The following is a 72,089-nucleotide window of genomic DNA, read 5'->3' as shown; positions in this document are numbered from 1 at the left end:
CAGAAATAAGAACAAAAAAAAAAAAGTTATACCCCATATTATTCTATTTATCCTATTCCATTCGAGTTTCTTACAATTGCTGGCTGAACCCTGGGGCTTTGTGAACTGAAGTTTCTGAGTTTGATTTAAAATATTTTAATTAAGGAAAGCCTCTGCCCTAGGGCTTCCCAAAGCAATTTTCAAAACCTCACAAACAAACAAACATTATACCAAAGGCCTGCCCATTGACAAACCACAACCATTTCCAGGTGGTCACTTTTAACTTTGTTTTAGTATGCAGAGAAGTATTTGATTTTCAATGACAACAATAAATCCCGCAGTTAGGCCATGTAGTAATGAAGTTATATGCCCTAGGCATGGCGAGAAAGACAGGGCTCACCACAAAGCCCCTATAGCTGCTGGAGAACTCATCAAACCCAGCGCTCGCTGGGCCTGTATCTAATTTAGGCCTTGACTTGTGCTGAAGTAACTTCCAATTTCCCCCCCAAAGTGTTAGGTTTTCATTTTAGCGGCATGCATATGTATTTCCATGTGGTTTGGTGGGGAAGCCCAGTGTGGGTTTTGAAGGAGATGTTACTATTGTTTCTCAAAGCACGAGTTCCGCTTTCATGGAGAAATCCAAATTCTCAGGCCTCTGCCCAGATCTGCAGAAAGGGACGTTCCGGAAGCAGAGGCAATGGCCTGCCAAGATGCCAGGCACTTCTGATGGGTACCCTTGAGATCTGCTGTGTTAGAACAGAAACTTAGAAATCACGTGTGAAAAGCACTGCATTTCCTCATCATTAGCTTCCTTGTGTGCAAAATGATTTTGAAAAGCCCTGTTGCCCACCTCGAAGAGTAGTTTTCAAGAAAGAAAACTGAGTATTTTACATCAAGCTCTTCCTAAAGTATCTGGAAGCATTCAAGGTGGAAAAGGCACATTGAACTGACGGCTCAATCCATGACTCTGGGGAGATGGGAAGCCTTCCAGGGAGATGGAAATGGCTCTAGAAAGGCCTGCCGCAAGGAAGCCTTTGGCATCTTGAAGATACGCACTTGAATTTGTTCAATGTATCTAATCTTTCGTTGCTACTCAGGTGGATATATGCTGACTACCATGCATAGAACAGGGCATTCGCTGTGGTTAGCAAAAAAGCAAGACCACTGCTTACTAGGAGTAAGTAAAACGTAGCACTCCCGCTGCCCAAGAAAGGGCTTGTGCGAACTACGCCAAGGGAGCGCTTGGCCTTTGGGGTGCAGAGGAATGAAATCAGGGCAGGGAGGCATCAATAGTGGCAGTGGGAGTACAAGCATGTGGGACAGCAGAGCTAGGAGCTTGCTAAGTGTCTGACTGTGGCCGCTGAAGTTGTCCTGCCTCTTCTTCCTCAGTCTCAGGTGCAGAATATTAGCTTTGCCGTTGAAAAACAAATATAGCAATGTTTAGTGGAAAAGAAGTTTGTCTTCAAATTTGATTGTGGAGCCGCTTCTAGACACCACAGACGCTGCCGCTTCCAGCCATTGGAGCGCTATTACACCGCAACTGGGCCCTTCTGGATGTCCTGATCCCTCCCAACAGACCCCTCCGCTCTCAGCCATTGGAGCGCTATTACACCACACCTGGCCCTTACAGCTTTGTCATTGAAGCCATGATTGTGCCAAAATTATTGCTCAGTTGCTTAGTTTTGTCTTGAGCCTCTCGGTTCCTACAAGCACAGCACTAAAATTTCTAGTGTCACAAAAGGTTCCTAGAACACACAAGGATGGATACGCACTGACTGGAGTCAGGATTTAATGACAAGCATCTACTCAGCTACTCTGCCTCTCTGCCTTGCCTTGGAAACCTCCTTTGATCCTGTCTCCCATTAAAATGAATTTCTCCAGCATGGGTTTAAATCCTATATTTGTACTCCACCTGGAATGCTGACAGTGACCCACCTTCTCATTTCTCCTCTGTCCTCCTGGAATTGGCCCTGGGGCTAGTTCCTGTGTCCCAATCTGAATTCTTAATTGGCCTTATCTCCCCCTGATCATCCCTGGCTTGGCTGGTAACCGGTCCCTAGAGAGGCATGCCCACTGATGAGAGCAAGAGTACTTTCCTCCCATTAGCTGGAATAGCCCTGGGACTGCAGCTCTGCTCCCAGGGAATCAATTGAACCCATACAGTTTAGCGCTCAGCAGCTCCTCAACCCCCTACCTGCTTTTCCAATATCTTCTTATCAGTTCCCTTCTGATCCAATCCATTCCCTGAACCTGAAGTATACTTCATCTATTAGCTGCTCCTTTCAAATTCTGTTAAGATTCGGGGAACGGAAAAAGGCAGAAAGATAAATGCTCAAAAATGGAAATTTTGGTCATTTTGAGGAAGGGGTGTCGAAGTCTGGGTGCTTGAGGGGTTTCATTATATACTTCAAAGTGAAATTAGCACTATTTCTGGGTTTCATTCATCCTTTTGAAATACATATCCACACTCATGACATCCCTTCTCTTACTCTTAGGAAACTCCTTTTTAAGACTGATTGATCCTCTCATCGCTCACTGAGACTCCTTGGCCTTTGAAGAGCATTTCCTGTGTCATTAAGATTTTCATTTCCAGTTCTTGAGATAGACAACAAACACCACTTCTCCTGGTTTACGGGGCAGTTGGGCGCTCGTTATTAGCAAACACTTGGGCTTTCTGAACTGCCAATTTGCTCAAGAGTGTATCAAAGGGGCTAATTATGTTTCCAGTCCTGCGTGACGCTTTTGGCCTTAGTATAGCAGGCTCCTTTACAAGTCGGGTAGATTGTGCTGTTCTCCAGTCACAGTAGTCTCTATAACATGCGATGATTAGACTAAACGGGGTCCTTAGGCCACTCGTGTGTCTTTATCAAACATAGGCTCAGGATTGATGAGCATAAATGTGGAAGACAGAAAGAGTTAAGCTGCAATGGCTGCTTCTTAATTTCAATTATCTCACCATCGCTGTAGATAGAAGGGAGAGGAGAATGAATTACATTCCCCGAAGAAACGGCTTTGCTCCTCGTCACCTGTTTGGTTTGCAGAATCAGCCATGCTCACACTTTCTACAAGGCCACGAAAGGAGGCCACTTTGTCTGAGGAAATTCTGATTTTGAAGGGTACCTGATTCAGCATCACAGGGGTCGAGTGGTTTTTTTCATATCTTCCCCACAGAATGTTTTGTGCTGGAGCCACAGACAGGGGGTAGGGGCAAAGCCCCAGCCCTGCCCACAGTGCAAACCACTCAAGGTTTCAGTCAGTATCAGGCAACTTCCTGAGCAAAATCAGCTCAGTCGCTCATTTCCTTGTTTCTTGTGACCTTGTGGTGACACAAACCAAAGGCCATAGGTTATTTTCCTTATAATCCTGGGATCTTTCTTCTTCATCTTATGTCACAATAAAGTATTACTAGCTTCCTGGCAACCCTCACAAGATAAGTAAATGACAGCGTTCCTAAGAAAAAAAACAGACCAGAAAAGCCTATGGTTCACAAGGGTTTGAACCATATGTTTGCTGGGGGGAAAAAAACTCACCAAGTGCCTTCAAGCTGTGGGACTTTTCCTTGTTCTGTAAAAATAATAGATTGCAACCAGCCTGGGAATGCAAGGGGAGTGATCTGCGACCCGCCTCATCCCACAGCCTCTTTGAGGCCTCAAGAGAAGAGGAAGGGCAGTTTTCAGTTGAGAAGGGAACCAGTGGACATGAAGCTACCATTGTGTGCATGTTTGGGTGCTTACATAGTGTCAGTGTCTAAGGAGAAGCTATCTGGCCACAGCAAAAGATCTCTGAACAGCCCATTTCTCTAAACTGCTTCAATTTATAGCCACAATTGGCCATTTATCCTGCACGGGCATACAGTCGTTTTCTTTGCCACTTTAAAAAACGAAGAGGATTCTTTAAGTTATTTTGAAAACTCCTTACCACATGGGGCTTCTTCAGGAGGCACCTGCTCCAGGCTCATTCTCTATTGGCTTCTGCTCACGGGCCAAGGAAAAGCACGACTTTCATTGGCAGCTAGACAAACACACTGGCTGGGTGCCTGCAAATCTATAAGTCTTCAGCCATCTATACCATTTTCCTTGGCGTTAGGAAAAAAATTGGTAAAAAGACAAGCCATCTACAATTGCTGTCATATGAACTGCTTGGCCTCCTTATTCCTTCACGACACAGTAGCACTGTTTGGGACAATAGCTTTATTTCTTTCATGTGTATTCACTTGACTTCTCAGATTAGGCTCCCGCTACAGTTGAGGCATTGTTTGGGGACTTCATTTTTCCTGAACTCTATGAGATAAGGTAACATCATTTTTCTCTTCCTGTCCCATGGTTTGCATAGGACATTTTACTTGAGCATTTCCCCCAATAGGATTCCATTATCTAAAGTTCCTTTGTTATTAAGCAATTCAACTAACATAAGCACATCTGGAAAGATGATGTCTACTCATACCTTAGTGTCTTGTACAAAGCATCCATACAAAAGTATTTATGGGTTAATTGATGGGTGAATGAATCGTACATGCCCTATGTTCTATCAAAATTATTTTGACCTTTTAAAATAAATAGACTTCCTCTGCTATCATGGTTTCATTCACACTCTTGAAGATCTATGTGTTAAATAAAGAAACTCTTGACACTGGCATTGAAGAAAATGTAGACTGAATTTAAATTGCAGCTTATCCATTTGCTGGCTGATAATATTAAAAGTAAAAGCGGGAAATATATTATGCTTGCATAATAAGGTTGTTCTCAGAGCCAGAAATAATGTGTTTTAAATGTCTGTCACAAGATGGTCATTCTGATGGTTTTGCACTGGGAAACAGAAAGTGGAATGAAACCTGGGTGCCTGCCATGCTCACCAGTTCCTGATTAGAGTGCCCATCATCCCTAGCGATGATCTTTTATTTCTGAGATGCTATCAACTCTTCTAGAGGCCTAACCAAGGCTTAGTATCTGAATCTAAGGCAGTCCCACAAGGTTGGCCTGTGGCATTCCCTGTAAAAAAAAAAAAAAGCAAGATGAGAGTAAATACACAGTTACATCCTAACTGCCCTAAGAATCTTCTCTCCTGTCAAGTTTGTCCAAAGACCAAAGATGACAGGGCAGAGCAAGTGGGAAGGGTCTGTGGAAAGTGAGGTGACATGCATAAGCTCTCAGAGTCACAGGAGACAGAGGTAGGGACAGGCAGGAAACAGAGAATAGGGAGCAATGGATAAGCCCTGTTCCCTAAACTGCCTCCACGAGTGGCACTTGCTTCTCAGGGAATGTGTCAGGTCACCTGGATCTGGCTGTGAGCAGTCAATTCCTGTGTCTCTTCATTTTCCATTACATTTAACCTTTGCGATAAATCCTCTCCACGGGACTGACCTCTCTTCCCTGTGACCAGCCTGAGCATCGTCAAGTGGTGATGAAAGGTGAAGGCTGCAAAGCTAAAAGAGGGTGCTGACCTAGCACAGTCTCTCACCTCCATGTCAGCTCTTTATTCGTCACCCGTGGCCTTCGTCTCCTCTCTACCTAATCAATGCTAGTGTTAGAATGGACCTTGAAGGCCATTCTCACTATCTGACCATACGGACAGTCATTCAGCCCTCGCCTTGATCTTTCCTGTCTCTAATTCATCTTTCTTCTTCTTCGAAAATTTTATCTCTTTGGGGAAAAGATCATGAATCCAACTGCTCTCAAATGCTTCACCAAGATGCCGAGTTTCTGGTATGATCTCCTTCCAGCTTCAGCTTCTGTCTCTTTTCTTTATTATTCAGCCAGTGAGTGAGCATGTAGGTCCCAGCCACGACAAGCCCAATAGAGGCCGAGTCTAAGTAGTTTTCCCTGGTTCCAAGAGAGACCACAAACTGAGACTGCCCAGGCAGCACCCGGGAACAGACCATCCAAAGGAAATTCCTAATGTTCCAACCATTGTAGATAGGATCACCTGCCAACACACACCCATTGTTTGTCACCGGGACACTTCTAGACAGATGACAGTCAATTAGGGGTCTTGAACCTTAGAAATCCCTCACAGCACCTTTGCTACCACAAAAACCCAACCCCAGCTGAGCTCGGTGCTCTCTGATCACTCCAATACATTGGACACATGGAGAGACCTAGTTTGCAAACTTGTGTAAGAATAAAGGCTCTTTGCTTTTACATACAGGACTCAGTTTCCTAGTTGGTTTGGAGGGTACTCCGTGATCTGGGCATAACAGCACAGATCTGAAGATCAGTGAAGAACTTACTTCTTCAGAGGGCTTGCTCTTGGAAGGGAGAGACCAAGACCAGAGGAACAGGTCACATTCCTAGATCTCATCAAGAACAACCCCTTACTCACTCCTTCCTAATTGCTTTTTATGAACACTCTGCTCTTGTTTTCCCATCTGTGTACCACACTCTGTCGTCAGAGCATCTCATGGTTCATTTCATCCAGCATTCCCAGTGCTGTCCCCATTATTCTGTTCTATTGCTGTATTTCCTTGTAGAACCTGCTTCACTGCTGTGTCCGCACTGGGGCAATGCACACTCATCTCTTAGTTTATTTTCTACTCCTCCAATGAAACAGACGCTTCAGAGGCCAGCATCTTGTTCATGCCGTGTAGTAACTCAATAACAGGCTCCTTACAGATACTTAGTAAATAAGTACTAATAAATCAAGAGCTTGTTCTTCCAGTGATTGTGTCTGGTCTGAATTTCTGTTGGTTTTTCCCACTACACTTTTTATTATTGTTGTTTGTCATTTTCTCCTTCTCTCTACCCATAACAACTCTTAACAACTCGAAGATTTCCCGAATCCTTTGCATATATTCTTTTATATAAGTTGGCTCAGATGTCTTCATTATACCTTTAAAACTAAACTCTGTCTATTGTCTTCATAATCAGTACTTGAAGTCTCATTACACAGCCCCAGGTGCTGAGCTCAGGTCTCTGTAGACAACAAAAGAAACTTAGACTCCCACTGTCCCACACATCTCCATGTTAAAACTGCTTCCTCTGGGTATCCTAGCTCAGCACTCTATGGCTAACATGAAACAACTTAATATCTCTTCACTAAGGGAAGTAAATCATGGAACTGGAGAGATAGGTCAATGGTAAAAAGTGTGTGCTGCTCTTCCAGAGGACTGGAGTTGAGTTCCTAGTACCCTTGTTCAATAGCTCATGATCATTGGTAACTCCAGCTCCAGAAGACCTAAAGCCCTCTTTCAGCCTCAGTTGAGGCAATTGCATCATGTGCATATATCCTCACATGGACACATACGCACAAAAACCATAATTTAAATTAAATGCAGTTTTTAAAAAGATGAATCATGTTAAAATGAATTTACATGGTGACATGAGTCATCAATATCTATAACCCCTAAGCAGTTATTTGCATTCCAGTCAAGAAGCATAGTATTCCAAAATTATTTCCTGTATATATATATATATATATATATATATATATATATATATATACAGGATGTATATTGGGTTATGAGGAACAACTTGCTGAGGTTCTTGACAAAGCTTCTTCTCTATCTCAACTTCTGATATTTTCTTAATATTTTATATCATTTCCCTTATCTATAATAGAATACCACAAGACAGAGGGTTGATGGGAGAAAGGGAGGGAGGGAGATAGGGAGGGAGGGACAAAAGAGGAGAAAGTTCAGGCAATAAGAAAGAACAAGAAAGAAGTAGAACAACATGCATACTACTCAGCCATTTTTTTCCACAGAGCTCTCAATATGTTCCTTTGTCCTAACAGTCTAAATGTGCAGTGCACAGTATGTGCATACAAGAAATGGGTGATCCTCTGATGCTCAACTATAACATGATAACTTGGTTATCATGCTTAATTATCTGGTACATGTATTCAGTGAAAAAGAATCTTAGTTCTTAGAAGACTGGAAACATGCATTCTTTTACGTAACAGCATCAATCATTTTAGCTGAGAGAAGAACAGATAAAATGTAAACAATCTGAATTCAGGGTCAATAAACTGAAGTCATAAATGAGGGAATGTGGACCAAAAAAAACCCACAGACCTACACAGAGCAATGTCAAATGTCTTTATAGTGAGAGAGTTTTGCATTCTAAAACCAATTTTATTTTGCACCTGGGAAATCCTTATATCTGTAATAAAGTAATTTGGGCAGCATTAAAGAAAAACAGCCCATGGACACAACGTAGCACCTGGGACTGGAAAGGAAAACAAAAAAGCCCATGTTTGTAAGGACACAGTTGTGGGGGGGTGGAGGAAGGCCACTATTTAGTTCCCAGCGATTTAGCCCCAAAATAATCACACAGAAACTATATAATTTAAATAACTGCTTGGCCCATTAACTTTAGCTTTTTATTGGCTAACTCTTACTTATTAATTTAACCCATTTCTATTAATCTGTGTATCACCACGAGTCTGTGGCATACCAGGTAAAGTTCCATCTGGCTCCGGCAGGGTTAACATGGCTTCTTTCTGACTCTGCCCTTCTTTCTCCCAGCATTCAGTTTCGTTTTCCCTGCCTAACTAAATTTTGCACTGCTATAGTTTCTTTATTCATTAATGGTAATCTCTGATGTGGGATTCCCCTCTGTATGCTGTGAATACCATTAATGAATAAAGAAACTGGTTTGGTCTGATAGGTTAGATAGGTGGGGAAAACTAAACTGAATGCTGGGAGAAAGGAGGCAGAGTCAGAAAGAAGTCATGGAACCGCTGCCAGAGACAGACATGCAAGAACCTTGCCTCATGGTAAAATATAAAAAAATGGAAATGGGCTAAATTAAGATGTAAAAGCTAGCCAAAAAAAAAAAGTTAGAGATAAAAGGCCAAGCAGTAATTTAATTAATATAGCTTCTGTGTGGTTATTTGGGAGTCTGGGTGGCTGGGAAATGAACAAGCAGCCTTCCTGCTACAGGGGTACCTAAGCACAGCCAGAACTGTGAGTGGTCCTTAGAAGTGAGTCTAGTCTGTTCTTGCAGAACCTGGGCTGCACACTGCTGTCCATACCCTGGACATGTGCTGTGCTAGCATCACCTAAACTGTGTTCTGCTATCCTGCTTTCTATTATCATGTCCCCATTTCCACTGTCTCCATACCTCCTACTTCCTTCAACAAAATTAGATAAATCCGAATCCCTCTGCTTGGCATCTCTTGAGCTGGGTGTGGGGGCTCATACCTGCTATCCCAGCACACGCAAAGATGAGACAAGAGGTTTGTGAACTTGAAGACAGCCTAGACTACACAGCCAAATGAATCCTGTCTCAAAAAAAGAAAAGAGATTTTTAAAACCAACTGTATAGAAGTATTTTAGCTAGTTACTTCATGACCTACAAACAAGAAAAATATTGAAAGAAGGAAAATGCAATAAAAACATTATCCAAAACTGCTGTGTGTGTGGGGGGGGGGTGTTTCTATTTCCACCACATAGTTTAGGCCTCTGCCACCTCTAAATTAGACAACTGTCAATTCTTACTTAGCCTCCTATCTGACTCTCACTGATAACATCAATATCTTTCAATCCATCTCTCTCAGTATTAGGCAATCTTTATAGACTACAAGTGGAGAATACAAATTCTAGTCCATGAGGACAGGGAATATTACACATAAAATCTTCTGAAAGCTGCTGAATATAAATTTTAATAATTCAGCATTCAGGAAAATAATGATATATCTAGGCAAGGAAAATTTTAAATGAGTTTTCTTGCTGCGCATAGTGAATATAAGCAGGTCAAGATGCCTTAGACAATGTATTTTTAGCCACTATGCATTGTATGGTGTCTGGCATTGTATTATTCTGTCCCAGAAATCACATTTTTCTCATTGCCGTCTTAGCAATACTTACCAACAATGCAGAACACTCAAAATAATTTCTGTTTCTAACAAAACTCAAATCAGTAGTTTGAAAATGGGAATGAAATGCTGATTTTTATTTTAATTTTGCATTTTAATGTTGGAACCTAATAAGAGTTTGAGGTGGCCATATTTGCCCCCACGTACAAGAAGCTAGTCTAAGAAAGAAAGCTTCAGCAAGAGTGGCGGCACCGTTGGACACCACTTGCAACAGATAGGAACAAACTCCTGCTCAGATCATCAGATCCGCAGGATCTAGGTGAACCTGAAACTTGGAGTCTTCAAACTTTCCAGAGAGGTCAGGCAATAAATCAGCAAATAGATTGTATTTTAGTGATAGCAATTCTGTTTCTAATATGTCAAATTGAAAATTTATAATGGCTACATCAATCTATTCTTCTCAGAATTGTGAACTTAGAAAGAAAACGTAGGAAAAGAATTGGTAGCCACTGAGCTTGGGAAAACATCTGTACAGACTGGGAATGCTAGGAGTCCAGTTGTCTCCCATGGACACACTCCATGCTTGGATCTCTCTCAGAAGCAGAGCCTGCTCTTCCAGACCTGATACAATGACAGGGAACTCGGACCTCCTTGAAGCCACAGCTGACTTTTTTACAGATGTCACAATTAAATAGGGAAATCCAATGCTCGCCCCCAAAAGCTGGACTTGTCTAATACTTGTGGATGTTTAAAGCAAAAAGACAAGCTGCTCCAATAAACAAGAATAGAAAATCTTCTTGCTGAGGTCACACCGAATGAAACTAATACCCAGTACACAGCAGGGAGATACAAGAAGACCAAGTCCTAGTGTTCTCAGACTCACACTCATTTTAGAGCCTCTTATGGTCTTCCTGTGTTCCCATCTCCTTCCTGGGTAGTCATCCAACATATTTCCATCGGCAACTGAATAAGATTCAGGTAGCTGTCACCAAAAGAACCTCTTCCCTCCCACCTCCTTCCCCCTCTTTCTCCTCTGCTTCCTTCCTCCCTCACCCTTTTTCCTTTACAGAAATGGTCCATTTAAGGAAGAGAAAACAGTCCTAGAGTCTCTGAAAGAAAACCGAGTCAATTCAAGTCATAATTAATGGCAGTCTCATCTTTTGGCTTCAATCTGTGTTCTGGGTAACTTCAGCTTTACAAGAAACTCTATAGGAAATCCTTTGCCCATGCAATGTGTGTTTAGTTCAGGTCTTTATGTTTAGCTACTCAGACACTGATAAAGACTACCAAATGCGCTGGTGGAAGAAAAGAGGACAAAACATTAAAAAAACAAAAACAGCTATTAGTACCACATTTTAAAGGCATTATCTTAGACATATTTATAGGTAGCTGTAGCCAGAGCTATCTCTTGACCCATGTTTCAGTCACCACATCCCTGCCTTTCGTCCTCTGTAACACTCTATTCTCTTTAACATCTAATACAAGCTTGCGGGTGTTTCATGGCTATGACCTCTCCAATGCAGCCCCATGTAGTTCTGCATGTGTACCGTAAGGTGGCACTACCCCAAGTACCCCGAGTCTGGAAGAAGATTACCATTTCTACCTGAGGTCTGGGTAAGACTGCCCAAACAGTTCTTACAGACGCACATTCATAGGAACCATGTATGCTGGAGTGGATAATCTTGTACATTCTATCCAAATAGCCAGAACTGACAGGTCCCAGTGAGTCTCAAGACTATCTGTGTTCTCCTTTATTATTCGTACTGTTTGTGAGAATGCCTAGCATTACTTGGTTCTTTAATAAATACCACACCACAAATGCTAATTAAAGTCCTATCTGGTCCATGCCTTTGTGAGAGCCAGAGAAGCAGGGCCATGGCCAATCTGCTCGCCGGATCCCAGCCCCCTCCTCCAGCTGTAACTCTGCTGGGAAGGGTCCTGAACTAACAACCCAGGACTATTGTTCTGCAGGCACGTGTAGGAGACCATGCGTATTGTGTGTTCCAGCTATTTGTCTGCTTTCGCTTCTTCTGTGTAAGATAGGAAACCCCTGAGGTGTTATCAGTGCTGGGCTCCCTTAGTCGCTCCAGCTACTCAGTGTGAAATTTGGAAGAACACAGCAGTCAATGAGCAAAATGATCGAGCGAATGAGTCTTGAAATAGACACATGGCTGTCACCACCGCGAGCCTGTTGTGATCGGCACTAAACACATGTTACAGTCAGGAGATGAAAACCAGGGCTGTGCCCTCACGGATGATCGCTCCAAAAACCGAACACGATGCAGCTATGGCCAGAAAGGCTATGACATACAAAGTCATCACTAGGATTTCTCGTCCTCTATGGCTACAACTTAAGTGTCATGCCCCAGAATACTCCCTTCCCCACCCTTTCCCAATGCTCTCAGCTGTCACAAAGGGATTTCCAACTTTATTCCCAGCACAGCTAAACAATGATGCATTTTTGAGAAACTAAACACCCTCGAATTAGCCTGCCATCCCCAATAATTTCTCTTTCAGAAACACCAAAAAGTTTAAATGGTGGCTGACGTGGCGTGGGTCGCAGCACTTAGAGCAATAGCCATCTCTGGTGTACAGTGTGGGACTCCGCAGTGGGAAACCCTTCCAGCATTCCTGTGTCCTCTGTAATCTGTGACACGCCGGGGAGTCTGGAAATTGTTTCTCCGCCACAGAACCAAGTGGGAGGGGGCGGTATGTCTGCTCACCTTAGAGCAAACACAAAAGCGCCGTTCTCTCATCCAGTAAAACACTAAGATTAGCTCTTTTATCGCTGTTTTTCCACGCTCCTTGCCTACTTTGTAAACACGGCATGGATGACTTTGCTTCTTATCAGCCGCAAACTGAATCTGCCTTTGTTGAAGCATTGTCAATCAGCAGGCTTTCTGTGCGTGAACTCGGTGATATGCACAACTGAGAAAAGACAGACTTCATACACACACACACACACACAGAGAGAGAGAGAGAGAGAGAGAGAGAGAGAGAGAGAGAGAGAGAGAGAGAGAGAATAAAAAACTAAAAAGACTCTTATGTACACTATAACCCGGAGTTCATTTTCTCTGCCAGATAGAATGAGATCAAAAACCAATAGAGGTCAAGACTGTTAATGCCTGGATAAAGGGCACTTTTCCTGTTAGGATCAGTTAGAGCAGGCCTCTGTAATCGCCCTGTTCCTTTCCACTGTGTCACGTAAACACTCACATGAGCTGCAGCCAGGGCGGCCTCCCCTTCCGTCAAGAGCTTTATCTTTGATTAGAAGCAAAAACGTGAAATCTAGCAATTTGAGTTGTCAACGAACCTCTGGTTTTCACAGGTACTGCCTGACTGTGACATTCCCAAAGGGGCTCTGACTTGATTTCCCTTTAGAATCCTTCTGCCGTTCATTCTTGAAGCATGTGATTGACAGCTCTCTTGCACACGAGGGCACATTCAGCACCAGTGCATTACACTGAACGAAGAAAGCCCTTGATCAGCACTGAAGAAGGAGGAGACCTGAGCGTTAGTCCTAAAGACAAACCGTATGATCAAAGAACCGCCATCACACTGTGGGAAGCTCCTTCCTCAGACTCTGGAAGTAACGTCCTTCCCTTTCTCATAGGCTAACTCCAATTTTTAATTCTAAAAGCATTTTCTAGACAGAATTTGCCATTGTCCACTCTTATTGCTGCTCCGGGTCAATGATAAACTGGAAAGTTGTGTGAAGTTTTGAATGTGTGTGCCTTAAGGCCGTAAACTTGAGAGAGAGGGAAGAGATGCATGAGAGGAGCTGGGGTGAGGAAAGGGGGGTGGTGTCTTTAGAATTCCAAAAGAAACCTGAAATTATTTTTGAAAATGCCGAGTAAAATGTATACATCTCTCGCTATCTTTCTGTGCAAGGAGAGCACTTCCGTATCTCCACTTTCCTCTCTACCACACAGAAGTCTGTATCTTCAGATCTTAAATCGTCCCCAATCCCAGCAGGCAGCGGTGTATTCCAGCATTACGGGTATTCACGGCATTGCCAGGCTTCATGTGGACATGTCTGCTGTGCCGTTGTTTCTGATTTACTTAAACTAATCTTATATTATAATTATTTCTTAATTTCCACCTCTCCTGTGGACTTTGAGCTTACTCAAGGAAGATTTTTTTCACCATCTTTTAACTATCAGGATCCAGGCTGGGACAAAAGCATTGGATGAATGAATCTTTAGGAGAAGAGAGGACAGCTCAAAAAAAACATCACTCACTCCCAAGGACAATACAGTTATTTCTATTAAGCATTGTTGATATGTACATTAGCAATGTTTTATGTTGGCCTTGATAAGTCACTTGAGAATTTTCCATGGAGCTGACTTAACCTTCAGGTTAATTTTAATATCAAGTATTATTTATTCCATTGTTCTTACCACCTTTTTATAATTATATTATTTAGTTTTGGTGAGGGAAATCTCAAATAAAGCTATATTTTAAAATAAGATTGTGACCACAACACTTAAGTTTAATGAAATTGGAGATAAATAGTCCAGGGCATTATGAATTGTATTATCAGTGCCTCCGTCCAAATTTGATTCCGGCATCACTGCTACGTGATCATAAAGCTAAATGCCAAGTGAAAAACTGTGAATGCTTAGAAGAAAATGCTGAAGAACAACTCCACGGCCTTGATTTGGAAAAGAGGTCTGTGTGATACCAAAATATATGATTCATAAAAGATAAAATTAATTTTGAGCCCTAAAAGCTGCACACATGTATGAAAATGTCACAGTGATATTTATTATTGTGTATGTTAGTGTAAGAATTAAAAGATTTAAAGCTGAAATTGACAAACTGGATTTTCATGTCAACACCACTTGTCACTGAACATGCTTCACATTAGGAAAAAAGCTAGAAAAATCATTTTAACCTTTTTTTGAGACAAAATAAATAAAAATGTGTTTCACTTCAGTACACCTTCACACTGCACTTGCTTCCTAAATCAGATTAAGACAATTTGATGACAGTACTTTAAGTCTTCAGCAGAAAGCATACTTACCAAATACTCAGATCATTTTCTCTTAAAGATCATAAGATACCCTTTCTCTTCTCACGATTCATAAAAACTAAGCATGAGACAGAAGAATTACAAAAAGAGAAACCAGTCATGATCATCAACAATAAGGTAATCTCTTTGAGCATCTTTGAAACACTTTGAAACCTCATTTGTTGAGTCCAGCACATGGACCACCACTCCTGTTTATCACCGTCTGTGTGTGACTCACACCTTCAGCCTTCAGTGAATGTTGGACTATATGCTCCCAACATTGTGAGACCCTCAATATTGGTTGCTGGCACTAGTCAGAGAAGATTGCTTTAATTTGGTTAGTGAAGGAGTGTTTTTTTTCTCACACTTCCTGGCTTTGAGCTTATGCCCAGGTATCCAGGCTCAGGCTTCTGACCTCTTAATGAAGCACAATGCTTTCACCAGGACCCCTGGTGGAATTCTCCTAGAAAACTATATTGGCCTATCATCTTCTTTACAGAAGCAGTAAAATACTAATTGTTATTTAGTGATAATAGAGATGTTTTAAATGTTTATTTTTCATCTTTGTTGGTTTTTATATTTTCCCAGGAGTTTTCCCATATACTACCAACTTTTTTATGAAAATAACAAATTGTGCTTAACATCATAATATATCTTAGCTCTACCCTGTCTTCTCCCCAGGTTCATACCTTTTCTCCTTTCAAAGTTGTGATATGTTCTACTGGAGGCTATATCTCCTTGGAGAATGTGTCCCCTAGAGGCTGTATCTCACTAGAAGCTACTTCCTGCTGGAGGGTGTGTCCCACTAGAGGCTGTCTTTTCAAAAGACACTGTTTCACGATATTGTACCTTCATTTGCCAGCTCATTTAAGAAAAGAAAAATCTTCTTTCCATTTTTCCATTCAGTTTATTTTATGATTACTTGGAAATAACCTTACTTTTCTTTTTGTTTTGTTGTTGTTGTTGTTGTTGTTGTTTTGTTATGTTTTGTTTTTCAAGAGAGTTTCTGAGTGTAGCCTTGGCTGTCCTAGAACTCGCTCTGCAGACCAGGCTGACCTCAAACCCACAGAGATCGCCTGCCTCTGCCTCCTGCGTGCTGGGATTAAAGGTGTGTGCCACCACTGCCTGGTGGAAACAACCTTACTTCTAACATAGGAAATGCAGTTCATTAACTTTTCAATATTTTCTATTACAGAGTAGAAGTATATAAACCTATTAATATAAAGTATTTCTTGAAGCACACACTATCCCCCATAGCTTATAAAATACAATGCCATCAATATTCAGTTCCAATTTTGTTGGTTTTCTATTTTACTTATATATGACCTTTTTAAAAGAACACTGTAATTTTAGTAGTCGTAGTATATAGACTTGTTTGGGTTTTCACCCTCTTACAGCTTTAGCTTAACGGCTTCTTGTCAGTTCCCTCCCCGTACTGGGATTTCGCTGTCCGTCCTCTCACTGACTTACAGGCCATCTCGTGTGCTGGCCCTAGGAGTGTGCTCCAGGTAGATGCAGCAAATCCTCCTGCCTCGGCTGGAAATGGAGATTCGTCGCTACAATTCTTCCTTTGTCCCCTAGCACACCACCATCCTCTGTGTCTGTGTTCACAGAGCTGCATACTTCTAGCTTTTGTTCATGTTTTCCAGTTTTGACAGATTTTTCTTGACTTCCCTGTGAGCTAAGCAATACATTTAGATGACGTTGGCTGCAATATAGTCCAGATGGGTAAGTATGAGTTGTTATGGGACTCTTCTCTGTCAAGCCAGGAGCAGTTACGTGAGCTAAGACAACTTTAAGATTGTCCTGTCACTGGTATTTTTAATTTTGTTGATATTTCTTGAGCCCTTAAAGAAACCCTTTTCCTTTCTTTTAACAATTTAGTATCTAATAGTATCTAATATCTGTTCATTAGACTTACCCTGCTTTTTGAGATTATTTTGAGATCAAGGGCTCCTATGCTTATACTTCCTGTTAAATTGACGGGTTCTGGAATGAACAAATGATCTCCCTCTATACAGTCTGTGCGTTTCCTTTTCAGTCTCTTCTCACCTGTGTCCTCCTGATGTTGGTGCCATGTTATTTGGCACAGAGATCTTAACTGCTAGCTTATAAAATAGCTTTCTTTGTGTCCAATGATTTTCCCTAAATTCAATGCAATCTAATATTGATTTTCAAAAAAAAAAAACGGTGAGAGAAAAAAATTCTTGATGATGACTTTTTTCTCTTAGAATTTATATGAAAGATCAGAAGATGATGAGGGAAGCAGTGGTGGCGGCGGTGGTGGTAGTTGTGTGTGTGAGTGTGTGTGTGTGTGTGTGTGTGTGTGTGTGCTGTGAAATGTATTTGAATCTGGAGATTAAATATTCTGATCTGGTTAAAATAATTATTTTTTTAGTACTGATTTACTTCTAACTGTCTTTCTTTATTTTGTCACTTCTATTATAACTCTCTGCTCACACTTTATACTAGAAAATTAATAACTTCTCCACTTACCATTCAGCTGTTTTTCCAATACCAATACAAAGAAGACACCATGCGTTAAAGCTGCGTCTCTAAGATACCACTTTTTAGTTATATTTTATCTTCCCTGTTAATGTAATTAAGACAAGTCAAATTTAATCTCTTGTAAATCCATGATCATCAGTGAAATAGTCCAGTGCTTTCTCTCTTTATTGCATTATAAATCACAGTGGAAAAGCTGAGACCACTGTGCTGACCCACAGGAATTAGGATCACGCTGAGTCCAAGAGGGCCAGCCTTGCAATGTGTCCATGCCAAAAAATCAGCAAGTTAATTCTGATTAATTAATTGAAACAAATTAATTTAGAGGCATTTGTTATTTCCAGTTATACGTCCTAAGCTCTGTTTTTGGTGTGTTTCATTCTCCCTGTCTGAGAACCTCCCACTTTAGAGTGTCGCTTCGCCCTCTGATTCCTCTAAGTTATTTTATGCCTGTGATTTCTTTTCCAATGTTCTGATCATTCATTGTCTCCATCTTAGGTCACTTATGTTCTTTGCCTCACAAATGCACTGAGAACTTTACATTTCTGCCTGGAGAATTGTGTATGACAAAGTGTGATTTCCGGGATACTTCCTAGACCATTGACTCCCCAAATTTGTTTAGGCTTTGTTTTCCTCAGTTCTCTAGTCCATAGCCGTTGTGTTCTTTTGCCCAGTAAGTCAGATGGAGCTCATGAAATTTATTGACCAAGAAGTACATTTAAAGGTACTGACCCATGTAGTGCCTATATTATTTTCTCATTATTCCTTTACTGAGATATCTGTGGCCAAGATTCTAGGATAGATGCTAGCTGTACTGTAAATTACAACCTGGTCAGTCAGAGTTGGAAATATTGAAAAAGCTACTGCATCTTGGCAAACTGTTAAGTCAATTGGAATTATAGGTTTATAAAGGAAAATGGTCTAATTTTAACTTATCTTCCTACTGAGCAAAACAAGACACAGTAAGAACCAAAAACTAAGACTGCTTATCCCTAGTCAATATTTTTGTACATGAAAAATAGAGATTTTCTTCTTTTAAATTGGAAATATTATTCCAAATGATGTTCTTGCAATATTTAAACAGATCTGTATGTTAGCAAAAAATTCTTGATATTGACTTCTTTTGTCTTAGATTTTTTTATATGAAAGATCTGATGATGGCGGTGGGGATGGTACGAGTCTCTGTGTGGTGTGTGTGTGTGTGTGTGTGTGTGTGTGTGTGTGTGTTGTGTGTGTGTGTGTGTTGTGATATATATCTGAATCTGGAGATTATATATTCTGGTCTGGTGAAAACTTATTTTTAGTCCTGTTTTCCTATCATAGAATAGTGATTTAATCCTATGTAATCATAGAACAGTAAGAAATATGAAAGAAAGTAGAGGGCATGAGAAGAGTTGGAGGGGCAAGAGAAAAGAGTGGGAATGATATGAATATAACTGTCATGTATGAAATTCTTTAAAATAATAACAATTTAAATTAAAAATACTCATTCATGTAAGTACGTATGTAAGTATTTACACATCTAGTTCTTGTTTTGTGTGCTGCATGCTAATCCAACTTTTATAGCACACAGGAAAGATAAAATGATACGCATTGTAAGACTAAGAAAATGAGCTATCACCTAAAGAACCGAATCAAATCATCAATGCCCTGACCTACTTTATACTTGGGCCGGAGATGTGCTTAGTATTTCTAGAAGGTTGTACCTCGCACGTTCTCTTAAGCTGATGAGGGCTCATGGTTCAAGACAGAGTTCTAGCATATACCAGGCTATAAACGTGAAGTTAAAACAATTACATCACTGAATGGGTTAAATGCTGAATCTCTCCGCGTCATTCCTTCGGGAAGCAGGGAAGTATCCACGCTGTTGTGCTCTGTGCACTCTAATTGCCGTGGTTCCCTGCAAGGTTGAAGTTGCCTAATGAATTACAGAATACGCACAGCAGCCCACACCTACGTTGTGATTCTAGAAACACACACGGTGAGTTTTCATAGTCACACAGGAAGGAACTGCTGTGAGGTTGCCAAGCAGTTCTTTGTACTCCGTGGACAAATGTCATGAGACACCCACCTCTGCCGCCAATGTTCTTCTCAGAACCACTTTGAAACTAACTTTAAAAGAAGATGGAGGCCAGCGCAATGCCTACTCATCTTGAGGACTGGGCAGCACTGTGAAATAAGGGTCTTCCTTTTTCAATAACTCTGACCTGTCTTGTCTTCGTCTTCATGCTTTTTTATTTAAAATTTTCACCACTAAAGGTTTCTTTGTAGAATTCCTGATATCAGACAATAAATTTGTATTTATTTAGATTGTAGCAAAAAATTGTCTAAATCTCCAAAATGTAGCTGCGTAGAATCAGCAATGCATCCAAGCTGTGATAATTAGTATGTAAAAGCAACGTTTAATAATAAAGGGGGAAAGGATTCTCTTCAATGTAAATGAGGAAAGGAGAGGGAAAGCAAAGCAGGGGAGAGGAGTGGAAGGGAGGAGAGAGAAAGGGGGGCGAAGGCATATTCTTGTTCTCAGGAATCAAAATTCACCCTGACTCCTTTGATTTCTAGAATGAACAGTCTCCAGAAAGGTCTATAATGGGCTTTGAGATGAGGTCAAGAACGAGGCTACATGTACTGTTCTCAGTCTCTGGCTGTGACCTGTGCTACATAGTCACCTACAGCTCCCCCCACAGAGCTCTGGGGTAAAGGAAGCTGTATTTTGATATGGCAATTTGGAATACAAAATAAGTATGAAGAATACTGGCAAAAATACTTAGCTCAATAAAATGGGTTTTCTCTGAACCCTCTGTTAAGAACTAGGAAACCGTGTATTAAATATGCTTTGTGCTCTTCCAAATTTCATTTTCTAACACTAAGTGGTAACAACATGTACTGTTCTTGATAGTACCATTATGCAAGAGCATACAAATATGTTCTCATTGCTAGCTCATTAATCTCCCATTACATCTCGGGATGCAGCCGAGAGGCAGGGCTGCAGGAGATGTCTGGTGAACATGCTCCATGGAGCAGTGGAGTTTCTGAGCACGGATTTCACTTTTGTCCTAGGCTGTGGACAAGCAGGTGGGTTCTGCATGAACCCAGAACAGCCACAGCCCCGCATCGCTACCTTTGAACAAATCACTTTGTTCCCTGTGTCTGAGCTACGCACATCTCTGAACTAGTAGGGTTTTATAAAATGTCTAAATTTCATCATGCTTTGATGTGTTTAGATGCACAAATCATTGCCAAAACATTTGGCTCCAGGAGGTGCTTTCAAATGGCTAACAAAATTTCATCCTAAAATATGTATCGAAATTGAACATACCCACTGGAACAGAGAATTGTGATTGAGAAGAGACAGCCCTGTAGAAAGATCGATATACGCAGGTCCTAATTGTCTCCAACACTGAAAGAGCACAAGGTATGTAATTTGAATAGAAAACACACCATGAAAATGTGGGTCCCTTGCTCCTTGATCAGAACAAGAAGTTTTTCATTTCTTTTGATAGTGGTTTTATGAGCTCTTCTGATGTTCTTACCCGCTCTTATTTCACACTTTGCCTGATATATCAGACAACTATATATTAAATATTGACTATTATATGTTGTATATTGTTATAATTATTATATTATAAATGTATTGCAAATAATGTAATTATTATAAAATGCTGGTGCGGCAAGTCTTAGATGTACCTAAGTCCTGATGAGCAATTCTGCACCTAAAGAGGGCATGCTGACCCCCACATCTGAGCACTTTGGTGGCTGAAGAGCAGCAACCATGGCAGCAAGGGTGAGATTACAGGGGTCAGGAAGCTTCCCTGAGGAGGCAGAAGAGTGGAGTGAGGCCCCGGGAGCTGCCTCAGTTCTGAGTGCTTGCTCCAATTTTCCTTCATACTTCATCTTCAATGTACAATTTCAAGGACAACCTGATGGAGCTATTCCAGATAGCCAAACCAGCAATGAAGCATTAGCAAAGGGCCCTCTTCGTAGCTGCCTCTCGGAACTCCTGAACCGTTCACTGACCCCTGATGCTACCATGCCCTACATCACCAATAATGAATTAGAAAAACAAAAGCATAGTTTTCACGAAAAAGTATCTACTTTGAGTCTTTCACAGCTGTGTGTTATACTATGTATGCCCAATTAAAGGCATAAAAGGATTTGATAAAGATACTACATGTTTTTTGAGAGATATCAGTAAGAAACTTGAACAGGTAAAGAGATGTGTTGCGTTGATGGATGGGAAGTCTCCAGAAAGACATGACTTTCCCCCAGCAATGCTCTATATAGATTCATAACACTGCCAGTAGGATTTTAAAATTGAATTAGGAAAACTCATAGTTAAAATTCACATATAGCAGAAAAATCAAATAATAATAGCAAAGTTAATTCAAAGAAGGAATGCAATTTCTTTTCCAAACCAAAATTCGATGCTCTATCCAAACAGGAAAAAAAAGATCATAATAGATGCATGAAATAGGTTTCTATGGAAATTGATTCCATGGAGCTGGCTATATATCAGTTTTCAGTTTAGCTAAATCTGTCTAGGGAGTCACAAAACAGACAGACCAATCACCACACAGACTTGCTGCTGCCATGAGTTACGTGAAGTGGGTTTCTTGCTAGCAAATTGGCAGCAAGGGCCATCAAGAACTTGGGCTCTTTGTGAGCAGATCTTTTGAGATCTAAGAAAGCTGTGGGAGTGGGGACTCTCCACTGCTCACCCCACAATTGCAGCAGCACTAGCTGGAAAGGCGTCCAAACTGACCAATGTGGCTTGCTGGTCTTAAACATTGAAGGGTAGTTTGCTTCTAGAAAAGGGCTGGAACAGAGTCCAGGCTATTGTGCTCATCTCTCCCTGGCAGGATGCTCCATTCCCAGGGCATACTGCAGGGAGCATTGAGAACTACACACTACCAGGGGCTAAGACAGGGCTTGCTGTCCAAGGCTACTTTTCTCCTCAAGGCCCAGCAATGTATGTGGAAGATAGGGTGGAAGGGCTGTGAGAGCCAGAGGTGACTCCAAGGAAAGAGTGTCTTCTGGGCACAACAGGGCAGATGCACATATGAGCTCACAGTGACGGTGACAAGAACTGCACCAGCTCCAGCTGGAAAAAACATCCAAGATCTAAAGAAAGGAAGTGGGCTAGAAGTTTCTTCCCTAGCCATGAAGCTATTTCTAATTGGTAACTGCTGAGAGAGGGAAAATGTTTTTTTCAATGGGGTAACACTGAGTATAGCAACCACAGGCCAGGGAAGGCCCCATGCGCAATAGCCAGCCAACACAAACCATTTTCTAGTATGTTTTGTTTTCATTTTGTTCGTTTCTTTTTTGGAATTTGAGGTTTTCACAAGACAGAGAAAGAATATGAAGGCAGTCCACTGGGTAGGGAGGTGAAGAAGAATCTAGAAGTTGGGAGGAAATATAATAAAAATATGTATGAAATTCTCAAAAAAATACATAAAACGGAAAAATATTTGGAACTTCCAAATGTAGAGCCAGAAAATGGAGACAAGACACAGACTGATGCTGGGCATCAGAACTCCAACACATAGAGTAGAAGTGAGGGGAGCACAGAACAGAGGGGTGGGCCAGGAGGAGGTGATGCCCACAAAAGAAAACAGTATTCCTGAACAAAGAACCGCTCGATCTTTCTCCCTGGTGAGGAATCCAAATTAAAATGCTGTTGTGATGCCAATTTCATGGCTAATTCTGAAAAAAAAAGGGGGGGGGGTTGTCAATGTTCTGTAATTCCATATTACAGAGAGCTTCACCCCCACAAACACTTTAGGCAACAACTCAGTGGTATCTATAAAACAAAAGGCATCCCACAAATGGTAAGATATAATTTCTTGGTATCTTTACTGATAAACATTTTTATTTGTGAGCTAGGAGCATTATTGCAGCTTTGATTATAGCAGCAAAGGTGACTCCTACCAACATCTCCTATCACCCCCTCTGTGTGTGTGTGTGTGTGTGTGTGTGAGAGAGAGAGAGAGAGAGAGAGAGAGAGAGAGAGAGAGAGAGAGGGAGAGGGAGAGGGAGAGGGAGAGGGAGAGAGAGACTGGTTATGTGCTGGTTTAATGTAGCCCAAGCTGGTCTAAACCTCTTTGTATAACTGAAGCTGGCCTTTAACTCCTATCTAGCTTTTAAGTACAGAGATTTTGTGTGTGTGTGTGTGTGTGTGTCTGTGTGTGTGTGTCTGTGTGTGTATCTTAGTCACTGTTTTATTGCTGTGAAGAAACAAACATGACCAAAGAAACTCTTATAAAAGAAAGCTTTCAGTGGGGGATTGCTTACTCTCAGAGGTTTATGACACTAGCACCACACTGGGGAGCATGGTGATATGCAGGTAGACATAGCTCTGGAGGACTAAGTGTGCTACACTAGATCCACAGGAAGCAGGAAGACTGAGCCACGGAGCCTGGCATGAACTTTTGAAAGCTCAAAGCCCATTCTTAGTGACACATTTCCTCTAACATGACCACACCTGCTCCAACAAGGCCACACCTCCTAGTACTTTCCAAGCAGTGCCACTCTCTGGGTGACCATGCATTCAAACATAAGAGCCCGTGGGGGACATTCTATTCAAACCACCACAGTGTGAGCTTCTCAGCTTCCTCCCACCTTCCTGGTAGTGTTTTCTCTATTCCTGGACTTCAGTTCTTTTTTTCTCCATAGCTGTCTCCAGTACCCTGAGTTCTCCTGGTTCCAGCCCAGCCTACAGTCATTTAATTTTATTTGCATTGGTGTTTTGCCTGTGAGAGTTTCAGATCTTGGAGTTACAGACAGGTGTGAGATGCCACATGGGTGCTAGGAATTGAACCCAGGTTCTCTGTAAAAGCAGTCAGTGCTCTTAACCACTGAGCCATCTCTCCAGCCCCCAGCCTACAGTCATTATTTTTGCTTTCTTCCCTTGTTTTATGATGCCATTTCCAGCTTCTCATAGCATCATGACTTTCCGGTTTCACTTTTCCTTTCCTTGCCTCTCCTTCTCTCTCTTGGCTCTTCCAGGTTCTTCCGTAGCCATCATGCAGCTATCTTGCTTATCATTACAATGTTTCCCTGACATTTTCAACCTCGTTTCTTTTCCTTTTTAAGTTTCTTTTTAAAAGATGTCTTATTTACTATGTGTGTGTGTGTGTGTGTGTGTGTGCGCGCACACACACACACACACACACACACACGCATGCACATGCCCTTGGAAGTTAGAAGAGTGGGTCAAATTCCCATGGAGCTTACATCCACTTGGACTTATAAATGGTAGTGAGCTGCCTGATATGGCTGTTAGGGACTGAACTTGGGTTGTCTGGACGAGCAGAAATGTTCTAGAGGACTAACTGGGTTTGAGACAGGGTTTCACCATGTAACTCAGGCTGGACTAGAGCTGGCTAAGCAGCCCAGTTGATTTTGAACTTTCTGTCCTCTTGTCTCAGCCTCTCCAAAGTTGGCATTATATATATGAGCAACCACACCCATTTTCCAAGGCCACTTCCTAAGGCAGCCTTTGTTCAGGAGCCCACTCCTCCCAGCCCAAGGTAATTCATTGGTTAAGTGACACCTTTAGGGCATATTTGTTTTATATTTACTAGCTTGAATATAAACACATCCAAGTTAAACAACAGCAAGACAACCATAGTATATCAGAATGCTTATTCTCCTGGGATCACACATGGAGCAACGTGGTTCTGAACAGATGCTGATATTGCTATGTTACAGTCTCTCTCATTTATTTCTGCCCTACCAGGTGGGTTCAGTATCTAAGGGGGACACTTCAGCTCAACTTTGGATGCATCAATCAAGGCACACATATTTCTGTTAGCTGGAATGATAGCTCTTAAAAAAAAAAAACAAATAATTTACTTTTAAAATAGATTTTTATTATGAAATGATAAATTTGAAAATGATTTTAAGAATTCAGTTATATGTTTAGTATTTACTAGAGAAATCATTGTATTAAAATAGATTTATAAATGACATAAAATGCCAAAAATATTTAATGAGTAATTACATCATTGGTAAACCATGATCTCTAACCATAGATCTACATCAGGACTATTCAGGGCTGTGCAAGAAAGAGAGACCAGCAGTTACATGTAAGGGAGTCCTGTGGCAGAATTGAGAATGTGTGTCCATTATGTACACTGTGGTGGCTTAATACGAATGGCCCTCATAGGCTCATAAATTTGAATGCTTGGTCATTGGGGGGGTGGTGCTAACTTGACAGGGATTTGGAGGTGTGGCCTTGTTGGAGGAATTGTCTTACTGGGTGTGGGCTTTGCGGTTTCAGGTTTCAAATGCTCACAACAGACCCAGTTCTCTCTCTGTCTCTGTCTCTGTTTCTCTCTCTCTCTCCCTGATGCCTTTCAGTCAGGTTGTAGAACTCTTAGTTACTTCTCCATCACCATGTCTGCCCGCCTGCTGTCATGCCTCCCACTATGATGACAATGTACTAAAACACTGAAACTGGAGGCCAGCCCAAATTAAATGCTCTCCTTTATAAGAGTTGCTATGATCATGGTGTCTCTTCACTGCAATGGAGCACTGACTAAGAAGACATACACCTAATAAAACTGGGTCAATCTGGCCTGAAGACAGTGAGGAAGAGGAGGAGATGTACTGTGGAATAATCTCCTTGTTCACCATGAGGATATGTCATTCTGATTGGTTCAATAAAAACTGAACAGCCAGTAGTCAGGCAGGATTTCTGGGCAGACAGAATGCAGGGAAGAAGAAAGCCAAAGAAGCCAGTCAAATGCAGAACAAGTTAGACACACAAAATGGAAGACAGGTAAAAGCCACATGGTAGAAGGTAAAGTAATAAAAATATGGGTTGATTTAAGTTAACCTAGTTAGAAACAAGCCGAAGCTAAGGCCAAGATTTCATAATTAATAATAAGTCTCTGTGTCATTTTGGGGAGCTGGCAGTGTAGAGAAGTTCATCTACAGAGAGGAGAAGAGTCATTAGAACCACACTCCTGTGCGAGGACTAGCAGGCCTGGGTCAGGAGTGCACCTCACGGAACATTGCTGCCATGAGGCTAAGGAACTATACAGAGGAGCCCACAAGGGTGGCTTGAGTTACCCCTAATGGGAGGGGTATAGAAAATGAGAGGGAAATTAGGGAAATCACCTGCCTGTTACACAGCAGCCCTTACCTAAACAAGTGGATCTTCCTATTTGAACTAAGCCTTTACTTTATATCAAAAAGTGAAGAACAGGGGGGAAAAATTAAATACAGTGGAGAAAGTATAGACCCAGAGGAAAGCAGTGCCCTGGCCACCTCTCATGACAGGGAAAGGAAATGACTGAGGTTGTCCCAGGGCCTGGGGCTTCTCATTTTTAACCTTGTTATGGGCAGAGCAGATAAGAGCTCCTGACTTTGCTCAGCGTAAACACTAGAGGATGAAAGCTAAGTGCTGTTGCAATTGCTGCCATGGCTGAGTTGTTGTCCTTCTTTTACAAAGAGAGAAAAGGCTCATTTAAACATTTATTCCTTCATTCTTCATGGCTGTTTTTTAAGCCTTTGATGTGTCCAGCATTCTTAACATTGCCATAGCACAGAAACATGCAGGAAACTGAATGCCAGTTATAAGGAACTATATGCTTACGTTTACCTTTTGTCGTGCAAAATGTAAACAATATTCAGTCCCACCATTCTAAAAACTATTTTCCAGTAGCCACTCCTGCTACCAAGTGGCAGTTTGCACTGCAGACTTTTTGTCTTAAGATAACCATATAGGAATGGAAAAGAGTTTGCTGTCAGTGTGGTGTGTCCTGAGAGACAACAGTGTTCCCACTTATCGCCAAGCTTAAAGGTTCTGTTCTTTTTCTTGACCATTCCCATAAAAAGAATCAGGGCAGGATATAGCAGATGTCTTCCCATGGGCATAGGGAAGTGCAGGAAGCAGTGCTCTGTGAGCCCCGTGGTGGTGCTTCATGTGCTAATGGCTCATTTAATCCTTAGAATACATTTCTGGAAATGAAACCTGAGAAAATCATGAAGATACCCACAGTCATACAAAGAATATGAGCAGAGAAGAGCACAAGAGAGTGTATGATGAAACACCAAGTCTGTTCTGTTCCCATCCTGTTGCTATGCCAACAGCATCTCATGCATATACACACACAAACACACACATATACACACTCATAAATACACAGAGACATACACACTTATAAACACATACTCATATGCACACATACATATACACATACATCCATACCTACACATACAAACACATATACACATACATCCACACACACACATACAAACATATATACACACATATATGCACAAATACACACACACTCATAAACACACACATACGCAAATACGCACACATAAACGCACACATACACATAAACACACACACAAACATACATACATGCATGTTGCCCACTAAGCAGAGTTCCTGAATATTTATTTCACCCTCTTGTGCTAGTCAGTTAGCCCAGTTTTGCTGGGTTAGACATGAAGACAAAGAGCAGCTCATCCCAGGAGACTAAGCAGAGAATAGGTCACTTAAAGTGAAGGACCCAAAGGGCAGAGCTGCCTCTGCCATTAGAGGCAAGAAGCAAAGGTGCTGTCACATACATTGGGCCTTTTTTTCTACTGGGATAACCAGTTTTTCCTGCATTTTTATATTTCCAGCTTCTGCAACATTCCTGAATTTCCTTGTGTGACCTGCAGTATTGAAACTCTGGAATATGGAAGAGTTCATATGTGCATTTTTCTCTTAAAGTTCACCAACACATTTTCAAAATGAATGTAAGTCTTTTATTTCTTCCTACATATTCTCTTTCTTTTGGATCATCAAAAAAAAAAAAAGAAAGCAAAATCAATTCTATTTCATGTTTGGTTTTCGGTAAAGTGTGAGAATTATCTGAACCATTTCCTTGTCCTAGATAGGGAAATATGTTTTCCATGCCATGGTTGACTGGAAGCACATAGGTAAAATAAAAATCTTCAAACTACTTCCCTTCAGATCCAGAAACGATGAGCAATTTGACATCCTGTATCCCCCCCGACTGCAAAGTAGAAACCTCTCTGTCAGAAGCTATTCTTGCAATATTATACCCCTAATGTTATGGGAAGTTGTTTGAGGCAAAAGGCAGCTGTAATAATGGGATTGTGTTTCGAAAAAGAGCTGGCTGTAAGGCCATACCGTAAATGAAAAGCATCATAAAAGAAACGCTCCCACTCTTAAGAAACAGTGAGACTGCTGGAATAACTCATTGCAGGCTGTTTTCATAGCCCCCTAATTCTGTTTTTAAAATCAAAAGCAGCTCGGAAAGAATAGCTCACTCGGAGTTGGGAAGAAAGCCAAGCCTGTGCAATTTACACAGAATCTCAAGTCTTACTAAATACAGGCCATTCATTCAATCAATCAAAGAAGCAAGTATCGAGCACCAACTCGAGATGTTTAATTACGGTATGAGGCACACCTCTCCCCTCCCCCAAAGAATTTTACAGTTAGGCAAAGGCGATAAGTATAATGAGCTAGGGATCCTAAAGATAAGCAAAGGCCCAGGTAAAGGGAGAAGCAGGTAACAGGCACAGCAAGGAAGGCTTACATTCTAGAGGAAGTAGCATTAGCCTGAACCTTGGAAGATGGGGACAGAGAATATTCTTGATAGAAACCACAATGTGAGAACAAAAATGATGTGAGGCAAACTCTGTGAAGGGTGTGGAAGAACATGCTGGTAGCCAAGGGAGTGGGTGGGTGCGACCTGGAGAGCCAGAACCACAAGAGACAGCAGCCAGACCCTGTCCAGAAATAGGTGAACCTTCAGTAGCTGTTTGGCTGATGGAGTCAACTGCTCCTCCAGAGGGTGGTTAATGAAGGCCTCACAACTCTTGTATGCAGCCAGAGAGACACAGTGAAGACTATTTTCCTTCTTGGCCTAGCATTAGGATAATCCACAATGCTAACTTCAGTATCATGGCCAAGAAACAGGAGTCTCCTCTTCTGTTTTGTTTATTTCACTCATTTCTGATTTCATCTTAGTTTTTTCCAGAGTCTCTGTTTTCTGTTTTCCTTTATCCTCAATTCCTCCTGAAAAAAAAAAAAAAAACCTTGTATTACATATGCATTGACAGTGACTTACTAACGAATGTACCATAAAGATACAAACAACAAAGGAGGCCGGGGAGAAGGGTGCCCAATAAGTGCCTTTATCAGAAGCCAAATTAGTAACATTTTCTGAATAGACTACCCGATATATCATTCCCTGACAGTTCTTACAAGTCCTACAATTTCCACAGCTCAGAAATTGTTCACACAGCTGGTTATATCCACCTTAGACCTACATTTAGAAGTAAACATGACTTTTAATAATAGCTTGTTTTATTTTTTATTTAAATAACATTCTTCATTTATTTTACTCACCAACCAGTTTCCTCTCCCTCCTCTCTTCCTGTTCCCTCCCCTTCCCATCTACCCTCTTCCCCATCTGCTCCTCTTCCATCTCCATTCTCCAATCAGAAAGGGGCAGGCCTCCCACAAAGCATGGCTTGTCAAGCTGAGGCAGGACCAAAGTCCTCCCCTTATATCAAGGTGGGGCCAGGTAATCCAGCCTGGGGAGCAGGTTACCAAAAGCCAGCTAAGTACCAGGGAGAGGTCCTGGTCCCAGTTATAAGCCTTACTAAGGGACCAGGCTACACAGCTGTCATATACATGCAGAGGGTCTAGGTCAGTCCCATACAGGCTCCCTTACAGTTGGTTAGGTGTCTGTGAGCTCTGGTGAGCTCAGGTCTGCTGTCTCTGCGGCTTCTCCCATCATGACACCCCTGGCTTGTACAACCCATCATCCATTTCTTCTGTAAGACTCTTGGGGTTCAAACAGTGCTTGTCTGAGGATCTCTGCCTCTCCTTCCGTAGGTTACTGGGTAGAGTATCTCCAATGACAATTAGGGAAGTCACAAATCTGCTTACAGTAGACGGCCAGTTCAGATACCCTCTCCACCATTGCTAGGTGTCTTACTCGGGCTCATCCCTGTGGGTTCCTGGAGGTTTCCCTGGCACCAGATTTCTTCCTAACCCAAAAATACTCCCCACATCAAGATGTCTCTTTTGTTACCCTCCCTCTCCATCCTTCAACCTACCTCCTGTCTTCTAAACAAGAAATGATATTTCTTAGCATGAATGCATTTAGACAGTAGGCAAAAATATTTTGAACTAGCACTAAAGCAACAGCCAGACTTCCTTCTAGAATACACCCAAATCAGTGCTTATGACAGCATTCTACCCTGCCAAGTCAAAAGAGCCTGGAATGCCCAACCATGACACAACCATGACAGATAGGAGTAGCGATAGAGAGTGTTGCATTCTGGGACATCAAGGACTCATGCATCTTCAGATCATTTATCATCCATAGCTCCAAATAGGTGGGTATTTGATGTCTGCTAAACTGCACATCTGAGGACTAATCTATTCACGCATGGCCCTAATCCTTTCCGTTCAGCTCACTTAGGTTGAGTAAAATAGCAAACATTGGAGACTATATTTGATTCTATACATAATAACACATAGTTGTGGACATATTTTGTTTGTGATCTAACAAATAAAGCTTGCTTGAAGATCAGAGTGCACAGCTAAGCTACTACTCATCCCATAGAGGCCAGGCAGTGGTGACACATACCTTTAATCCTAGCACTCAGGAGGCAGAGGTAGATGGATCTTTGTGAGTTCAAAGCCAAGCTGGGCTATATGAGATTAATCTGGTCTAAAAGAGAAATAGAGCCAGGTGGTAGTGGCTCACTCCTATAATACTAGTATTTGGGAGTCACATGTCTTTAATCCCAGCACTAGGGAAGTAGAGATAAGAAGGTCTATGACTGGGCAGAGAGAGGACTATAAGGCGGGAGAAAACAGGAGCTTGGTGCATTCAGTCTGAGGAGTCATAGAGACAAGATCTTGCATATTCAGTTTGAGCATTTGGAACTCTAGGGGTTGGCCGCTCTGCTTCTCTGAACTTTCAGCTTTTACCCCAATAGCTCACTCTGGGCTTTTATTATTAAGACCAATTAGAATTCACACAACACATGGTGAGAGAAAGTATGGGGGAAATGGCACAGTAAGAGCAAGTGTTGCTCAATCATGAGATTCTGAGTCTAAATCTCCATTGCCACACAAAACCAGCCAGGAGAAGCCATGAACACTTATATCCCCATCATTTCACTGAAGGCAGAGACAAGAGGATTGTTGGCGATTTCTGGCCAGCTTACCTAACCAAAAGTGAGTTCCAAATATGGTGAAAGACTATGCCTGTCTTGAGGGAAGAAGGTAGAGAAGGAGAGAAAAAGGCACTTGGAGACTTTAAATGCCATGACTTCCTACACATTTGCTTCTGTGTACACACGTACAACACACATGCACACATGGACAATTTTTTCCAAAGTAAGTGTTAAGGCAATGACCAAACAGTTTGCCTAATAGTGTGTATGGCCTTGAGTGCATCTGAGTTAAAGAAATAAAATCATTGTTAGTTTACAAATATATGTACTAAGAACTTAATGCTTATCTAGTAAACATGACTTTCCACAGTCTGAAAATTGGAATTTGCTAAACATGCATTCATCATTTACTTCCCACATCATTTCCTATGCATAATTATACAGTAGAAACAATGACAAAATTAATAAACCATGGACTATGAAACCAGAAAAAAAAAAAGAAAAGCAAAGGGAATTCAGGTTGAAATCTCTGAAAGTCTATAAGTATTTGCTCTTTGCATTGAAAAGAGATAGTTGATCTTACATGTGTTTGGTTGGCTGGTTGTCTTACCTATTAGGATACAGCTTACCTATTAGGATACAGCTATTGAAAGAGCTACTCGTGGTAAAAAAAAACAAACAAACAAAAAAAAAACAAAAAAAAAACATGCCTTTGCTCTAGTGTGTGCAAATATGACTAGGCATGGAATGTTCTATATCAGTAAAGCAAGTCCCTGCTTCGGAATATAAATGTATCATCACAGAGCGTCTCCAGCAGTTAGCTTGGCTATACATAATCCCCAGCCAGTACCTCTTCTCCCAAAAAGTAATGGAGAAAAAAAAAATAAAGGCAGTAAGCTTTCAAACTTCCACCTGCATTAGCATGGCAAGGCATAACAGTTTGGAGACCATTTCTGCTTAATGAACACCCACATTTGCATTTGAAGAGGACCTCGGGGGGCCGTAAAGTCAGCACAGCATAGATAATTCTGAAGTCAACCCTTTTCTCTCACTAAAAGGTCCTTTAACTATAAAAACCAATTTTAATAAAAGGCATCCCTACTCAAGTTCTTCCATTATACAATATACTTCATCATAACATAAAGTGTTTGGCCCGGAAACTAACTTTATGGATTCCAGAGTAGATTAATGTTATTATTAGTCATGATGGCATACAGAATATCACATGTTTATACCTCATCAGACAAGGGTCAAAACAAAAACCTGGATTAGATTTTAAAGGCTAATTTCTTTGTTGTGCATTTTCCCAGTATCTACATGAAGAACAGGACTGAAAAGTGTCTCCTCATCGTCACAGACAATGACTGCAAGAGTGTTAAACAGGAAGTTACAGAGGGAACATTTGGAGTTGGACATAACGTGCTTAAGTTACAACACTCTGAACAGAGCTCCAGGGTGCTTTACCTCAAAATAAGAAATAGAAAAAGAAAAAATTGAGATTCTGCCATCTGGATATGGGAGATCAAGAGGGCTGGCTAACCCAAAGTCATGGAGTTCACGAGCACATATCTGTCTCAGAAACTGAAATCAAGTATTTCCAGAAATTTTCTTTCTCATTTAAAATTGCACTTCTTCAGTAAGGTCTTCTAACCCTATCTAAGACCAGTTGTCTCCTTCCCTCTTTGTCCTAGAACCTCCTTGCCTTTTCCCACATTTGTAACCACGGCCAGCATTTCATGCCCTCTAGGGTGACGCTGCAGATAAAGCCCTGACCTGAAGCATGTCAGGAAAGGCTCTACTACTAAGATATCCACCCAGTTCTACCCAATAACATTTTTAGACTTCTCATATTTGCTCTGTGTCTCTGGGTCGCTTGTAAGCTTTGGGGTATGAGGACTGACCTGTGCCGACATATAAGCACTAAATATGTGTTACATGAGCGAATGAGTAAGACAAACTGAAGAGGAAGTAGGTCCACAGAAATCTTTCCCTCCTTGCCTCGCCTCCCACTCTCTCTCTCTCTCTCTCTCTCTCTCTCTTTTTTTTTTTTTTTTTTTTTTTTTTTTTTTTTTTTACTATGGGACACATGGCTCCTAAGAAACACTCGCTGTTTTAGGCTAGGAAGTATACTGACTTCCTATGGGTGCTGTTAAAGACCACCACAGACTCAGAGGTTTCTCCCAGGCTCTTTATTGTAGACAGGAGTGGGGTTCAGGTTTCAATCAACATGTTGGCAGGACTCCACTCTTTTTATAGGCTCTTAGTCAGATTTGTCTGTGTCGGATTTATTTCTTAACTTTTCCACCTCTTAAAGACTGCCTGGCTAGTCACCCCTACCTGCCTTCTTCAAGTCCTGTTTCGTTTAGAACATGTGACCCCTGATTATTATTTTGAGACAAAGTCTCATGTAGTCCTGGCTGACCTAGAACTTTATAATACAAGGAGTCTTAAACTGGTAGTAATCCTCCTGCATCAGCCTCCCAAGTGCTGGGATTGCAGGCATGCACCGCCATTCCTGACTGGACATCCTTTCTGTCATCAAATCCTCTCTGAATCTTTTCAGCCTCACTTTTCCAACGAAAGTCTTCATAATGATGTAAGGTCCACTTGGATAATTGGGTTATTTTCCCACTCTAAGGTCAATTGATTGAAGGCCTTGATTTTTGCTTTCCCAGAGGCAGACGCATCCTCAGGTTCTGGCAATTAAGATACAGTTACTTTTCTAAGGGAAATGATTCTATTCCAGTGGGTTGATGAGGGAGGGAGGGACACATGAGGGAGTGAGGGCACACATCCAGCGGTAAGAAGACTGTTCTGTGCTTATTGTGGCTGGGTCAGCAGCCTTCTGAAGCAATGCTTTGACATAAATAGGAACAACAAGCATCCCTGAATTCATTCTTAATGGGAGGAGTGAGTTCATGGAATCTGGATCGACTGAAGACAAACCAGAAAATACAGCATGGATTTGGGAAGCCAGTCCAAAGGCAGATGTGAGTAAATGATCTGTAGGTATCAGGATCTCTAGGTCAACTTCTATCCAGCCAAAATCTAGGTGAAAATACAGGACAAAACCACCACCTTAGAGTCAGAAATGAGGTCAGGCACTAAGAGCAAAGCTTCTTGGCCTGGTTGTAGCTTGGCACTCAAGTTTCTTTATCTCAGAATGAACCTCCTTGGTATCCACGCTCTTCACTCCACTGTCAAGGTCACCTCTCTCCTCCCTAGCTGTGGTTGACACTGCTCCCACTCGCCTCAAAGCCTCCTGCTCCTTTGGCCCCCACAACATGATTTTTTCTGGCTTATTCTTCCCTGTGACTGTTCTTTCTTGTCTCCATCCTCTTTGCTGTCTCAGTGGACCAACTGAGTCTTCAGGAGCAGTGGACCCGTGCTTCTCTGTCGTATCTTAATACCTGTCCCAGACTCCAGCCAAGCCTAACTGAATAGTTGGGTCCCGGACTTCTGTTTCCGATGCATGACAGCTGTCACAGATGTTCCTCGAACCCTGTTACAGCTCCAGAGATCTGAACCCTCTCTTGCTCCTTCTCGCATCTGTCAAATGCCTTCTACTTGACATCTCTGTAAATTCTCTCGACTTTCTGTCCCTTGCTGTCTCTGATACTTCATTCATTGGACCCAGCCGACCTCATTCTTGACCTGCACCTTTATTCTCCTAACCTGAATTTACTGCTGTCTGTAAAGTAACTGTAAGGAACTCAGCTCCACAAAACCCACAGAGAAAATTCCCAATGGTAAAAACTTGGCAAGCCCCATTGGATTCCAAGTGTATCCTCTGAGCATTCACTCTCTAGTCCCCTTAAGGTTTGAAGAGCTTCAATCTAGCAAGTTGTGTGTCACACAGTTATTGGAAGTGACCCGCAAGTGTCAAAATGCAGAAATCAGCCACAAAGCGCTGCTCTATAGAGAAGACAGCAGAGAGGATGGAGACAAGAAAGAACAGTCACAGGGAAGAATAAGCCAGAAAAAATCATGTTGTGGGGGCCAAAGGAGCAGGAGGCTTTGAGGCGAGTGAGAGCAGTGTCAACCACAGCAGAGCGACCAAGAAGAATGAGCTGAGAAAAGGCCACTAGGTCTATAATTGTACAAGTTCATTTTTCATGTCAAGCAAACAGTAGATTCAAAAAGGAAGTGTAGAGCTAAAGGGGGCTAGAAAAAAAGGTCAACTTGATGCCTGAAGAAGCAAAAAAAAAAAAAAAAGTTAAATGAAATATAAGCAATATTTCACTAGTAAGTCCTCAATACCCCAGAAAACTTAAAGCTTTCTTCAATTAATAGAAATACAACTAACAGGAATCATTTACATAACTGAGGGAGCTTAATAAGCCAACCATAACTGTCAACATTTGCTAAGTATCTCAAAACAAAAAGGAACGAGAGGCAAGAGCTTAAGATAAATGAAAACTAATCCAATTCACAAGCAAATGGAAATGCCATGGGCCCAGAGAACATTTATGTGTGGGATTTTGTTTCAAGATCCCAAATTTAACAAGCTAAAATTAAGAGGCATAGCAGTCAACAGTTTGAGATGAAGAATTTCCTTTTAATGGACTATTTTCATTTAGTTTTTTAAAGAGAATAAAATAAGAACAAAGCATCCTAAACCTACTTAGTCTCCAAAGACATAAGTACTTCTTGTACTATAAAGATAACTTTTGTCATGGAGTGGAAGGGGTAGAATTGTCCCTGCTGCCCTGCTCCCCCAGCCTTCTCTGGGCTTTGCAATTCAGCTCCTATTTCTTGTTTGCAAGTATAGTTTTATTGCTGAAGTTTATGCAAGCAGATGAGGAAACATGGGTTGGTACCTTATGGGAAAGCAAAAGCAGCCCATGTCTTCAACAACACCATATCAGTTTACAAGAATTTTTTTTAAAAAAATAGTATACATTTATTTATTTTTATTAATTATTAGCACCCAGTTGCCTTTCACTAAAGGGAGACTGCAGAAGAAAGCAGAATTGAGTGAGAGCTTTGTGTCCACACTGAACTTAGATCAAACACTGGTTCCAATGCTTATAGTCTGATTTTAGCCGGTTGCTAACTGTGGTGGTTTGGATGAGAATGTACCTAATATGTTCATATGTTTGAATACTTGATCTCCAGTTTGTGGATCTCTTTGGGAAGGATACAGAGGTATAGCCTTTCTGGAGTAGGTGTGTTCTTGTTGAAGATGTCACTAGGGGTTGGATTTGAGGTTTCAAAAGTACAAGTCTCTCTCTCTCTCTCTCTCTCTCTCTCTCTCTCTCTCTCTCTCCCTCACTCCCTACTCACTGCAGAACAGAATGTAAAGAACTCAATTTCTGTTCCAGTGCTGCACCTGTCTGCTTTCCTACCATGATCTCATGGACTAACCCTCTAAAATGCAATTAAATTAAAAATAAATAAACACAAGCCCCAGTTAAATAAATTCGTTTAAGAATTGTGTTGGTCATGGTGTTTCTTCACAGCAATAGAACAGGGACTAAGACAGTCCCTATCACTCTCTTGCCCACAATCCACTCCTCTCCTATTCTCAGTCAGCCTCCTCTCCTCCAGATCACCTTTCAGCCTGAGTCTGCCTCTTCCTGCCCTGACTTGTCTGTGCAGGCCACATCTGGTAGTTTGTATCTCTCTACTCAGCTATATACAATCTGGTCCTTTCTGATGTTTCAACTTAAACATCATGTGTTTTACATCGCCAGGATACAATATCGCTACAGAGGCAAAAACACAATGAAGAAATAAATAAATTATATGCATGGTCATGGCCCTTTAACAAGAATTGCTGGAATAAAGGTTGGTGATGAAGAAGGAATTTCTGGATATCCATGCAACATCCAAAAGGTCATGTACAATCTTTCTTTTTTTTTTATTTGGAACTCTTTTCTGTCCAGGTCCTAGCTCACAGACATAACAAAACTTCAAAAATCTTCAATAAATCTGAAGAGTTCATTCTGCATTAGACCTTCTCATCTAGCTTTGGGTTCCTTAATCCAGAATCAATCTAAAACTGAAGTTAGAAGCAGAGGAAGTGGTTGGGGAACATGGTAACTTGGTTTTTAGCTTCTTGCATGTTAAATTAACTTCTCAAAATCTAGTAAGTTAAATCTTAAGAATGTATGAGAATAAACAATGCCTGAGAAAATATGATTGGATGATGACCAGTATGTCTGAGAATAAATGATGTCTGAGAAGATGTGATTAGATGAGGACCAGCATGTCTGAGAGTAAAGGCTGTTTGAGAGGCTGTGATTAGATGAAGGCCAGTAGGTTTGACAGTAAAGGATGTCTGAGAGGATGTGACTGGATGAGAGTCAGTACCAGGTACAGAAAAGCTGCAAGGAGAGGCTCAGCAGTCAGATATTCTTTATACGGTTTAAGTTCCTGTAAACAGAAACTGCTCATTCATTTCCTGGCCACGCAGACCCAAATAATAACACAGAAACTATATTAATTACAACACTATTTGGCCAATAGCTTAGGCATATTTCTATCTAACTCTTACATCTTAATTTAACCCATAATTCTTGTCTCTGTTAGCCACGCAGCTTGGTACCTTTTGTCAGTGAGGTATTCTCATCATTCTCATCTTGCGTCCTCTGGTTTAGGTGATAACTGCAGACTAAGACTTTCCTCTTTCCAGAATTCTCCTATTCTGGTTTCCTGCCTGTACTTCTTATCTGGCTAATGGCCAATCAGTGTTTTATTAAACCAATACAAGTAACAATTCTTTACAGGGTACAAGACCATTGTCCCACAGTACTCTCATTTCTTTTCTTTTCACACAAGGACTCTGAATCTAATCTCCTTTGTTTAGCCTTTTCTCCTGACCATTATCCATAACAACTTGTAACCAACACTGTAAACAAAGACAAACATTCATAATCCATTTGTTGGAAATGTGGGCATAGTTTTCTAGGATAGTTCCTGCTGATTGAGAGCACTGATAATTTTATCGAGACCTAATGAAAATTTAGAATTATGATCAAGTCCTGACTGGAATATTCTGTGAGGTTTGGTAATCTTAGCCAGCAATCTTGAAGCTGTTCTTGATGTAGAACTCACAGGAAACTCCAACAGAGGTCCTCTGAAATGTTCGATTATCTGGGCCATCTGCTCCTATTGGAGATTTTTTGGGGGTCTGCCTTGATCAAACCTGATTTTTCTTAATCTAGAATGAATCCATAGCCTCTTCTTTCCTGTGGACACAAAAGCAAAACCTCTTCTCCGAAGTAACATATCTTTTGATGTAATTTTGAAGTCAAGGCATTTTAAAAATATATATGTTGGATTAACCCAGCAGCATTTATAATCAAATATCTTTTAGCAGCTATTGCTCCTTCTTCAGTTGTTAAACTATTCAAAGACAACACAATAACATATAGTATCCAGATTTTCTGTGTATTTTCCATGTTTATATGGCTGTATTTTAAATTCTATTTCTTGTTTTCATTTTCAATTTTTGGTTTTTTTAGACAGGGTTTCTCTGTTTATCTTTGGCTGCCCTGGAACTCACTCTGTAGGCTAGGCTGTCCTTGAACTCACAGAGATTAGCCTGCCTCTGTCTCCCAAGTTCTGAGATTAAAAGTGTGTGCCACCACATCCTACTTCTCTCTTTCTTGCTTTTATTTAATAACTTTATTCTTTTTCTTTTCTCTCCCAAGTCTACATATATTTTTAAATACACTGTAAGCTGTTTAGAGGTTTTTTTCATCTGAATCTATATTTAGTGTATATCTTTATTTTTCTGACCACATGAGTCTTTAATTTACTAAGCAATATGGCTAGGATTAAAGTTGTGGCTTTGATGGCAGGATGCACCCCATTTCTTAGCCTTCTGAGAGTCAAGTTTCATGGTGGAGGTATTGGCAGGAGCCATGTTGGTTGCCACAACTTTATAGAGTTTCAAGGTCCCTGCTACCACCAAGAAGCATGCTGTTGGCTATTCATAAGCACTACTTAACTGTTTAGTGACAGGGTCTTCTAAAAGAGCTGCAAGGTTTTTGAAGTTGAGCTAAGTTAGGAAGCCTCTCTTAAATGAGATGCACTTGCCTCTACAAAAGAGAGCCCTCCCAGAAAATGCTGCTACCAAGAAGCCTGCTTGATTCTGTTCTTTTGTGTCTCGAATTACTTCCCAAGCTCTCTCAGGTTTTATGTGAATATAATTCTCCATTTGTTTAAGAAGACTGCTTGTTCATTACCAGTCACCAAGACCTGAAATAATAAAATATAAACTATATTAATTACAATACTATTTGGCCAATAGCTTAGGCATATTTCTAGCTAACTCTTATATCTTAAGTTAACCCATAATTCTTGTCTGTGTTAGCCAAGTGGTTTGGTAGTTTTTATCAGTGGTCTCATGAAGTGAATATTCTTAATAAAAATAACCAACGAAAAGAAGCAGCTCATAAAAATAAGGGTATTATAGCTTCAAGTTCAAATTTTGTTGATGATGAATAAATTACCACCATTTCCAATAACAAAATCCATAAGCCTCAGTTTCCTCATCTAAAACCTAAAAAAGACACCTTATATTAAAGAGGCTCATTGTGAATATCAAGTTTGAAAACATATTTTAATGTATATTGTGAATTATAAACTCTTCACACATACAAGGCACTGTTGTTGCTGAGAGACACAGGACCCCGTTTCTGACTAACTGGAAATACAGTAGAGATGTCTGATGTCAAATCAAGGCCATTTGGAGACAGAAGAGTCAAAACAGTGTGTGTACAATTTATATGACATCGCAGAAAGGACACTAAGGCTGCACAGTCAAGAAGCCTGTTGCTTGGGATAGCTTATTCAATACAGCAATAATTTTATGCAAGGAACAGACTCAGCAAGGAACCTCACCCATCCCTGTGACTTATCAAGGACACTAGTTGCAAGATTCCTAAACCAAGTGTTTCACTGAGCAAGTGAAGACAAAATAAAGGACAGGTTTGACATTTTTTGTGGGGACCTAAAAATGCAAGTGTGCTCCACCTTGTCTGAAGGTCAAAGAGTTTGAGCTCATTTTTGTTCTTTCAAAGTTGTTGACAACAGGTGTGCTTACAAAACAAGATGTCCTGACTTAGGTTGTGGTTACTTGCTATTTTGAACATTAAAATGGCCCATAGAGGTGGATCCTCCCTACCTTGACCAATAGTCAAACAATTCAAGCATATTCCTTTGCTCTTTTGCTTAAAATGGGAGGTTTGACCTAGGGAATGGCAGCTTGCATGATACTTGGTCTAGGGTGTGTTCACTTCCCCAAACATCAAATGCTTTGCTCAGGAATCAATGGCTTGATGTCACAGGTATTGGAGTGAGTAACTGTTCTGGCTGTCCTTTGTGTCGTGTTAAAGCTGTCTATTGCCTTCTTCCCCCCTTTTGTATTGGGGTATAAAAGTAAATGGAAAATTAAACACAGGCGAACTCAGAACTCAGAATTCACAGAGTTGCCCTCTCGGTACTGTCCTACATCTTGGTGTTTCTTCCTTATCTCTGTTCCTCCTATCTAACATTTGTAATCCTCACCCCCATACCCTGGAACATATGAACCTGCCATGGCTGAACCCCAGCAGAAATCACCCCCAAAAGGTGACATTTTGTGTCATAGATCCATACCTGAGTCCCAGCAAATATAAGGAATTTATTGGGTTCAAGTCTCTTCAAAGGAGATTTAAAAAAAAAATGTGAAGGATGTTCAGTTGTTTAAATAACCTTCAGTGTTACTCTTCTGCCTGATTTCCCAAACATTAATAAGAACTCTCATCAATGTAGCACCTACAGCACTCAATCCTATGATAGTCAGTACGAAAAACAATAGAAAAACAGTCAAAACAACTCACCCTATACATGCAGAGGGGAAAGAAGGAATCGTCTATGACTCAGATTACTGTGTATCCCTCTAAGAGCCCTCAGCACCAAGCAAAGAAAATACCAAGATCCTATTCCTCTAACCCAGAAGTTTGACTTAAAGGCCCTATGTCAATATTAAGACCAGCTCCTTCAGTGTTTGCCTTCTCTTAAGGTTAATACAGACAACCCTGGGGAAAGAAATCATTAAGCTGGTTCTGGAATCTGCTGAGACCAAAATGTGCCTGAGAAGCATCTGCATACCAATAAGCCGGTTGCCATCCAGTGCGGGAAGGTGGGACTCATTAGAACAGCAAACCTGCTGAACTCTGGCCATCTCCACTCGTATTAAGAGGATGTCTCTTTTACCCTTTATGGCAACTGGATTTTTCCTCAGCTGTTGATGAGAAGAAGCTCCGTCTTTATTGAGTGGATATTTCCCTCAAGTGTTGCTCTCCTTAATGGCAATTTTACCCTATTATGTGTATTTCCCAGGGAGCCCAGGAATGTTAATGGATGTCAAGCCCACATCTCTCTCAGTGGCTGGATTTCCAAATGTGGCTGGAGCACTGGCCTGCTGCAAGCGCACATGCTAATCAGGCTCCATCTGCACAGGAGGCTGCTTGCAGAAACAGACAATTATTTTGCTCCACGCAGGGCTGCTTGGGGAGGCAGGGTAGCTGCAGAGAAATAAATTCCCAGGGCTTAGGATGATTAGGGGCCCCCCAAAGAACACTTAAGTCTTTGAAATAAATACCAAAAAAAAGTTTCTGAAAAGCATGAAAAGAAAATCTTGGTCTTTGGGTTCCTTCAACACTTATTTCAAAGCCTTTTCCATCAGAGGAAATACATGTCTCCAACTGATTCGGGGAAGAGGCCCGGAGCGTGGGGAGGGCTCCCGCTGTGTGCTCCATAGTAGGTGGATAGGCCTCCCTTTGAACTAGATGGGGAAGTCCTAAACAGGAGGGCACAGACAATACCGCTGCTTGGCAGACACTGGTGAGTGGGGAATATTAATATCTCACCCACGGAGTAAGCGTTTCTTTACCGCAGTGTGCCCAAGGGGAAAAGTCACAAATAAATTACTGATCATCATAGGAATGTTGAATTTACAAACTACGACTCCTACTCTCTGGTGACTCCATTTACAGAGATGGGGCAATTTGTGGGTCTTCAGGCACCGAGCAAGTCTAACCCCATCATGTTTGACATCATTATTTTGAAGTTGAGGAAACAGCAGATGCCTGTGTTTCTCATGTTTTGCTCGGTTTCGAAATGCTTAGGGAGAGGAGAGGGACATGCCACCAGCTGGACGGGACTGGAAAACTGCCTGTGTCACCATGTATGACTTCAACAGAATGGAGCAACTGCCACTTCCTTCCAACATCCAGCAATTTCTATTATTCTTTCATATGCCTGAAAAAAAAAAGAGGAAGACAAGGCAAGATTGGCAGGGTATTTGCTTGGACTTGGCATTTGGAAAAGCCTGAGATTGCCCTCAAATAGAGAATCCCTGGAAAGGTAGGGATTTGGTCTATCGGTGGTTAGTGTGGTGTCTGGAGCAGTTAAGGCAAGACAGAGCAGATAATAAGTTAGCTAGGGCCTGGGGTTTCCCAGGCACCCCGGAACAGAGCAAAGTCCCCCAGTCTCACGCCCAGCATGGCTCAAGAGTTACTGTTGTTCTGTGTGACTAGCATCCCAGTCTGTTCCAGTCCCAACTGTATTTCCAGTGGTTGCCAAGGATCAGAAGAGGCTCTGTGTGGTGGGAGAAGAGGACAGAGAAGGTCCATCATAAAGATAGGTACTTGCCACTTCCAGATCTCAGTCCTGAAATCTACTGTCAGGGAAGGATCCTGAGCACTCAGGAAACAGTGAATCCTGCAGGAGTGTTAACACTACCTTGGAATGGATGAGCAGAGAAACTCAGTGGCTGGAAAATGGCACATTCCTGCGATCCGGCCCCTATTCTCCAGCCTAGAGGTGAATAAGAAAAGAAGGAAGCTAAGGCAGGAATTCATCTCATCCTCAAAGACACTGAAAAAAAAAAAAAAAGACAAGAAAAAAAAAACCACCTAAGTCTGGGTATCCACATAGAAATGTATGTTCAATTGCATAGCCTGGATACAAGTAAAAATACTCTCTGGTCTATGGGAAGGGATTTAATTGCTAGGACAAGGCTCCATGCATCCTACACAGCTGGGTACTTGTATCTAAACTTCATTGTGGAATGGAAGTATAGAGTATCTTCTGCATGCCTTGCCTTATTTAATCCATATCATGACGCTCAACGATTTACTTCCTGTCTTGGGGTTGAGATTTCAAGTCTTATATCTTCAGTCTGAAGATGAAGGGAGCTGTCTGAGACTGCTCCTTTTTAGAGACAATGATGGCATCAAAGATGGCAACACCAGGGCCTGGCACAGACTCCATCCGCCAGTCCTTTAGCAACGCAGCAAAAGCCCAAAGACCCCTGTGAGCAATGGGAGCTAATAAATGCATTCAATGCTGGGTTCCTTGGGATCCTGGTTCTTTTGTTTTACTCAAAACCTAAAGTATTACCTTTATTTTTATTGTTTTAATTTATGTATTTTGATGTGTTAGTTATTTTGCCTACATGAATGTCTGCGTGCCATGTGTGTTTCCATGGAGGCTAAGAAGAGGGCCTAAGAGCTGCAGATGATGGTCGGAGCCCCCATTTGGGAGCTTATAATCGACTCCAGATCCTCTGGAAGCCTAGGCAGTGCTCTTAATCATCTCTCCAGAGCCAAATACTACCTTAAAAAAAAGAACAAAAGAAAGAATTGAGAGAGAGAGAGAGAGAGAGAGAGAGAGAGAGAGAGAAGAAAAATTATACTTAACTGTTACCAACGACATTTGAAGTAAGCCCTCACTGCACATGGATTTGAAAATTATGGCTGGTCCATGAGCAGTCTGTAAGGTCAAAGGGAGATGCTGGGGAAAGTCCCTATAATGTCAGCATTAATGATGCAGTCAGTCCCAACTGTTTTCTGGTTTGCTGACTTTGCTTAGTCATGCCTCTGGCAATATTCCTTTCCTTTCTCTAATACAAGGCCGCTCTATGTTCTTCTGTTGCTATGCAAAGGGCCCCAGCCACTCTACCTCCTCCTTCCCCAGTTTCTCATGAAGAGTTCTTAGGTGCTGCTGATGGAATCAGTGAAGAAGGAAAGGCATCCCTGTAATTCTTTGCTAGGGATGGAGCTCTGTGAAATGTCCCTCTTTCCTTGTGAGCATGTCCATTGATATGTCCATTGTTCTTGTCTTGTTTACGCAGTTATTTCTAGGAAAGACTTTTTCAGCAGACTTCTAGGTAGTCTTATTCTTACAATATTACTGCCCACTCACTCTTTCTCAACGCTCACTGAACCATAGACGCATGAGCTGTAGATGTATCCATTGGTGCTGATCTCCCCATGATCTGTTGATCTTTTCATGGTGTGAGCCCCTTATTCATTGGCTAATGAAGAGCTATCAGCTTTGAAATTACACATGAACCAACAGTAAAGCCAAACTCAGCATGTTGTATTTTTATGTATTTGTGTATGCATACATATGTAACAATAATATTTTGTAAAACGCCTGCCAACTTAAGAGTGGGGGAGCATGAGAGAAGTTTGTGGGAGGGTAGCTGGGAGGGACTGAAGAGAGGAGAGAGGGGGAGAAGTGATACAAATCAGTCTCAGAGAAAACATTATTTAAAAAAAAGAAAAACAAAATAAATTCCAGGTATCATCTAGGCCTTTGAAATTTCAAAGTTTTGTTTGTCCCAACACTGGGACAGAGAGATGCTCTTACATCCCTCAGACTAAAGAGCAGAAGGAAGGCTTTGCCTCCCTTACAGACTCTAGGGCTGAACACTTTGTGTCAACTATGTACTGAAGTCCTAACCCCAATACCTTCAAATGTGACCATAATTAAAGATAAAGCCTTGACTTGCCTTGTAAGAAGTTCAGACGAGCCCCAGTCCAACTCAGTTGGGGTTTATGAATGAAGAGCAAAGGTGGACCCAGACAGCTGCTGACAGACGACCCGAAGAGGACTCAAGAAGGCAGCTATCTACACGCCAAGGAGAGAGCCCTCAGAAGAAAACCAGCCTGCCAATCATGGTCTCAGACTTGTAGCCTGTGGAATTAGGAGCAAAAGGCTCCAGCAGATGTAGCTCCTCCATCTGGGGCACTCCTCTGTGGCCATTCTAATGAACTGTTATAATCCTCAAAGAAAAAATGCCAAGTCTCCTCTACACAGCTGCAGAGAAGACTCTTAGAAAGTGGCTTAGCTTTTCTCTGTCCCTACTCTTTCATCTGCAAAATAGGATAATAATAATTAATACTTAGCCCAAAGTGTTCTTAGGAGAATTAGCCGAGATAATGACTATAAAGAACTACCCACTTAGCACACACTCAAGGACTGTCTGCTACAATTAGGGCTCAGAATAAAACCTGAGCTCTCACCTTTCCGTGACTCCTGAAGGCACCCATACTCAGCAAATCCCCAATAAATAACGGACTAAACATTCCGAGGATTAACACTTTTAACAAAGGAGAGGCAAAGACGAAATAGTCCTGAGAAAATTGTAAGCTCATTTGGGTCCCTGAGAAACAGATGTGCAGGATCGCTGACCGTCTAGCTTTTAAAATGAGTGCAAACAAAATCCAATGGTTACACTAGGAACTGGGGTCATCTATTTAAAACAAACTGAAATCGGGCTCTGCTGGCACTTGAGTGTGGTTATTCAGCCGCTGGTTAGTACTCAAAATATCACATAAATGAAACGCGCTTGTACTACACACACACACACACACACACACACACACACACACATGCACATACATATGTAGTTATGTATGAAATGCTACCACCTCAGAGAGGAAAATAAAAAAATAAGGGACTGCATTTTATATAGCACTAATATATGACATTATTTTTCTGCCTCAGGAAAGTAAAATTTGAAGTTCCAGGGTTATTTGTTTTGCGTTTTCTCTGTGTCCGTGTGTGTGAGCACACACACTAGGTGAGCAGGTAAGAGTGCTGCCGTCTCTCTCCACAGTCTTGCGGTTGGAGGTAATGACTCTGAGTCAAGTTAATTCTTGGAAAGAACAGTCTTCCCTTATCCATATTAATAAGTGCTTCCTTTGAGAAGCGATGACAGCCCTTGATACATTTTGATGAAAATGAAAGGGAGGGGGAAAAAAGCCTGGTGCTGCTATTAAGAACACCCTGAGGTGACAGAGAGCCACATCTTTGATACATCAGCTCCTGGTCTCAATGCACACACTTATTAACTCACCTGTGCACCAAGAATTAGAATGAGCTCCTCCTTCAGACACGCATTCTTAACTGCGGTCCCGGCAGACATCCTAGAACCGAAATCAGGCCTTCCGTGTGGGCTGGGGAGTAATTTTCTCATGGTCTCACGGTACAGTTTGCACCGACAGCATCTTGCCACAGATTAGAGACAAGCAGAGTGGAAGGGATCGTTAAAATGCTCAGCAAGGCCTAAAGGGTGGAAAAATAACTCAGCTTCAAGCAAGATGCTCTCCCTTCCTAAAGGGGAAGGGCACGGGGTTGTGCCTTACAAATAATTGCCTCAAAGATACCAAACTATGTGAATCAGATACGCAGGGACAAATGAGTGCCAACTCCAGATACCCACGTTGATAGGACTGCTGCGAGAGCCTCGGAGCACTCTGCAAACACTGTCTCATTAATCCCCTCCTACTCCGTGACATGAAGTCGGGTGATGGTATCATTAGGTCGCTGTACTTAGCGAGGAAGAACATAAAGAAACCCAGGGTTGCAAGAATGGAATGCCTCAGCTCCGACCAAAAACATCTACCACAGCAGGCTTGTAATTTAGAAGAAAGACGAAAAGAGAGTGGATACAGATTAGCCTAGAAGTACATTTCCCTCACTTTGCTCCGTTCCATGACTGCATTTGTCAAGATCCTTGGAAATGAAAGAAAGTCGCACTCCCAGGGCCTGGAGCTGACTGTGAGAACTCGGGAATGAGGGAGGCAGCCTGGGGAACTGCTTTGTCAGCTGCCGGAGAGCTGGGAGTCCCAGGGCCAGTAGAGGTGGGGACTCAGCACCATTCACAGCCATCACCTGGCTCACGGGGCCTTTTAAAGACCTCACAGTGCACCTAATCACACTTGGGCTTTCGACAACGGAACAACTCAATAATAGCGCACTCCACTGGTCAGCTACTGCTGCAAGACGAGACATCCGAATCTGGGGTTTGCCACTGATGCTGGTTGTGCCTGCCACTGAGCCGTCTATGTGTCACCTATCAGCTGGTGCTCAGAGAGGAGGGCTTGAGAAGTGACTGCTACCTACGAGCTTCTAACTGCCCCCAGGTCCCCACCCCCAGCCCCGGAGGTTTTAAATAGTTCTTAAAAATTTCTTGCAGTTTTTTTTTTTTTTTTTTTTTTTTGTGGGAGGGAGACATCAGTGGTTTCAGAACATTGTTTGGCCTTTATGGTCCTGGATGAATTAGAGACATCTGGTAACTTACAAAAATGGTTTAAAACCACGAATTCTCCAAAACAACTAAAAAAAAAAAAAGTCTAAAAATTTCAGGCCGTCTTGCAGGAAATTTGAAGAGGAAATCAGACCACTTGAGCTCAACTCAGAAGTCTCCCCCCACTTCTCTGTGTAAACCAGGGATCCCAGAGGACGCTGTGGGGAAACTGGGGTGTGTTCTAATAACTAGATAGCTTAAGTTAAAATTTTTTAAAAAATCATTTTTCTTGGGGATATTTAAATACTTCTAATTAGATAAACATGCCCATTGTGCACCTAGACATTTAGGATCGGGATTCAAACCCACTGAGATAAGTTGTTGACTCACTAATAATTTGTAATGAGAGATAAAACAGCAAAACGAAATATGGCCTGGAAGCAAGAACTAACCCACATATCTGTACCACCACTGTGACATCCTATCAAGGCTCATATGTATTATAAAAACACCTAAGGATAAGGAAAGGCCCACTCTCCAGACAATGCAGGTATGTAGGTTCATTTCACAGCAGAGGTGACTCTGCTTCCTTGATGCCTTTTTCCCTGACAGCTTCTGGGGCCGACACAAAACATTTCAAAGTCCTGGCCTTGAAGCTCTTGACGTCTCTAAGAGTGCCTCCCGTCATTTTCCCCATAGATGGACCACTTTCCAGATGCATTATAAGTTAACAAAAGAGCCTCGAGCTTGACAATGAGGAGGCAGAAACCTTTCAAAATGATGAAAAATGCCGCGGAGAACAGTCAGAAAGAGCTGCAGCAATAGGAAACCAGAACACCTGGGTTTAACATTCAAACTTCCTGGTATCTCCAGGACACATGTTGTAAAATGCCCACAGCGGACTGGGACTTCCTACCTTGGTTTTCTCCTTCATTTGAAAACCTTAACTGACTTGCTAATACACTTGAAGCTACAGGTAGTCGCAGGATATACCATAATACTCACAGTTGTTTTTATTTTAAGCATCACCTTTTCATCTGGCCTCGCAGCCACAACGGCACAGGTCTGGCCCAGCTAAAGGCTCCGTCGGTTACCAAGGCCTACTTCCTTCCCACAAGCTCCCCCCGCACTGCTCACATTTTATTTCACTGTTGAACCGGGCCCTGTATATCATTTAATTAAAGCCCGAGGCTCCAAATAATCTATTTTAAAACTAATTCTATAACTAATTTACTTTAAGTAGGTATTGAAGAACTCAATCTGTACTCGTAGCAATTTTGACTTTTTAGAGTAATGAACTGTAACACAATTATATGGCACCCAGAACTTATTACTTGACCCTGTAACCAGATTTGACCAGATTTCTCTGCATCCTAAAAAAGCCACTGTTGGTCATTCTCTCCCAAGGAAAGAAATAAATGGAGTAAGTCTGAGTCTGCAAATGGATTTCCGAGCTTTCTAGATCTGACCAAAGCTGAGAATGATTATAATACTGTGAGCAATTAATATCATTTATCATGTTCATTTTATAATAAGGGAGATGCTGTAAGATGATTAATTAGATGAATTTTATGCACTTCCAGAGAATATTAAAGAAAAGAAAGAAAGAAAGATTTTCAAGCTATGCTTCAACTTCGAAGCAAAATCATCCTTGGAATATCCTTTTGTGAAGTAGCAGTCCTTGGATCCAGTGCGTTGGGATGTTAACTTTGCCTGAGAATTAATGCTCTCTATTGTCACGGGACAGGCCAGTAACATGATGCTCAGTATTAAAAGTGCTTCTTACAGTCTGATGAGCCCGCCTTACCAAAACCCATGGCTTTTTACACAGTTCCTGCAGACTATGGACCATTCATCCTGTGACTGAATGGTTGACCAGGGCCTTCAAGTACAGTGTCTACTGAATGCTTATTGTTTTGCCCCAAATAAAGCTGAAAAGTCCTAAGTCCAGTTGTCATAATTCAAAAAGCCCCTATATCATGCAGTGAATACTGCTCAATGGAAGAACTTTGGTTTTCCTAGAGTCTTTGTCTAGTTCTTCTCTGCTTTTTTTTTTCTTTTGGAGCTATGAACAAGCTACCTGTATTGTATGTACTTAGGGAGACATAAATATCTAGAGATTTGCTCAATTTAAAAATGACATCCGATGAGTTATGATTTTTTAAACTACCAAGTACCTTTACGTATAATTCATATATTTTGCAGCCATTATACCTTTTTCTACTCCCTACCATCAAACTTTTCTCTGCTACAATTTTAAAACCACCAGGAAGAGAACTGTCTTAATCAGAGTCTGAAGAGAAGCTTGATCTCCAGGTCCAGGCCATCCCACTCCCTCAGCAGCATCCTACAGAAAGGAAAGTGTACTGTCAGAAAGGAGTGGCAGATTGGTTGACCCAGAGCAATTGCCCTAAGCCTTTACTCTCAGGGACAATGAGCTACAGATTAAGAACACAACCACTGTCCTAGCTTTCCTTCTGTTGCCATGATAAGCAGGGGGATCAAAGAACAAGCTGGAGAGGAAAGGGCTTGTTTAGGTTTACAGCTGACAGTCCATTTCTCTTTGCTGTGAATAGATACCACCAAGGAGACTCTTATTAAAGAAAAAGAAGCATTTAATTGGAGGCCTCCTCACAGTTTCAGAGATAGTCTATTGGTGTGGGAGGTCCTTCTGTCTATGTGTTGATTTTATTGGTTAATGAATAAAGAACTGGTTTGGTCTACAGTATGGGAGGAGGAAGACAGAGTCAGAGAGACATCATGGAGCCACCAGAGTCAGACATGCTGAAACTTTACCAGTAAGCCACTGCCATGAGGTGATACACAAATTAATGGAGATGGGTTAAATTAATGTAAGGGTTAGACAATAAGAAGCTAGAGCTAATGGGCCAAGCAGTGATCTAATTAATACAGTTTTTGCGTGATTATTTCTGGTCTAAGCTAGTGGGGCAGTAGGGAACCAACAAGCAGTCTCCTTGCAACAGTCTGTCAGCACTATGGTGGTAACTTTAGTGGCAGGCCAGCAGCTGTGGTGCTGGAGAAGTAGCTGAGACTTCTAGGCAGAAAGAAAGAGACTTTGGGCATGGGTTTTTGAACCCTCCCACCTACCAACCCCTATAATCCTTGTAATCAGTTCAGCTTCACTCTGGTGAATAAGCATTCAAATATAAATACGTGAGCCTATGGGGCTGTTCTTGTTAAAACCACCATGCCACCATCAAGGGAAGATGAAGGCAGGAACCTTCATATAGAAACTAAAGCACAGTCTAAAAGCTGCTTTCTGGCTTTCTTCCAAATTCATGTTCAGAGACCTTTCTTCTACAACTCAAGACGACATGGCCAGGGATGGCATTGCCATGGTGGGCTAGGCCCGCGACTATCAATCAGAAATTAAGAGCATGCCTCACAAACCTACCACAGACAATCTGACGGCAGCAGTTCCTCAACTGGAGTCTCTTTTCCCAGGTAAATTTAGCTTGTGTCAGGTTGGCAGCTGACGCTAAAACCTACTGAAAGGAAAAGGATAAACCCAGGATCCCAGGACAAGTTCTCAGCATTACAGAGATGTATTTGACCCAGAGGGACAGAAAGCAGGGATGAGGGATAAAGACAGGAGATACAAGAAGAGGGGAGGGGAAGCAGGGGTATTTGTCCCAGAGGGACAAAGGGCTGTCTCGGGCTAGAAGGGAGACAAAATGGCACATACAAAAATGGCAGTTTATAAAGATAAAATGAAAACCCCTTATCTGGATGAGGTGTTTAATTTTTGTTGGAACATATTAATTAGGTGAGCCAAAGGGAGCTTTTGATTGCTGGATTTCAATATTTCAATACTTTGATAGCTGGGCTTTGGTAATCAGCCTCAGGAGAAGGAAGAGGCCAAATAAGAGAATAGACTTTGGTGGCTAGCTTCAGGAATGTAATCTAACAGTTTTTAGCAACACAGAGGGACTGGGAGAAGGGCAACGCCTGCCAGAGCCATGTTTGCCAATCTGGGGTTAGCTAGAATCCCTTCACCTCCCAAGTTCTCAACCAAGAGAGTTCCTTTAGCAATAAAATGGGACAGAGGAGGGTTACACTGCCATTTAAAGGAAAACTTGAGAAGACTAATTCCTTTTTGTTTTTTTTTTCCAGATATAAAATTAAAGATGATCGTGCAAAGGGCCGAAGCTCTAAGAAATAGAACAGTCTCTCCCAACTTGTTGAAGAAAATAATGAGCTCCGTAAAATAATCCAAATTACAGGAAAGGATTCAATGTGAACAAGGGAGCAAGCACCACTGTGGAGAGGGAGAAGGCTATTTACACGCTGAAGGAAAGCAGAATATTTGCATCTTCCCTATTGAAAATGAAACCACTACAAGGTTATTCATGGGATCTCAAAAAATCAATATTATAATATTTCAACATTCTACATTCCCTGCAGGGTCAGCAAAACTGTTCTTGAGGCTGTAGGGACTTACCAGACCTGGAATGAAACCTAGGAGAAACTCAGCAAGTGAGACCTGTTTCTTCAACACTGTAAGCTGCCTCTCCCTTAGCTTAAATGCAGCAATTAAGGCTGTGAATAGATCCCTGAGCCCGCACTGCAGATGCTCCCTTCTGAGGCACAGCAAGCTGGGATCTGGCTTAAGGGATGTCTTTCCAGAGCACAGATGTCCTATTTCTTTTTTTTTTTAAGCTAGAGATTTAAATAAAGCGACTTCGATGTCATTGTTTCATAGGTAGAATTCGTGACAACACTTGTATTGTAGGACTAAAGATAAGTGTTCTTATTAACAAAGCAGCGAGGATATAATTTTAAAATCAGCTACTTAACCTCACGAGGAAAAAATGAATTGATGCCGGGCAGTGGTGGCGCACGCCTTTAATCCCAGCACTTGGGAGGCAGAGGCAGGCAGATCTTTGTGAGTTCGAGACCAGCATTGACTACGAGAGCTACTTCCAGGACAGGCTCCAAAACCACAGAGAAACCCTGTCTCGAAAAACCAAAAAAAAAAAAAAAAAGAAATCTGGTCTCTGTATTTAGGTCTCCCTCCTATAAGAGAGTCACTTGGGCTCTTCAGGCATGGGTTCTGGAATGTTCTTCTTAAAGGCTCGGTGTCCTCATCACCACCCCTGCACTCTAAGGACAAGTGAATCACATTTGTCTAAAGAGTTGAGATAAAAAGGAAAGAAAATCCACAGTCCACCTGATCCTGCCAGGAAAGGGTAGTCCATAAGTCTATTGTTTATCAAGTGTGAGATAGAGCAGGAGACACAGTTCACCTCCTGAAGCCCAAATTAAAGGCAAGTAAGGTCTTTCCCCTATAGATCTTTGGTTCAAAATATTCTCCTTTCAGCTTTCATGAAGAGTTACTTGGTTTTGGTTTGGTTTTGTTTTAACATATTGAAATGTATTTGGTGGTACTTTACTAAACACTGTGATTTATCTCCCAGGTAGGGAAATGTACCTTCCTGAAATGTATTCATGTTTATTTTTTCTCTTCTAAGCAACTACATATTTTCCCTCTGTAGAAAATACATAACTCAATCTCATCACATAGAAAACCTCTCCCCTACCCAACACACATCTTCAGGCTGACTAGCAGATGAATTTCTCAGACACATAAATCTTTGGGATGCAAATACCCAACTTCTTTGAAATGAGGTTTGTTTAGTCTACCAATTAAAATAACTTCAGCTTTGTAAGACAGATTTTCTACATTGTGACATAGTTGAAGACTAAGAACCCATGTCTCCTTTGGTATTGTCCACGAATTAAAGTAGAAATATGTCATAACATGTTCATAATAAAAATAAGATTATTTTCTCATATAGTTAAAGAAATGTGCATATCACTTAATGAATTATAGACAAAGACGCATCTCACCCAAAATAAAACAGAAGCCTTGGCCATCCTTATGTTGAGTTACACATTCTGAAACACAGTTAAACCAGAATTATAGTCATAGTTTCAAAACACATCATAACATTGTGAAGTATAAGATTATTTTTTTTTCCATCCACCAGTCGCCTGTTTAGACAGTTGTTTAACTCTGCTTTCCAGTCTTAGGGGAGGAGTATGGCTGAAAACAGAATTATTTGTCATTTGGTTTGCAAAAGTCTCAAGCCAGTTGAGAGATTATGCAGAGTGCAAGAAGCAGGTGAGGACGCCACCTGAGCTGGAGAGAGGACAGGTCTGGAGTCAAAACCAAACTGTTTCACCTGAAGTGATCATATATGCAAAAATGAGACAGTTCAGTAAAGGGCCTCCAGAGGATGCATGTTTGAGTACCCCAATACATACAAGAGCACAACGGTCATCTACAAACCGATTAGCCTTCTCTAGAGACAGCGTCACTCCTTTCCTAGTCCAGAAGACAACACTTCATCTGGATCTTTCCTTCAAAGTCTGCTAGATGGTCCCTCATGAGCGTTGTGTTGGCCCTGCCCGCAGGAGAACCGTCTCCCTGGGTTCTAGGCTTGGCTTAGTCTCTATCTCACACACTCTGAACCAGAGGCCCTCCTGCTCCCAATATCCCTCATCCCTGAAGGAAAGGCCTATAGCCCTATAACCCACATGTCTTTCCAAGTGGTAGAGTGCTTGTCTCCTGAGACCCTCATTCGACCCATCTACCGGTGCTGTGACTTAAGGCTAGGTCAAAATTAGTGCACATCAGATGTCCTAAAATGATTGTACGTTTTTCTTGCACACACTCATCCTCAGGACACATGGTAAAAAGTGTGAGGGAGGGGAGAGCTCAGCCTCTGCTGAGCATGTTTGCATGTGTGTGTTCATGAGCACACATGTACAATGTGGTTTATATGTACGGTGTGCGTGCTCATTTGTTTGAGAGTGAGCAGAGAACAGGAGACATTGAGTGTCACTCTCTGCTTTGTTCCCTTGGAACAGGGTGTCTCCCTCAGCTTGGGGCTAGGCTGGAAGCCAGCGAGCCACAGCAGTCTCCTGTCGTGTCTCCGCCTGCCTCAGTACTTCAGTCAAGGCTGCTCTTTACGTGGGTGCTAGGGACTTGAACTCGGGTCCTCATGCTAGTTCAGTGAGCTCTATCACCCACTGCATCACCAGCCTCGCATCCTGCATCCTGCATCAACTCAAATACACTAATCTCTTTCCTCCCACTTCTTTCCCTCCCTCCCTTACATTTCTTCAGTGTATCTGATACATCATTGGCGCTTCACGTATTCTGTGATACATTTGCCTCTATGGGACAAATCGCAAAAGTTTGATCAATAGAATATCTCAGTAAAAGGGGGGAAACTGGCCGATAGATGCTTGCATATAGGAAATAAAAAAAAAAAAACAGTACCTTGACTTTATCTCCAAAGCCCCGTCTTCAGAGATTGTGGAGCTGGCTCGTGAGCATAGGTTCTTAATTACGGAGACAGCTGACAGCCCCACAACCAAACATACTGCATAGTCCATCTGTCTTCTGCCTAGCTGTCTCTGTGTTGAATTATTTAGTTTTCATCATTTTTGATTTTGTAAAGGTTAGATGTTAGATGCTGATGGTAATATTAGAAGGAATGAAGAAATCAATCTTTGAGTCATTCTGCAGCCGAATGAGAAACACGGTGTGTCAAAGTTGGCCTTGTAAAGTCACATCTCCTCCAACCCTCAGAGAGTTTAATTCGAAAATTAGGTTTATCATAGTACTCACTGGGGGCAGGTGACTTGGAGAATTCTCTAGAACCTGGGTACTCAGAAGGCGGCAACAGTCAGCCCACGCGTGCTGTCATTCACGCGCTCCTTCATTTACTTGTTCATTCAGCAAACATGCCTCCTGCAGCTGCAAGCTCCTAGAAGGTCCACAGCGGGAGAGAAGCCTCGAGCTGTGGCTTTAAGATCAAATAAGGAGAGAGGGAAGGATTCCAGGCAGAGAGCAAAGCATCTGCAAAGGGGCAAGGCACAGCAGGGCATGTTGGGAAAACTCCAAGTATGTAGGATTGATGGACCATTGAGTGCCAGGTTAGAGACCAGGGGGAGCTGTGCCTGGAAATGACAGCAGGAGCCAGACAGTGAAGAGCAGTTTGGGCCACACAAAGAAATTAGTAAGATCACTGTGGCCTCGGTGGGGCAAGGTTTGATGTGGCAAGAAACGTTAGAAGTCTGTTGCTGGCAGCAACAGGAGCGATATTTAGAATCAGACTTTCTCGGCCATTTTGGTAGATGGAATAAGGGTTGATTCTTCACTTCGCATCTCAAGATGAGCATTTCAGGCCCGGTTCTGGCTCCTGCCTGTGTGGGCTCCGCACGTGTTTACATTCCACAGTGTTTAACTTGGATGCCAATGTGAGCCACCTGGAGCAGGGGCTTCTTCCTACCAGCCATCCTGCTAACCTGGGATCTGCGCAAGGCAGCCGCATGAGTCAACTGTAAGAGCTCTCGGACGAGCCATACGTGTTTTCTAAATGTCCAAACTAGGTTGCAAACCTAGTCCTAACCCTGAGATGGTTCCAGCACTGCCTCCTCGCCTTCTCAGTGGGGTAGTGATGAGTTCCCCGGTGACGTGAACAATCACAGAGCACAGAAGGTTGCTCAGCCCTCTTTTTTGTGGTTTCCAGTTTACAGGAAAGAGCTGTTTGCCATCCTTGTGAAAACAATACTATGTCACTGACTCCTCTACGGCTTCTGCGGAGCATCAATGTCCTGGTGCCGATGCTGGTGATGGGGAAAAGCTTCTCTCCCTCCTTTCCTCCTTCCTTCCCTCCCTCCCTCCCTCCCTTTCTCTCTCTCTCCCTCTCCCTCTCTCTCTCTCTCTCTCTCTCTCTCTCTCTCTTTCCCTTCTTCTTCCCTCCCTCTCTCTCTTCCTGTGTGTGTGTGTGTGTGTGTGTGTGTGTGTGTGTGTGTATCTGTCTGTCTGTGTCTGTGTGTGTGTGGTGTGCCCATGATCTAACAGGAAAATACAGTTTAAAATATCTGTGCTAGGGGGCTGGAGAGATGGCTCAGAGGTTAAGAGCATTGCCTGCTCTTCCAAAGGTCCTGAGTTCAATTCCCAGCAACCACATGGTAGCTCACAACCATCTGTAATGGAGTCTGGTGCCCTCTTCTGGCCTGCAGGCATACACACAGACAGAATATTGTATACATAATAAATGAATAAATAAATAAATAATTTTTTTAAAAAAAATCTGTGCTATTTGTGCTGTGGTATAAAGAAGGTATCTGTGCAAATGCAAAGAATCCAAGTCACATGACCTTCAGCAGTGGTTCAATAGGAAATGAGCCTGCTGCCAGCGCCAATCCCCATTGTGACTGTGTGGTAGGAAGGGATCTACATGGGTCTTCCAGCAAATTCTATCTGATCACCATCTGAGAGCCTAATCTCTGCACTTCCTCTCTCATCACAGTGCCACCCAAAGCCACTAAGTCGTTCTGTGTCCTCTCGAGTGTGCATCCCAGGGACACAGCCTCTCTCTTCTTCTGCAAAGCAGAGAAGGAACATTTACACCAAGTCATTGCTACCAAATGTCCCCACTTCACAGGAAACGTCAATGGAAAGTAAGAATTTCTGCATGCTTGGTCAACCAAAGCAAACAGATTGCCACCAGCAGCAGACACAAGAGACTGCTCATTTAAGCTCCAGGTTCTTTGGATGGCCTCAAACATCTCAGGAGCTAAAGGCAGAACTAAGGGAAGTGTGGCACTGGGACAATGACCCAAACAATAGGCATGATATAAACTCTTAGGAACCCACTGTCTGAACAAAACAGCTAAAACTGGACAGTTTCTTTTAGCTCTGTGGAAGAGTAAAGTCGAAAGGCTTCGTGGCAGGTGCCCAGGTTGGAGAAACACTCCATAGCAAGTCTTTCTCTTTCATGCGTGTGTTACTGTGACAGAGAAGCAGATTTTCCTGTGGGTGGAAACCATACGCTTTGGTGTAACAGCAGAAACAAAATTCCGCTCCTTTGTCACAGCCTGATCCTCCCAGCTTCCCTTCCATAACTGTTTCAGAACAGGTCCCAGGTAGATGCTGACTGCGGACCCTTCGCTTCCTAGATTTCACCCAGGAACATGATGTGGGGTGGGGGTAGGGGGAGCTGAAGGATGTCTTAGCTCAGTTTGATGGATCCATAGAGTGGTTATTTCACATGGGCTGTTGTTCAAGGCTTGTCTGGAATATCTATAAAACATGACAGAATTCGCTATCCTCCTCTGAATTCCCGCCCCCCTTTTTTGGTCAGTTATGAGGATATAAGCATTTTTTTAAGGAAAATAATTCACACAGAAAAAGCTTTTATGAGACCTGTCTATAAAGTAAGAGTGAGTCTGGGAGTCAGATAGGGAAGACTGTCTGTCTGACAAGCAGTCATTACTCGGAGAGCATCCCTGTCACCAGGCACAGGCTGATAGCTGCAGAGCAGCGCTCCTGATACCTTACGTTTCATCAAATCAGTATACTAATTATCTTAGTAAAAAAAAAATATTTCAAAAAAGTCAATCCTCCCCTACTTCATTTCACCTCAGGTTAATTTTCCAGAGGACAAATTCCTTAACAAACCACCCTTCCACCTGGGTGCTGGTGGGCAGCCCTTCTGTGTTAAAGTCAGACCCAAGTACTTCTCTGGAAGCTGCTCCACAGAGAGCAGCGGCAGGACTCTGTGGTGGATGCCGGCTGGGACCAAGAGCCACATCCTCACAATGTCGCTGAGGAGGCTGTTGTCCTCAGACAGGACCCCACAACTGCATCCGTCTGGCAGTTCTCAGGTGTAGAGCTTGCAACCTTAAATCGAACCTATGCATTTATACCAAATCCTAAAAGACAGATTTTCAAAGTTTGTTCCCAATGGCTTTTTTTTCTTTTTCTTTTTCTTTTTTTTTTCTGACTTTAAAATTCACAAAGTAGGGGAAGGAACTGGTAGGAAAGGAGGGAGGGGATATTATGTACAATAAATACAATAAAATAAAAGACTCAAAAAGTATGAATATGGCTAATTTTTATCTATTCAAACACTACATACTAGTTTCTAGATATTTTTGATAATTCAGACAAAAGTACCTTTTCTTCAAAATAACAAATTAGTAGAATAAGATTTTATCTTTTGCCTCTTCCCAATCTTCCACTTAAACAAATTGAAGATTTTAGAATGCCCGTATTCCTGAACGGTGTCCCACCGCAGGAGAATCACCTTGGTGACTCCAGATCACTGTGAAAGGATATAGAAGCAATTTCTAAACACAAGGCTATATTTGGGCTCACGGTTCAGAAGAGACAGTTCATGGCAGCAGGGAAAACATGGTGGGTGGTTACAGTTCCGTCCCGCCATGAGGAGCTGGTAGACTCTTATAGTCCTTGAATCAGAAAACAGAGAGAGCTTAGGTCAAAAACAAAGCAGAACTGAGCACTCTAGGTTAATCCCATCCCCAGCACTGATGTGAGATTCCCCTCTGTATGCTGTGGTTACCATTAACGAATAAAGAAACTGCTTGGACCTATAGCAGGGCAAAACTTAGCTAGGCGGGGAAAACTATACTGAATGCTGGGAGGAAGAAGGCAAAGTCAGGGAGAAGCCATGTAGCCCCACCAGAGACAGACACTGGAACTTTACCCGGTAAGCCACAGCCACGTGGCGATATACACATAGAGATGAGTTAAATTAAGATGTGAGAGTTAGGCAATAAAAATCTAGAGCTTATGGGCCAAGCAGTGTTTTAAATAATATGGTTTCTGTGTGATTATTTTGGGGCTGAGCAGCTGGAAATGGACAAACAGCATCCGACAGCATAGCACCCTGCTACTGTGCCTGTCCTGTCTTAGCGACATTTCCATTGCTGAGGAGAGATACCATGAGCAAGAAAGCATAGGGAAGCTCTGAAGTAATAAGGGCGGTGGAGGGGCTGCGTCCCCAACACGCCAGCCGCCTGCCCGGCTAGCTTATGCCCGAAATAACTACACACAAACTGTATTCATTTAATCACTGCTTGGCCCATTCTCTTCTAGGCTAATTCTCACATATTAATTTAGCCCATTTCTAATCATCTGTGTGTAGCACCCCAAGGTGCGCTTACCGGGGAGATTCTAGCCTAGTCCATCCTGGGTCGGAGCTTCATCCCGGGAGGGGGGCATGGCATCTCTCTCTGAGGCGTCTGCTCCCAAGAGAGCTGTGGAGTCTCTGAGCTCACTTCCTCTTCCTCCCAGCATTCTGTTCTGTTTACTCCTCCCACCTATCCTCTAACCAATAAAATGGGCCAGGGCAGTGCCTTTATTAGCCAATGACCTTCCTCCATCAAAGCTCTTTGTGCTTACAGTATTAGAAAGTGAGTCCAAGGCCATGATGGTGGGGAGCACGGCAGCAAGCATGCAGGTATGGCGCTAGTGCCACAGCTGAGAGCTTACAGGTAGAGACAATAACCATGAGGCAGGGGAAAGGGATAGGGAGAGAGACTCTGCAGTGCTTGGGCTTTTGAAATCTCAAAGCCCCTTCCCGTGATGGCTTCCTCTTAAAAAGCCACACCCTCTAATCATTCTTAAGAATTCTACCAACTGGGGACCAAGCATTCACATTTGCACCTATGGAGGCCATTCTTTTTCAAACTTCCACAATATGGAACCTTCTAAAAGTTCTATACCCTCTTCAAAACAGCACCACCAGCTTGGGAGCAAGTATTCAAACACTTCACACTTAGAACATGAAAGGCACTGGGAGTTTAAGAGCAGGGCAATCCCTTGTGGCATGGACCAAATAAAATTGTTAAAGGTAGGCCTGGGAATGGAGCCCAGGAGAGCACTTGCTTAGCACAGGTGGGGCCGCCATAGGCTCACATGTGAGTGCTTCATGCCCAGCTGGCAGAACTCTCAGATCTTCAACACTCAGATAAAGAAAAAAAAACACGTAATAAATAAATGTGTATATATATATACAGCCACCAGCTGTAAAGTGTAGAGACTAAGTAGAATAAGGTGACCATCAGTAACCCTGCCATTCTCTTCCCCGCTCCCCATGCGTCTCACACCATCTTCCTTGGCAGTCCTGAAAGAGCACCATTTAATAATGTGGAACTTTAAATTAACAAAACATTGCAATAGAAAATACATTTTGCAATGACTTCAGCCATTCAGGGGTCCTAGAATTACTTTGAGAATCAGGTGAAAGTCGGCGATCCTTTCTGTAGGATAAGCCACTCTATAGCATACCAGAACACAGCTCCCCAGTCAGAATTCTGCCTCTGTGGCTGAGAAACAAGCTACACAGTATCTGTGTCTCATCAGATGTTTTTTCTCAGTGCTTAACTGGGAGAAGTCTAGTGACAGAGAGGATGGGTGGAGGAGGGAGGGCACTGAGAGAATGAGGTTCGGGAGCCCTCACTGCAGTACTAAGAAGCAATGGGGAAAATGCATTGGCCTCATGCAAGTTTCAAAACCAAATTGGCATACAGGGAACATGCTTAAGAAGCTCCATTTATTTAAATAGGTGAAGTGAGACATTTTTAAATTAATTAATTTGTTTATTTTACATCCTGATGGCAGCCTCCTCTCCCTCCTCTCCTCTAACTCTTTATCCCTACTTCCCCTCTTCGTCTCTTTGGTCCACCCCTCCTTCATATTCTCTCAGAAAGGGGCAGGTCTTCCTTGGGCATCAGCAAAGCATGTCATGTCAATCTGCCATAAAACTAGCCACCTCCCCTGTATTCAGGCTGAGCAAGGCAATCCAGCATTAGGAATAGGTTCCCAAGAGCCAGGCAAAGGACCAGGACAGCCCTGCTCCCATTGCCAGGAGTCCCACGTGTCTGGGATTCCTTTATCATTTTACACTATCAGCTATATTACCAGTCTTTGACAGATCAGGATGTTGTAGTCCTTGGTTCTTAAGTTCATTCTCAAGCAATCAGAACATGGTCATATGGCCAACGAAAGCATGGCTGAACCAGGTGTAGTGATGTCATTGCTATTGCTGCCGACAGCCTATGCATCTTAAGAAGGACCAGTTCAGTGAAGGTAAATATGGTGAACATCTCCTTTCCCTAAGGAGCTGTTGAGAGAGACAGGTAGTGTCACAGTGAGAGAGAGAGAGAGAGAGAGAGAGAGAGAGAGAGAGAGAGAGAGAGTAGTGTCACAGTGTGAAGAACAGGGGAGTGTCACAGAGTGAGAGAGAGACAGGGGAGTGTCACAGTGAGAGAGAGACAGGGGAGTGTCACAGAGAAAGAGAGAGAGAGAGAGAGAGAGAGAGAGAGAGAGAGAGAGAGAGAGGGGAGTGTCACAGTGAGAGAGACAGGGGAGTGTCACAGTGAGAGAGAGAGACAGGGGAGTGTCACAGTGAGAGAGACACAGGGGAGTGTCACAGTGAGAGATACAGGGGAGTGTCACAGAGAGAGAGAGAGAGAGAGAGGGGGGGGGGGTCACAGTGAGAGAGAGGGGGGGGAGTGTCACAGAGAGAGAGACAGGGGAGTGTCACAGAGAAAGAGAGAGAGAGAGACAGAGACAGAGAGAGACAGAGAGAGACAGGGGAGTGTCACAGTGAGAGAGAGAGAGAGACAGGGGAGTGTCATAGTGAGAGAGAGAGAGAGACAGGGGAGTGTCACAGTGAGAGAGAGACAGGGGAGTGTCACAGAGAGAGAGAGAGAGACAGGGGAGTATCACAGTGAGAGAGAGAGACAGGGGAGTGTCACAGTGAGAGAGAGAGACAGGAGAGTGTCACAGTGAGAGAGAGAGACAGGGGAGTGTCAGAGAGAGAGAGAGAGAGAGAGAGAGAGACAGACAGGGGAGTGTCACAGTGAGAGAGAGACAGGGGAGTGTCACAGTGAGAGAGAGAGAGAGAGAGAGAGACGGGGGAGTGTCACAGTGAGAGAGAGACAGGGGAGTGTCACAGAGAGAGAGAGAGAGACAGGGGAGTATCACAGTGAGAGAGAGAGACAGGGGAGTGTCACAGTGAGAGAGAGAGACAGGAGAGTGTCACAGTGAGAGAGAGAGACAGGGGAGTGTCAGAGAGAGAGAGAGAGAGAGAGAGAGAGAGAGACAGACAGGGGAGTGTCACAGTGAGAGAGAGACAGGGGAGTGTCACAGTGAGAGAGAGAGAGAGAGAGAGACAGGGGAGTGTCACAGTGAGAGAGAGAGAGAGAGAGAGAGACAGGGGAGTGTCACAGTGAGAGAGAGAGAGACAGGGGAGTGTCACAGTGAGAGAGAGACAGGGGAGTGTCACAGTGAGAGAGAGACAGGGGAGTGTCACAGAGAAAGAGAGAGAGAGCGAGAGAGAGAGAGAGAGAGAGAGAGAGAGGAGTGTCACAGTGAGAGAGAGACAGGGGAGTGTCACAGAGAAAGAGAGAGAGAGAGAGGGGGGGGGGGTGTCACAGAGAGAGAGAGACAGGGGAGTGTCACACAGAGAGAGAGAGAGAGAGAGAGAGAGAGAGAGAGAGGAGTGTCACAGTGAGAGAGAGAGACAGGGGAGTGTCACAGTGTGAGAGAGGAGGACAGGGGAGTGTCACAGTGAGAGAGAGACAGGGGAGTGTCACAGTGAGAGAGACAGGGGAGTGTCACAGTGAGAGAGAGAGACAGGGGAGTGTCACAGACAACTAAAGAGAAGCTTTTGTTGTACAACAAACACCATGCTTTTACAAATTTTGAGGAATTACTGAAAGAATCCCAAACTCTGTCTTCTCTTTTTTCTTACATATTCAGACACAGGAAGATTAACCAGAAAGATATTTAACAGCAGAAAGTTCAGAAATTTGGACATTCTAGGGAGACAAGCTAGGCGCTGGAATCACCACATTAGCCCTGAAGTTTAAACACAGGTCATTTCTGTTCTCATTGTCTAAATGCACCAGAAGCTTCTCTTTCTTCCTTTAAAGATTCAGACCTTTGAAAAGAATTTTACAATTTCAAAGCATTGTGCACATCAACTCTGCCGCCTTGCGATATGTTCCACCTTCCCCAACCAGCAGCAGCTGAGGACCCTTTCCAGACAAAATGAATTCAATTTTACATGCAGAACGAATGAACAAAAAAATACAAATGGTTCTAAGCAAGAACTGTACACAATGAAACTTGTTCCTGGGAGTCGGGCCAAGAAGGGAATAGGTGCCACAAAGAGAAATTCAACAGAGAGGACTCTGTCCCAGAATTCTGTCCCATGTTGATTGGGTGTTAAGGGCAATAGGAATAAATCCAGCGGGGGCAGAAATGAAGAGAAAACAAGTCAAATGTCTTTTTTTTTTTTTTTTTTTTTTTTGCATGAGATGGCATGAGCCCCAGCTGACTTAGATAGCCACTGGGAGACAAAGTCAAATGGAATGGATACTCTGGGAGAAGAAGCCATCAAGACACATATGTCACGGAGGTGTCACATTTATTTAGACAGACTGTAATCTTTTTTCCCTCTCTTGAAAAAAGAAAGCAGACAAACACACACTGATGGAGTGGATAGCTTGCTATCCTCTGTGAAACTATCAATTGAGTGGTCACTGAAGCACACAGTAACGAGATGTCAGTTTTCCAGCCTTTGGGCTTACTCAGTGTTCCACCATGAAACAACTGGAAATTGTAGAGAGGAAAGGATGGATAGAAGTTTTGAGGAGGAATTTAAAAAAAGGGGGGGGGGTAAGATTGATCTTTACAATGAAGGCAAACCTAGGAAAAGGAATAAAAGATCCGGAGCCTTTCATGCCGTAATTAAAGGAACCGCCAATCAAGACTGCACTTGGAGGTACAGGGCTTGTGTTTCTTCCTGTTTGAGTTGAAATTGTTTTGGTTCATGCATAACTACAGTTCATGGGTTGTATTTGAAACTGACAATAATAAAATGCTCTCCAATCTGTCATTCACACCAGAAAACTACAGACGGGGCAAAGCAGGCTAAATAGCTGCTGGGAATGCAAGGGCTCAAGAGCGAGGCTGGCTTTTTGCAGGCACACAAGCCATGGTCATTACTTGGCAAGTGACAAAGAGGGCCAAAGTTGCCTTCTTCCTCCACAGACACTGCCCAGTGACAAATCTCTGACCTCTGTGCATCACAGCGATCAGGACAGGCTGCCCTAAGGGCATCTCTTTGCAGAGAAAGCAAGGAAACAAATCAGGTCTTCAGAGAAACCTCCTGTGTACACTGACCATAAGAAGGCAGAGGAAGCCAGCATGGTGGAGGAATATTTCAGGCCCTAGAAACAGCCTGTGCCGAAAAGCAGAAGCCCCGCCAACTTGGCATATGTGACCAGTAGCCACGGAAGCCTTTGAGCAGAGCAGATTGAGCGTCGGATTCACTCTGTGCCTCCATGGTTCCACGGGAGACAGAATCACAGGTGGAGCAGAGCCAGGAGAGGGTAGGTCATGAAAGTCGTTGCAAATCTTCGCCACAACTTGGCTGCATGCTGTAGAAGGTCGCCACAAGGTTTTACACAAAAGAAAAGTAAGATATGGCAAGCAGTTTAAAATGGATCATTCTGACTTGCTCTATTAAAAATGGACTTTAGCAGATATGGGTAGAACAGGAAATCCAATCAAGAAGCTATTAAGCATTCCAGGTTAGGAATGTTGGTGGCTCCCAAGTCTCAGGGCAGTACTGCCTGCCACTGGAGAACGTTGTTGTGGAACATTGACCATGCTCATTGCCTGTGTTTTCACCCTGACGATCCTCCAGTCCCGCTGGAGCTATCTTCTGTGTTTCTTTGGATATTATGGAAATATCTAGAGTCATCCTAAGACTCTGGGTGTCTGGCTCTCTGGACCTCTCCAGGTGACACCGCAGGTCCTCATTTTCTGTCTGTCATTGCCTCTGCTTACCTCTGCCCCAGCATGCTAAACCGCACCGCTTGTCTGCAGCAACTATTCCACCTTCTGACTCCACGGCTTTTTTTTTTTTCTCACTACCCAATGCTCACAAGGCTCCTGTTGGCTCACCTTTAGCTTTCTCTCCCTTTCCCCAGGTCTGGGCTGAGCAGCAACTGCATCTTAATCATACGGCACCTCTCTCCATGGGCTTTGTTGGAGCTGGCCCTTATTTTCTGTGTCTTTGCACAGCAATCAGTCTTAGTCGAGGGATGCTTGCTTGGACCTACTGATCCCGCTGCAGTGGAGGGTCAGAATGCCAGCATTCATTAATTCCTTCCCTCGCTCCCCCATACTCTCCTTTGTCTGATTTCTTTCTCTTCTCTTGTTTGAAAATGGTCCTGAATTCCTCTTTTCCTCTTTCCTCTCCCTTTGAACCTCTGACAGTTTCTGCTTATTCATGTCTCTAACCTCAAAAATATATTTGTTAACCTTCATCCCGACCTTTCCTCGCAGGGACTTGACTTGCCTATTCATCCACAAGCAATTGGCGAGGTGGCTGGATAAGTGAGTGTCTGCATCCATCCTGCTCTCCTGTGAATGCCTCTTATCAACACCAGGAGCCCTTCAGAGGGGGGAAAAAGGTAGCCAACAGCTGTGTCTCTCCACTTAATGGCAAGAGCCCAGTGAATGACTACTATCACCCAGGTATTCTCAGGAAGGGATTAAGGACTTTACAATAGCATTCCATCTAGAACTCTGCAGTCCCTAGTATCTCCTTTCCAAAATACGCTTTTAAGCTACAGAAAGAACAAAAAAAAAACAAGGTTTCTGAGCAATCCAAATATGTAATAAACCCCAGGCTCTAGAGCTGAGACCTTTCTGACTCATCTGAAAACCACCCAAGGTTTCACCATCAACCCTTTATGCTCACTTTCCACAGTGCCCTGAAGGGTGGAGAGCTTATTTCTAATTTCATAGCTAAGTAGAAAGAGCATATTTGAAGGAGGGCCACAGGGTACCTTAGGTAGGAAAATATATTACAATGAAGAGCTACAGGACCGAGTGTGGAAGGAGAATCAGTCGTGGGTCTCACAGAGTGGGCTGTACAGAGCCCGGAGTTCTGTCGTGGGAAAACATGGTTTAGACATGAGCGCTGATGTTTTGGCAACGTGAACCTGATAGGCTGGGGAGAAAAAGCTGGGGCAGTAACAACTGGCAGTCAGAGGCTGTAGGGCTCTAACCTGGGAGAGGTGAATATATTCTCTGTTTCATAGGCCCTGTGGCCATGCTCCAGGTCCTCCAGGTGTAGTTTCTCTGAGTCTCATCCTGGGCCACTAATTTTTACACCCGACTACCACCTCCCAAGGTAAGAAGAATCTCTATGACCTCCCACGAGGTGTGTGCTCTTTGGACTGCTAGTTTGACGACATCTTTGGCCACCAACACAGAACACCATGACTTTGGCCAAAGGTACAATCACCTCTTCAAACTCAGCCATAAAACCTGGCAATACATGCCAGCCAAGAACTGTCCCATAGTAACAATATTTGATCCTCCCTGTAGCCTGTGCTGACATTGTCATCTCCATTTTTCTGGAAGTATTAATTAAGCAAGTAACAGAAGATATAAAGCTGAAAATCAGGTCTGTTGGCATGAAGAATGTGTGTGATACCTCATCCTACCCCACAGGTGAGGCGGACACAATGTTCCCTTTAGAACTGCCACATATAACCTAGATCACACTTTTCCAATTTAGACTGCATCTTTCCATTTTCATAGTACCAACATTTATTTCTGGGTATTTCCCAAAGCTCTGTTGGAAATGAACATGCCCCAAGTCCAGACACCATGATACAAAAATCAGAGTTAAAGGAATAGAGAAGTAACTTAGCACTGTTGAACTGACTTAGCGCTCGGTTGTATTTAGTCAGCAATGCCAGTTGTTCAGTCAAATCTCATTTCTGGGGAGGTGCTGATAGAATGTAGGTGTGGAATGACCCCTAAAGGCTAATACTGTAGGCTTTGTGCACAGCCAGGGCCACTACTGAGAAAGGAAGCTTCATAGGAAGTCTGTCCTCAAAGGAGATGTCGAGATATTGGCTACTTCCTCACTATCCTGTGCCTACAGGGTAGCCTGATCCCTCAGCATAGGCCCAGATCAGCAGAGCCAATTCTGCATGGACTGGAACCAATAAAATTATGAATCAGAATAAACTTCCCCCTTCTGAAGTTGATTATATTCAGTATTCTGTTACAGTAACAGAAAGCAAAATAACACAGGAATTATTCTCCAATGCTTTCCCCATGACTTACCCTAGATGAGAAGGGGGCATGACATGTCGTTTGTCAACCTTGACTGATCTAATGATGTTTCATTTGCTCACTGGAGTCTGGCTTGGTTTGTATGCTAATCATGGCCAACAGAGTTTTCTTAAAGCATTTGAATGATGTCAGTTTTGGAAGATGTTGTAAGCACTCTAATAGAGGAAGAAGGAAGAGAGGAGAGATGGACAGAGAGAGGGAGGGAGGTGGCTGGGTAGGAGGGATATGGCTATGCAGGAATCTCCGTGGAACCCCATATGTGGAATACATATCCACAGTTGAACACTTCTCCTGTGCCGCTTTGGAAATCACATCCTTGGGGATTGCTCAGTTGGGCGCTGTCTGCATTTCCTTCTGTGCTCTTTTATCTTCTTCTACTGTAATGGATAGTGCCTTCAGCCTTCTGCAGTGTTTGCTCTGCTTAAAGTCCCAATTACTCACGTGCTTGCAGAACAGCTGTTTTTTTACTATCTGGCTTTACATCACACGCTCAAAATACCTTTAATGTTCCAACATGAAGTGGTGAATGAATTCACCTTCTTGAGGTGCGTGCCAAAAATCGCGTCCATTTCTGTCACCATATACTCAAGGAGCATGTTGCCTTTCTCAGTAAGGACAGCTTCCCTAAGGCTGACCACAGAAGAATGGTCAAAATGGGGGTGCCATATAACAGATACCATTTTCCCCTGCCAAGGAAACAGAGGGACAACTCATGCATTTTTTAAACCATTAAATAAAACCTCCCCAGAGTGTTTTGGGACCCATCCAACTTGCCCGGGAATGATAACTGAGGCTCCTCTTTTGAGCATAGTGATCATGAGACTGAAAGAGAGAGAGAAATGAAAGATGGGAAGGTTGTGGTCTTGATAAATATCCATTCATTCATTCATTCATTCTTCAACAAACATTCCTTCATAACAAAAATTTTGTTAAGAAATTGTACCGATGATAGAAGCGAGATTGGGATATATAAAGAAGTGAAAACAGATGGACATTCTACACTCAGGGTCCAGTGAAGAGCACAAACTTCATTGGATATTTCCATGGGACTTTTACTCTAGGAAAGGGATGGCACAGCCATTGGAAGATTGGCAGGGCTTTTTATAGGGAAGACCCAGGCAACACAGAGTTGGTAATTGTGAGAAGCCATCCATATTTGCCTGGAGAAATGCAAGAAAAGACCAGAGCTAAGGTTGAACCCTCAGGAATGAGCTCTACTATCTGAGAGGGACTTCTCTTGACAAAGCTTGAAGAAGGTTCTCAAAGGTGCTACAGTTCATATACCTGAAAAGATACCACTCCACTGCTGCTGGTGGTGCCCTTGAGGAACACTGTGAGAAGGTTCTAGAGTTAGAGAAAGTTACAAGCTCAGAAAGAGGCTGATATCCATCCCCAGTGATATAGGAGTGTCTTCTCTCTGTTACTTTCATTGGTCAAATAAAGAAACTACCTTGGCCTTTTGATAGGACAGCAGCTTAGATAGGTAGAGTAGACTGAACAGAATGCTGGGAGAAAGAAAGCAGAGTAAGTCAGATGCCATGGCTCTTCTCTCTGAGACAGATGTAGGTTAGACTCATCCTGGTAAGCCACAGTCACATGGTGATATACAGATTATTAAAAATGGGTTAATCAAGATGTGAGAATTAGCCAGTAAGAGGCTAGAACTAATGGGCCAGGCAGTGTTTAAATGAATACAGGTTCCGTGTAATTATTTCTGGTAAAACTAGCCGGGTGGGATGCGGCCCATTGCCTCATCACTATACCCTGGCAACATACTCTGTCTTGCTTTTGGGAATCTCTTGATTTTCATCTTAGAAAATGGGAAAGAGCAAGTTCCTTCCTGTCCCCGTCCCAGTCTCTCCTTCTGTAGTCCTAAGGGCAAACCCTAGATGTCTTAAATGGAATGCTCACTGAATCAAATTATGGGCATGGTTGTGGGAACAACTACTAGAGTGTGGGTAGCCTCTCGGGCCTGAATCCCTGAAGAACAATGACTTGCCTCCTCCAGTAGCTGTCAGCTGTCAATAGTTCCTCAGACGGGGTGGAACTTCACAACCCCACTCCCATCTCATCTGGGATTACCGCTGGCTTGCTCTTGAGCTTTCGTGTGCTGCATCAACCCTGTGAATTAATGGGTGCAACTTCACTGGCATGTCCTGAATATTGTTTCACTAAATTAACTCAGTGAACACTAAACTTACAACACAGAAAGAATGTACATAAAGTGGGAGTGGGGAAAACAGAGAGGTTGGAAGAGAGGGAACGGATTGAATTCAAACACATTATATACATGTGTGTGTATTAAATAAAATATTTAAAATAACTTCCTATAATGTGCTATTGACTACCAATTAGGAGGTTTGGGATAGCAGAGTCAACCTGGGGTACTTTTTTCACTTTGAATCTCTGTTGGTTTCCTGCAGCATGCACTGATATTGCCCTGAAGTATGCAGATGAACTGGCTGGAAGGGTAGATGAGAAGAGCCCCAGTTGTTTCCTGGTGTCCGCTAAATTTCTGGGGTGTGAATTCTCACACCTTGACCAACCACAAGCTACTCACCTCTGATCACTGCCTGGGGCCTTGGGGGGGGAAAAAACATGTGAAACAATTGATTTTCCTAAACCAGTATGAGCTAGTTACTGCACTGTGTCGGTAGGGGGAGGAAGAATGAGATTCGGTGACTGAAAGCAGCCTAGAAATAAGAATTACAATTTAAGTCACACAAGGCCGAAAAACAAGACTTGCCGGAAGTCATGAACGCCCGTGGAAAACAATGATCACCGGAGGGAGAAAAATAAAGAACTGGCTGGCCCCAAATGACAAGCCATGAGCAGCCATCTAGCTGACAGTCAAGCTTGGTAATCTACTACCTGACCTACTTTATGGAGGATAAGCATTTTGCTCTCCCGTAGTTGATCCTAATGTTTTGTATATAGTACCCAGAAAAATAAATTGCATCTGTTAAAACTTCTGAAGCGAAGACGTGAATTTTATATGAGAAATGAGACATACGTATAGCTTCCATTTTTCAGTCCAGAGATCAAATGCTTTCCCTGTGACTTTGAGAGATGCCTCCCTTCTTTGTACTGAGTGGGCTAATAGTACAAATAAATTTATTCTGGGCTGTTTCTGATACATGGTCTGACGGCCCTATGTAGTCCACTGCTAATGGCCTTGTTCACAAGCTCCAGTCTGGTAAAATATTTAATTCAACTATAAAATGACTACATTAAAAATTGAATTAATAATGATTAAAATTAAGTATTAACCATTCAGTTTAATTTAAAAATAAATCCATGGACTTTTAATTCTTCTTATGGAGAAAAACAAACAGAGCTAATAAGCTCAACAAATATTTAATAAATATTTAAATTCATATGCACACCATAAATGGAGAAGATAAAAAGTTAAAACTTGATTATCATGTGTCACAAAACTGTCTGCTGCTGGGCTTTTATGGTGTCCTTGAGTTGAACTAGAAAGCCAGTGTAGAATGAGCTCGTGCTATCAAAGAGAAGGCATATGAGCCAGAATCAGGACTCAGTTCACATTTTCAAGAAACCAGTAAACGTTCCTCATTTACCATCTTTCGCATGGAAAGCAAAGGATTAGGTTATTAACTGTGTGGCACATTCCACAGAAGCACAAATGCTTAAGGACATGAGAGCAGAAGCAGCTGCAGCTGCAGCCACAAAGGTGGGAGTGAGGGACTGGTTCTGCTGCAAGCCAGGCAGTGGCAGCCTCCATCTGCAGGATCACTTCGTGCATATTCTGCCACCTTGTGTGATGTGTCTATACTACAAGACGGAACATTTCAGTACTTGTTCCATTGGCCCTGCACATGCTGCTTCTACACACACACACGCACACACATGCACAGGCACACTCTCATGCACATGTGTGCACGCACACACACACACACACATGCACACAGGAATCCTCTTTCAAGGATTAAGGAATCATTTGTGAACCCGAAAGGAAGTGATTTGATGCCATGGATACTGTTACTTTGGGGCATCAACTGACACTGCAGGCACAGGGGCACAGACCCGGGTGTATCCCAAAGTGTTCAAAGGACACTAACCCCAGGGCACTTTGGCACAGAGACGAACGAGGGCATGGAGGAGCACCATATGTAGCCCAGGTCTCTAAAAACAAGTTCTGTAGCCAGCTCTCCTTGGCATTATCCCGCCTGCTTCATCCACCATTGTGCAGGCACTGAGGCCAGCTCCCGCACAGCCTTGCTGTTTTTATACCTCTGCTTAGTAACCACAGCAGGAATTTGGAACAAGACACAGCAAATGACTTCGCTGACCCTTCTGACTCA

General features: G+C 42.6%; 1 long non-coding RNA gene across 1 annotated transcript; it reads right to left on the bottom strand.

Moving 5' to 3' along the window:
- Nucleotides 1–28,517: 28,517 nt before the first annotated feature.
- LOC121458516 lies at nucleotides 28,518–55,538 on the bottom strand. Its single transcript, XR_005975848.1, has 3 exons — nucleotides 55,402–55,538; nucleotides 55,051–55,293; nucleotides 28,518–29,303 (listed from the first exon to the last, which is right to left on the bottom strand). It is a non-coding gene; the product is annotated as an uncharacterized LOC121458516 (long non-coding RNA).
- Nucleotides 55,539–72,089: the final 16,551 nt, after the last annotated feature.

Source organism: Microtus oregoni, unplaced genomic scaffold (assembly GCF_018167655.1).
Source record: "Microtus oregoni isolate MIOR12 unplaced genomic scaffold, Mior012 000017F_ref0000208, whole genome shotgun sequence".
NCBI classification, from domain to species: Eukaryota; Metazoa; Chordata; class Mammalia; order Rodentia; family Cricetidae; genus Microtus; species Microtus oregoni.
The sequence above is the reverse complement of the archived record's forward strand: the minus strand, read 5'-3'. Positions and strand labels throughout refer to the sequence as shown.